Genomic DNA, 70,601 nt, shown 5'->3' with positions numbered 1-70,601 from the left:
GATCCAGTTATCTTTTTTTGGAGGGGTGGGGGGGGGGGGGGGGAGGGGATGTTCACTGGGTAAAGGTATAAAATTTCACATGTTGATAACAAATATTGATGGAAATACAAAAACAGCAACCCTGATAGTCATGAGTCTGTACAGGACTTACCCTACGCTTTGTGCTACTCTTTCCCACATTGGTGCTAGTGGTGACGCAAAATCATTCTACAATGAAGTGTGTCAATACAAATTTATTGCACTGACCCACCTTCTCTGGACATTCTGCCTTTCATTTGATGTTTAAGTAAACAATTCCAGTCTGAGAGTTTGGACTTTACTTAGTAAAGTTTCACCAATGGTTGCAAGTACTTGCGATTCTTTGCAGGACTTGTAAGAGTGTGCAGAGGTTTTTGTTGTTGACAAATTGTTGACATTCACTGTTAAAGAAAGTGGCAGTGTTTTGTACAGATTCCCTAGTCAAGAGTCCCTCAGTAAAACTATTAATGATGGAATTAAAAGTAGCCTCACTTCTCCCTGTTCTGAGAAGACTTCTCCCTATTTTCACTGGACGGAGAAGTCACTTCTCCCAATTTTTTGAGGCTACCTTGTACCCTGAATAGCTATATGTACTTCCATGCAAAATTTAAACCAGAATTTTCTAAGTCCATGTGGGTATAATTTGGCCAAAATGCATGCCAGAGTTTTGGGACTTGAAGCTATCAACATGTTTTATAACCCCAAAAACACATATGAAGTTCTCTTCAATATCTGCATTAGTTTTGGAGATAATAGCTTGCATGCAAAAAACTTTAAGTGTTCTTTAGTTATCATCCGGAAACTGTTTAACTGTTCTGCATCACTGCGACCTTCACGTTTGACCTACTGGTCTCAAAATCAATAGGGGCCATCTGCTAGTCATGACCAACCTTCCTATCAGCTTTCATGATCCAGTTATCTTTTTTTTTTGGGGGTGGGGGGGGGGGGGGGGGAGGGGATGTTCACTGGGTAAAGGTATAAAATTTCACATGTTGATAACAAATATTGATGGAAATACAAAAACAGCAACCCTGATAAGTCTCTGGCTTATCTGATTTTTATCTAGAAAACAGCTGACTTCTTATGGTTAGTGTAGAAAAAAAGTCAATAAAATCTTTATTTATTGTCCTATCTTGAAAAAAACAAAACTTTCTTTTAAAAGCCAATAAAAATCTCTTTAATTCCGTGTAAATATTATCATTTTTGTCCAGGTATTGATTTAGGACCGTTTAGTTAAACATCAAAGTATCAGGGAAATTTTAAGTGATATAATCATGCTTCATGTACATGCCGCGTTACCCCTACGTGTTTCAAATTAATTTCTGGCGTGTTAAATATTCACGAATATTCATGAGATTGAAATATTTGAAAAGCCAGATGAATCCTGATGTGTCAGAAACGCAGCATAAAATTTGCAAAAAGATCCATCAAACAATGTTCACTATAAGAAGTGAAGTGTGTTAACTGAAAAAAGGTAGATTCCCTTAGCGATACTGATCACGAAGAATGCGATAGCAAAATAATTAAATAACAATTGATCGCTGAAGAAAAAGAACATGAAATCAATTCACTACAGCAAGATCTTGATGAAGTGAACGAAGCACCGAGTACAAATGCAAAGAAAGTTGCGACAAAAAATAGCTGTCGAGAAAATCTTTCCTGTTATAAAATGCATTAGCAAACATTTATTCTCGCAAGAACTTGAAAAAGAAGCTTTACCATGTCCATCAACAGTTCAGTCTATAGTTGACGAAGGCCAATTTATAGTAAAAACATTTATTGCAGAGAAGATATTGAATTCTGAGAATTGGGGTTTAGGTCGTGACGGAACAACATGGAAAAAGCAAAAGACTGTAGATACATCAGTAACATTAGATTCAGAAGTCGTTATGGGTCTTGGATTTACTCGTGTAGCCAGTGAAACTGCGGAAACAATTCAGTCTGTTACAAAAAATCAAATTAAAGAACTTGGTAATTTGTCCAAAAAACCAACTGAAGAATTTATTGCAGAATCACTAATGAAATTATCATTCACAATGAGTGATCGTGCAAGCAATGAAAAATTAGCAGACAAACTTTTAGACGACTGGAAAGAAGAAATGTTGGAAATTGTTGGAGAACCATCACCTATTCATCATCTGCACTATATGGCTCACGTTTTACTAGGTTTCCACAATTATTTGTCCCCAGAACTGAAACAACTAGAAGCAAAACTTACCGAATCCAATGGTCCCATTGGTAGAGATGCGTTACCTGTATTCAGAAGTTGGAGTAAAAAAGAAACATTTGTTGGCTGTACTGTACGAACAACATCAGATGTGTTTGGACCAGCTGGAGATCACCATGGCATCCATGACAGATGGGAGGCCTATCCAGGTGTCTTAAGTAATAATTTCGTGACAGGTTGTGAGTCCTGTAACTCGGCAATGTAACAAAATTCTAGAATTCAGATGTCCATAAGCGTGCAGCCTTTATCAAATATGTCCTGGCATAAACAAGCCATATCCTTCTCTAGTTCTGCAGATATCGTTCAAACTTTAAATTAAATGCGTCCGTGTTTGAGAGGCTGTGTCATGTTTAGAATGGATGTCATGCACCGGTTGTTAACAAGTGTCCTCTTTCAGATTTTGACTATGTGAGTTAAACATGTTATGATGTAGCTTACCAATTACACAAATCAGATGCTATTTTGCCTGTCAACCAAAGGCGGAGTTTGTGGTGGCTGCTTTGCGCTCTCGGCAAATCATTGTTTTCAAATATTGTTTATGTAATAGATTCAACATGTGACAAACATGCTTTGATTTATGTGCTAAGTGTGTTGACCAATTCATTTTGATATCACGCGGTTCACTAATTAGATTAAATGATGATTAAATGAAGCGTTTGCAGGACAGTAACTGGACTTAATTGTGATGTTATTTGCAGCTGTTTCCAAATTAAACAAGACTGTCAAACAATGGTAATTTTAATAAATAAATTAATGTGACAATAACTGACTCGCTTCTTTTCCACAAGGTATGCGATACAAAATATATTTCAAACACCAACATGGTTTGATCATTTAAAGTATGAAATTTAGGGAATAAGATTTATTCAAAATCAATGCAAATTTTGATATTCTGATGTGATTATGTCGCAGTTAAAATTAAAAAAAACTTGGCGTAAAACACAAGTGCAAATATTGAAAGTGAAACTGAAGGTTAATCTGACGTAAATTTTTTTTTAAAAAGGATCAGAACTGTATAGAATGATTCCTGGTTCAGGACATTTCCGTGGCTTGGAAAAGTGACTGAAAATGACAATGTTCAAAAAATATGTTGCAAACATGTAGTTGATGGCATTGATGATCATGATAATAATGAGTGTTGGTTGAAAAAGTAAAAGAACTTTTTTCTTTAACTTTCAGAATTTTAGCTTTCAATCTGGGAAGAAAACATACTATTTGCCATTGGGATTGGGGTGTAATTGTGGCCCCAAATTGACCTGGAAAAAACACACTGCATCTTTACCACTATTTTTAATCAGAATTGTTACAACAGTAAAATAATGATTGTGTAATGTCCCTTCGAAACTATAACAGTACAAAAACAAATAAATCTAGGTCTAAGCATGCAATCTGAAAAAACTTACCTTTTAGTAACATATTTCTAATAGTAATACTGTTTGCATCATCAACTTGATCGCATCTTTTCTACATTTCATGTTATTTCTGTCTCCAACATTTTTGTACTGAAGACTTTCTGCTTTATGTAGTTTTTTGGTTTGTTCCATTTGAATTTCTCATACATTTTTTTTTTTTAAGCTATAATTTTTGCCACTGTTTATTCATGTCTCTACCATGTTTGTACTGTCTTCACCTCTGCATTCAGCCACTAATGTCTTCCTTTGCCTCTAAAATTTCCTTTCTCTGATTTTAATTTTTTTCCTGCTGATTTCGCCTCTTAGCTCTGTTGTTGTCTATGCTTATAGTTCTTATAGCCTTTTCACTGAAAATGGAACATCTCTAACACTTCTTGTCTCTGCCTTTTACTATTGTAATGTCTCTGCCTATAGTAATTCCAGCCTCGCTCTGCAATGTTACTGGTTTGCGTCTATCACTTTGTTTCTTATAAATCATTTTTATCAATGCTTGTTACTATTTCAACCCCTACATCATGACTGGTTTACCACTAAAACTTCTTGCCTCTTCTTTTTTGATGATTTTAGTTATGATTATAATTATTTCAGCCTTTGCATGAGGCTGCTTTGACTATACTATTTAATTCCTCTTTCTCGATAGGATTTTCTTCTCCCTTTTTTGTACTGATTTTGCCTCAAACATGTTGTGTATTTCTGCCAATGCTTTGTCATCTTCCTTCCCTCTTACAATATTTAGCACATTTACATTTCTGCATTACAACCGACACTTAGTTTTTGTCTTTCACAACAAATTTGCTGCTATTTTACTGTCATCTACTGCACACTGATCAACCTTACTGGCATTCTTTCCAGAGAACTGGTAACTAAAAAGAGACAGAAAATTCTGGTTATTACAACAACAAATACAAGCAAAACATTACATTAGTCTGCAAGGAGTGTGTTTTCAAGTTTGGCATCTTCTTTAACAATTTTTAGTATGTTTCTTACTTAGCATCAATACCTGACAGTCAGTAACAGTGTGGAAGTGGGTGAAACAACTTATTACTAGTCCAGTCTACTGCAGATGTCATTTAGCGAGTGTAGATCGAATGAAATATCAGGTGACTTGAATAATGCTTAGAGAGTCTGAACTGAAATTTCAGTCAAATTTTAGAATGCAAATGCTCAATTTTCACTTGTCCATGGACAAGCAAAATGCAAAAATTCAGTTGTCCGGACCCCCAATGTACGACACGGACAACTCTTGACAATTGATTCTGCCGGCCCTGCTGTAGCAATCCAGCCTGCAAGCCACTGCAGCACTGACTCACTAACCGTTAGAAATGTATTATATATACATTTTTATCTAGAAGATTTCTTTCTGCTTTTCCACATAAAAATGATAGTAAATATCTATAGATACTTGTAGAAAATCCTTCAGTATGTCTACAATATTAAGTATCTGCAGCAAAAAAGATAAATTATCCCTCTGATCAATTTCTTCATTCATGGCAAAACAACCATTTCATATCTCTAAGACATCACAAGCTGTCTTTAGTTTAAGGAGATGTCTTCTAATGACTTTTAGAATGATTTGCTCTATTTAAGGTGGCGGGGGGCATATTCATTATTAAACAAGAGGGCCAAGATGGCCCTAGGTCGTTCACCTGAGTAACACAACATAATAGTGTAAACATGTTTACCTAATGATTTCATGGAGACAAATATTCTGACCAATTTTCATTGAGATTGGACCAAAAAACGTGGCCTCTTGAGTGTAAACAAGCATTTTCTTTGATTTAACCTAGTGACCTAATTGTTTTATCCCACATGACCCAGATTTGAACTTATCCATCTCATGAAAACAAACATTCAAAGTTTAGGGAAGATTGGATCAAAACAGTGGCCTCTTGAGTGTATACAAGCTTTTCCTTTGATTTGACCTAGTGAACTAATTTTTAATTTAGTTTATACTAATTTGTTTTAGCTCAATTGTGATGAAAGCTTCAAGCTTATTGGAACCACACTTGAGTCCACTTCCTGGAAAAACCAGTACTGGTGTCATATGATAAGTCATGGTGGTGACCCCAGTTGGGCTCGAACCCACCTTATCCACAAGACCACCACTGCCCTAGTTTTTGACCCCATGTGAACCAGATTCGAAATCATCCCAGACTTCATGATAACAAACATTATGACCAAGTTTTAGGAAGAAATAAAGATGGTATCTAAGGCTACATATTCAATGACAACAACAACAAATTCATACCATACCTGTAAATTATCGGCAGTAATAAATAAAACACAGTCTTTGAATTAATTTGTTTGAAAATGTAAGATAATGCTCAACTTTTTAGTCTGAATGATTATTCATAGATCTTGAAGTAAACTATATTTTTGGGAAACACATCCGAATCTATGCATACTTTGTTCACATAACTAAATAGTCCTAAAAGAGTTATCTGTCACTGGCTTCACTTTTTCAAGCAGGATCCAATTTTTCGGATTAAATATTGCCTTTCAGCATGAACAAGAGCTGTCTCCATAGGATGACACATGCCCCCGATGGCACTTTGAATGAATAGTTATGGCCTAGTTTTTGAACCCACATAACCCAGTTTCAAACTTGATGATCATCAAGAAAAACATTCTGACCAAGTTTCATAAAGATTAGGTCACAACTGTGGCCTCTAGTGTCCACAAGCTTTTCCTATGATCTGTCCTACTGACATAGCTTTTGATCTCATATGACCCAGTTTCGAACTTCTCCTAGAGATCATCAACACAAACATTCTGACCAAGTTTCATAAAGATTGGGGCACAACTGTGGCCTCAAGAGTGTTCACAAGGCAAATGTTGACGGACGACGCACACCAACTGACGCAGGACAATGACCAGTCACAATATCTCACCTCAGCGTTTTTTTTCACCAAAATATTCGGCGAAATTCGGCCCCATTCCCTCCTCAAAATAGTATGTTTTTTTCCCCTTTCCGACGCCTAAAATTCCCCTCCGAAAATAAAAAAAAATGCCAATCAATTAAATCATAATTCACTAGTTTATTTTATTTATTTTCATATAGAAAACAGTTCACTGCGGTATCTCGCGTTTTGTTTACATCGACACCGGTTGGAGTAACTTCCCTTGATAAATCAGTATCATCGAAGCGCTTTATTATTCTGCACAACAACGCTGTTGAATGTTAGTCTGTAAATGATTTGCATTCTATTTGTTTGGCCGAGTAGTGTTGAGTTTTCCATCTTCTAGTCAGTCAGGGTTTGATTTTATGCTTTGGGAAGGGACTAGTCCAACGCATACATTTTTTTTACAGTTTGTTTTTATTGTGACAGGTCAAATGTAACAGTGACTGCAAATGTCAGAATTTGACAGTTATAAAAACTAGAGCTATCACTAAAGGTGATGAATGTACCCCCCGCATGCACTGACACAGTACATTGCAATTTGACGCACACAAGATTGCATAATTATGTGGACTGTATGTATATAGACTGTATGTATACAGTATAGTAACAAAAAACAAAGTCCCATAACTATGCAGAATATTTATCGAAAAGAATGTAACATGCACCATGCACAACTAGGGTTGGTACTGATCACTTGTGTGAAGTTTCATTAAATTGTGTGTAAGGGTTTGGTAAATTAGGCACGCACAAGATTGCATATGCAGACTGTATGTACATAGTATGTTAACAAGAAACAAAGTCCCATAACTCTGCAATTTTTGTCGCTGAAAGAACCTAACATGCCCCATGCACAACTACTGTTGTTACTGATCACTTGTGTGAAGTTTCATTAAATTGTGTCAAGGGGATGAGGAGAGATGGTGCGCACAAGATTGTGTCTAGGTATATAGTATAGTACCAAAAAAACAAAGTCCCATAACTCTGCAAATTTTTTTTCTGAAAGAACCTAACATGCCCCATGCACAACTACTGTTGTTACTGATCACTTGTGTGAAGTTTCATTAAATTGTGTCAAGGGGATGAGGAGAGATGGTGCGCACAAGATTGTGTCTATGTATATAGTATAGTAACAAAAAAACAAAGTCCCATAACTCTGCAAATTTTTTTTCTAAAAGAACCTAACATGCCCCATGCACAACTACTGTTGGTACTGATCACTTGTGTGAAGTTTCATTAAACTGTGTCAAGGGGATGAGGAGAGATGGTGTGCACAAGATTGTGTCTATGTGTATAGTATAGTAACAAAAAAACAAAGTCCCATAACTCTGCAAATTTTTTTTCTAAAAGAACCTAACATGCCCCATGCACAACTACTGTTGGTACTGATCACTTGTGTGAAGTTTCATTAAATTCTGTCAAGGGGATAAGGAGAGATGGTGCGCACAAGATTGCGTCTACGGACAGACGGACAGACGACCAGACAGACAGACGGACAGACAGACAGACAGACAGACAACCTGAAACCAGTATACCCCCCCTCACAACTTTGTTGTCGGGGGGTACAAAAACAGCCACTCACCGACTTGCTTAGGAAGGGACCTAATGTCTGTTGTAAATTTTGGTAGTCTAATGGATGTCTTAACCTCCACATTTGAAAAATTTATTTGGTTATCTGGTAATGATATGCTACATTGTGTTATATGTCCTGTCACATGCTCTTATGGGCACTAAATTTATCAATAAACTTGAAACTATAGTTTATTTCATCACAAATGAAAATTCCCCTTTTCTTAGTTTTACGTCGTATTTTTCCCCCTCCAAAGGGCACCGACCCCCTTCCCCCAAAACTGAAAAAAATCACTGCACCTTGAGCACTTCGTGACCAGGTGAGCTAAAAAACAGCCTGGCTGTTTTTCTTCTGCTTGGTGTGTTATTCTTCTCTTGTCATCATCTACAAGATACTGACTCATTCATAGCTGGCAAAACGGCATATATCTCAACCAAAGCCGGAACAAAAGTCTAGCCTGGGGCTCTGCCTCAACAGTCACCATGGGAACGGTCTCAACTACTGGACAAGATAAAGAAAATACCTTTAATACCGCAAGTGCTCATCACTGGCTGCACCCAGGACACAAACTCCTGTTGCTCATCTGCATCTTTCATGCATTCCATGGCCAGGAAGGTGTGTGCTCCATAACCAGCTCATTTCAACCAAAATGGCAGACACTAGGTCAGAACCTGAAAATATAATATACAAACTTGATCTAAAATGTGATCTAAAGCCAGCCCTTTCATTGAAAAATGTCATGTTCTTGTTCATGATGGTCAAACAAAACCCTAGTATTTTACTTTCTTTGTGTGCTGAGAGACCCTAAGTTTAACATGCATCAAATCTAGTGTAAATTCCAAAATAGAAAAACATGGGACCTTCCTCCCCACCTTAGTCCAACAAATTTGATGAGATCCTAGAAAATATTGAGTTATTTTTCTTATAGCCTATCTCCACTCGCATAAACACTCGAACGACCAAAATAGTGGGGGAAATTTCTGATGGCAATATGTTGCACAGCAATATGCGAGGGCGATAAAACGAATAACTTTACATGACCGGATTTGTCCAAACATATACATAAAGGACAGTAAAAAATAAGAGAGATAAAAATTGATTTACCTGTACATTTACCTTCAACAAATGACTTCAATTTACAAATGGTTTTTACTTTGAAAGTAACATAGTTAACATTTTAGATACAATGTCTGTATCATGTGGCAATGTGAATCTGGTCACTGAAGTTTGAAATTACATGTCCCTCATTACTGCTGGATTGAAAGCAAGCAAGAAATGTAGAATTGTCATGTGATGAAGCCATCCGACTGCCTAAATGGAAGGTCAGTGGTTCTACTCAGGTGTCTGTCCGTGACTGAAACCATGCCCAGGGAGCATCTGGGGTCTTTCTCAAACATTTACAGCTGGAAAGTCACCATACAATGTGTGATCAAACACACGAACAATGTCTGCATTGAATAATCTTTCTTGCTTTATATGCCAAATGTACCCAGCAGTTACTAAGAGAAAATTTATACAAGAGGACCATGATGGTCCTGAATCGCTCACCTGTCCCCACATGAACTGAGTATGACGTCGTTTTTTCTATGATTTGACATAGTTACCTAGTTTTAGAGCTCATGTAACCTAGTTCTGAACTTGACCTAGATATCACAAAGATAAAATTCTGACCAGTTTTCATGAAGATCCATTGAAAAATATCACCTCTAGAGAAATCACAAGGTTTTTCTATTATTTGACATAATGACCTACTTTTTGAAGGCATGTGACCCAGTTTTGTATTTGACAAAGATATCATCAAGGTGAACATTCTCACCAATTTTCATGAAGACCCATTGAAAAATATGGCCTCCAGAGAGGCCACAAGGTTTTTCTATGTTTAGACCTAGTGACCTAGTTTTTGACCGCAGTTGACCTGGTTTCAAACTTGATCTAAAATGTGATCTAAAGCCAGCCCTTTCATTGAAAAATGTCATGTTCTTGTTCATGATGGTCAAACAAAACCCTAGTATTTTACTTTCTTTGTGTGCTGAGAGATGAACATTCAGACCAACTTTCATACAGATCCCATGAAAAATATGGCCTCTAGAGTGGTCACAAGTTTTTTCTATTATTTGAACTACTGACCTAGTTTTTGACCGCATGTGACCCAGTTTCAACCTTGACCTAGATATTATCAAGATGAACATTCTGACCAGTTTTCATGCAGATCCAATGAAAAATATGGCCTCTAGAGAGGTCACAAGGTTTTTCTATTATCTGACCTACTGACCTAGTTTTTGACCGCACGTAACCCAGTTTCGAACTTGACCTAGATATCAACAAGATGAACATTCTGATCAAGTTTCATGCAGATCCCATGAAAAATATGACTTCTAGAGAGGTCACAATGTTTTTCTAATATCTGACCTAATGACCTAGTTTTGGACCGCACATGACCAAGTTTCAATCTTGATTTAGATATCATCAAGGTGAACATTCTGACCAATTTTCATGAAGATCCATTGAAAAATATGGCCTCTAGGGAGGTCACAAGGATTTTCTATTTTTAGACCTACTGACCTAGTTTTGGACCGCAGTTGACCCAGTTTCAAACTTGTCCTAGATATCATCAAGATGAACATTCTGACCAATTTTCATGCAGATCCCATGAAAAATTTGGCCTCTAAAGAGGTCACAAGGTTTTTCTATTATTTGACCTACTGACCTAGTTTTGGACCGGACATGACCCAGTTTCAAAACTAACCTAGATATCATCAAGGTGAACATTCTGACCAATTTTCATGCAGATCCAATGAAAAATATGACCTCTAGAGAGGTCACAAGGATTTTCTATTATTTGACCTACTGACCTAGTTTTTGACCGCAGTTGACCCAGTTTCAATCTTGATCTAGATATCATCAAGATTAACATTCTGACCAATTTTCATGCAGATCCCATGAAAAATACGGCCTCTACAGAGGTAACAAGGTTTTTCTATTATTTAACCTACTGACCTAGTTTTGGACCGGACGTGACCCAGTTTCGAAAATGACCTAGATATCATCAAGATGGATATTCTGACTAATCTTCATGAAGATCAATTTAAAAATCTGGCCTCTAGGGAGGTCACAAGGACTTTCTATTTTTAGACCTACTGACCTAGTTTTGGACCGCACGTGACCCAGTTTCGAACTTGGCCTAGATATCATCAAGATGAACATTCTGACCAACTTTAATAAAGATCCCGTGAAAAATGTGACCTCTAGAGTGGTCACAAGCAAAAGTTTACACACGCACGGACGCCGGACGCTGCGCGATCACAAAAACTCACCTTGTCACTATGTGAGAGGTGAGCTAAAAAACTTGCAAGATTGTCCTGCATTTAAAGACTCATGGTTTATGTTAGGAAACAATTTACATCTCAACCTTTAACAATTACATCAGGCTGCTATTTTTTTTTTAGGCTAAAAAAAAAAATATGTGTGGTTCAGGTAACCCGACCTACCCTATTTTTTCATCGCCGACCCTAACACTTTTTTTTATAGTTTTTTGTGGTTTTTAACCTGGTATGAAAAATATTGAGTACGAAAATATACGAATCAATGCAAGCATCTTATCGATTACGATTCTCAACATGGCAGCGGCTAGTGTTCTCGCCGTGACAGTGGAAAAATGTGTTCACGGCGACCAGAAACGCTTTATGAAGGCAATTCTTCACTCGTCCCTCGTCAGAGATGTATTTATGGAAATTCATAATCAATCAGACAACTCGAAAACTGGCGGTTTCGTGTGTTTTTCAAGCTGGGAATTGCATGACAAAAACACGTTCGAGGTACGAACGATTAAATTTGCAACATTTTTATGTATAAATGTATTTATATTAAAGCACATGGACAGTTTTATTTGATATATTTCAATGTCGGTTTTAACACTCGGATGTGTCTTTGTTCAATTCTGCTTGGATGAGATGGGGAGCCCCTGATTGGATGTGAAATATTCACTGAGTTAGTGGCAATTTTTTATTTTTAGTATGACAGTAGATCTACTATAAAATTGGTCTGAACTGGATATGGAAATATCTCACAGAATTGTGACCAACTATGTCTGTACCAACTGGCGTCGAAGGGGGAAAAAAAAAAAAAAAAAAAAAAAAAAAAAAGCCTACCTACCTACCCTATTTTTTTTACCAATGTTACCTGAACCACACATATTTTTTTTTTTAGCCTTAACATTCTTTCCTTACAAATTCAGATTATTCATTAATAATTCATTTACAAGCAGACACAGTAGTAAGAACTAAACACTTACAAATATTCACTGCCACTGCCACCACTCTCGTCCTCTAAACTTGTCAATTTTCTTCTCTTTGCTTTACTCTTGCCTGATGAACTGGATTTTCTCACCTGTGCAGACTTCCTAGTGCTGTCCTTCTGCCTCTTTGTAGCCTTCCCTTTCTTCTGCTGATTATGGTCCGGTTTGGACGTTTGTTTGGTATCCCTTTCTGTTTCACTATCAGAGCTATCAGATGAACTTCTGTTCTTTTTTGGTTCTGGAAAATTAGAACATTATTATATAAGAATTTTTCACTGGTTGTAAGCGGATGTAAATATCTGGCTCTCTGGTTACTGTTTAGGCAGTAACGAGGCTCTGACTCAAAATCGTTAGGGTTCATCTGCTGATCATGATCAAGGTCCCTATCAAGTTTTGTGATCCTAGGCCCAACATTCTCGAGTTATTAAATAGAAACGGTTTAACTATTCCGGGTCACTGTGACCTTGACCTACTGACTTCAAAATCAATAGGGGTTATCTGCCGGTCATGATTAACATCCCTATCAATTTTCATGATCCTAGGCCCAAGCTTTCTTGAGTTATCATCCGGAAACAGTTTAACTGTTCCGGGTCAATGTGACCTTGACGTTTGACCTACTAGGGGTCGTCTGCTGGTCATGACCAACCCCTGTTCACTGTGACCTTGAACTGATATCTACTTTTTAACTGATCTTGACTTTTGACCTACTAGGGGTCATCTGCTGGTCATGATCAAATCCCTTATCAATTTCATGATCCTAGGCCCAAGATTCTTGGGTAATCATCCACATACTGCCTGGTATCACAATAAATTTTTAACACCATAAAGTAAGTGGAATGTCAAATCTAATCTGTAATTCAGACATCGCGAAAGTTGCCAAAAATGGCCAGACATTCAATCCGGCAGTGCCTGAAACTACATGTATGCCGGACTGAACAAAATTTTGCCGGACCAAACAGCAAGTATGTATGAATGTATGAAACAACAAGAGCTGTCGGAGGACAGCAACGCTCGACTATTCAACAGCCTTGTCGCTTGAATGAATACGAGTCGAAAAAGGGGCATAATTTAGTAAAAAAGTAAAATAGGGTTATGGAACCTGCATAGTGCTTATCAGCTCATGACAGCGGACAAGTGTATGAAGTTTCAATCATACATGCCATAATTTTTCGGGACATTTCCGGGATTCTGAGTGAAAATTTCCGGGATTTTTGCTCTTTGTCCGGGACATACACCGTGACATTAGTATTCGTCTGTTTCATGCATAAATATCATAAAATTACATGCAGTTTCCGGAAATAAACACTGTTCCCTCGCTTAGGAATAATTTGCTGCAAATGTCAGTCTAGCTTTCTAAGGCCATACCAAATTGATAAATAGTTCTTCGGAAAATTTTCAAAAAAAATGGGAGCGAGCGAGCGAATTTTTTTTTTTTTTTTTTTTCTCAATTTTGATTTTTTCAGAGGCGGGTAGCTTTTACATGGAGTGAGCGGGTATTTTTTTTTTTTTTTTTGCAGTTATGATTATACATGAAGTTAACATTTCTTTAAGAATAAGACAGAACTTAAACATTTACAGTGTGACTAAGACAGTAGATAGCTTTCCTGTATGTTTTAAAGACTACATGAATGGTTTTGCAAATAAATTCTTGCTAAAACTCACTGAATCACTTTGTTTTTATTTTGTATTTATAATTACTGAGGGATGAGTGTCTTATTTTTAATTTTGATTGTTCTACATTAATCTGAAGGCGTGCCCATTTAACGGCAGAGGATGAGGAATATTTAAGACAAAACAGGCACCCAAGTGGAATAACATATCACTCTTCTGAAATCCAGTTAGATGGCTTTGACACATGAGCAACTTTGTGCCCCTAGTGAAACTCCAAACGGTAGAGGTGAGGGGAAAGTAATAAATCACTTGACCAATGAAACCAAACGGAGTTGGGCACACAAATGCTTTGACATTGCTCGAATCCATTGGAATAATTTCTTAACAGATAAGCTTAGCTTAAGTTTTTGTGGTAGAGGTTCATTTCAGTCAAAAATGATAACAGACGGACAAAAAATGATCCCAATATGGCCACTCTTTAAAAGTGTTATTTGTTGTGCTTTGACTGACCAAGAAATTTTGAGGTGGGAAGGTCTGTTTTTATTTCAGATTCTTTCTTTCAATCAATTCACAGCCAATTAATATACAAACAGGGAAAATTGGGGTTATTTTTTATATCTACACAACTTATTTGAAAAGCTAAACATTTTTTAAAAATGAATATATGCATTTTGATAGAATATCTGACTGCCGTACTAAAGAAGTTACGTTCAAAACGATTTGGGCCCGAGACAATTAATGTGATGGATCAGTCAGGATCTGTGAACAAACTTTTTTTTTCAAGAAAGCACTGGCTTTGGCTCTAGATCTAAAATATTTAACTAAACACACTGATAACAAATGGTTTGAAAACTTTATCTGAACAATATTTCTATGTTTAATCCAAATATTTTTAATTTGAATCCCCGTGGCCGTGCACGTCTTACAAGTCGGGCTTTGTTCTTTTCACTGTATAAATTTTTATTTGAACAATCGTAGAACGTGCCTACTTCGTCACCTACTGGCACATCGAAGGCCATGTGTGGCACTAGAACAGACACTTCAGATTTAAAACAGTTGATGAACAACACCATAATTCCTGACTTTTTGAGTTTGTATCATCAGCTACATGTATTACGAACGCATGGATTCCGACCAATATTACTTTGACGCATTAAAACAGCGATAAAACCTGTTTACCGTTATCATTCCGGACCGCGTAATCAGTTAAAAAAATTTTTTCGGCGATTTTTATGTACGTGCGGGCGGGTGAATTTTTTTTTCTTTTTCTCGGGAATGAAATCATTGATGCGGTAGTTCCGACGAACGACAAATCAATTTGGTATGGCCTAAGGGAGGTAAATAGGGTAATTCACGTCTATAGTTCGGCACGTGAATTGGTTGCGTTCCCGAGGTGAACTGAATTAGGAGACTTGCTACATACGAAGAATTAACCTGGTCATTGTGATTTAGAATCCAGCTTTAAAGCTTAAACTTTTATCTAATCAATAATAAAATGGAATCCTAAAAGGAATAAAATAAATCTTTAGACAAGAAACGCGGCAATGCCACGAAACCAGGTTTTCAATACTTTTCATAAGAATAAAAAAGTATACTGAATCACAGTGCACCACTTTAAAGCACAACCCTAACCCTAACCCTAACCTAACCCTAAACCCTAACCCTAACCCTATTTTTAGTAACAATGACCTTGACCTTGATCGCAGAAACCCCAAAATCAATCCCAAGCTACAACTTTATATAAGTTTTCTATACACCAAGTTTCATCATGATAGCTCATTCCTAAGTTAAGTTATTGACCGGAAACCCTTTTTCTATTTTAAGTAACAGTGACCTTGACCTTGACCCCAGAAACCCCAAAATCAATCCCAGCCTTTGTCTTGATATAAGCTACATACATACCAAGTTTTATTCAAATATCTTTACAAAAGTTATTGACCGGAAACACCAGTTTGACGCCGCCCGCCCAACGACATACCCCAATCTAATAACTAAAAACGATATAAAATATTTCGGGTTGGGTCAATTTTCATGGATCGGTCGGCAAAGGCATTCAATAGTCAAAAGTTTAATTTAGAATATGTGTGACAACCAATCTACATTTTAAAAGATTACAACTTTTTAAAATAATTATCATTTAATTGACCGTTTTCAGCCATTTCTTCCAATCAAGGCTACATGTAGCTTCACTGCCTACGTGCTAAAAACGAGATTTTCGGCTATTGTTCCTAATATTAAATTATCATGAAACTGTTATTGATTGCATAATTTTGTCAATTCATAATCAGGGTCTTCAAAATAGCTGACTGTAAATTAATCTGGGTCATCAAAAGATCGCAGGGCGCGTTCAATATGAGTGTTGATCGGAGCTGGCTTAAGATGTGTCCCACTCGAGGGCATGAAACTGATTATCGGATAATTAGGAATAAACAATGTGACACCGGGGACTGTTAATTGTGTTTTATTAATGTAAAATTCAACAATTTATAGACTAAAAAAACTAGTTTTTGGGTGCATTATTTTTGTTTTCTGTATTTTTAATTTTCCGGGACATTTCAACACTGTCCGGGACACCGGGACGAGTATGCGATTTCCGGGACAATCCCAGACAATCCGGGATGTATGACATGTATGTTTCAATCCATTCCCATTAGTGGGTACTGAGATACCAGGTTACATATAAGAATTTAACCCAAAACTCTTAAGTTGAAAAAGGGGCACAATTTTGTAAAATGCGAAGCTGAGTTATTGACCCTTTGCACTGCATGTCATATCACGACAGTGAACTAGTGTGTGAAGTTTCAATCCTTTCCCATTAGTGGATACTGAGATACCAGCCTACATACAAAGACTTAACCAAAAATTTTTATGTTGAAAAAGGGGCATAATTTTGTAAAAAAGCAAAATAAAGTTATGGGACCTGTTTTGTGCAAGTCAGATCATGACAGTGAACAAGTGTGTGAAGTTTCAATCCATTCCCATTAATGAGTACTGAGATACCAGCTTACACACAAAACCTTAACCAAAAAATTCTAAGTCGAAAAAGGGGCATAATTTTGTAAAAAAGCAAAATAGAGTTATGGAACCTGTGCAATGTAAGTCAGCTTATCACAGTAAATAAGTGTTTGAAGTTTCAATCCATTCCCACAAGTGGTTACTGAGATACCAGCTTACATACAAAACCTAAACCAAAAATTTCTAAGTCAAAAAAGGGGCATAATTTTGTAAAAAAGCAAAACAGAGTTATGAAACCTGTGCAGTGTAAGTCAGTTTATCACAGTGAATAAGTGTGTAAAGTTTCAATCCATTCCCACAAGTGGTTGCTGAGATACCAGCTTACATACAAAAACTTAACCAAATCGGAAGCGGATGCCGACGCATGGGCGAGTCCAATAGCTCTACTATTCTATGAATAGTCAAGCTAAAAAGGAATCTTGCTTCCTTTTATCAGTATGCAGCTGTTGATATATTTTTCTTGTATCCTATCTGTTCCACATTACTTTGGATTCAAAAATCAGCCAAGTAACATGATCAAAATAAGCAACTGAACAGAATATCAACAACAAGAGCTGTCACAGGAGACAGCGCCTCGACTATTTCGATGCTGGATAGCAAACTGGGCATATTTGATGAAGCTGGCGGTGTCACTGGAGTGTTTAATGACTCCAATGTGGATGAAGATTTCTGATAATAGCTTGAGCCTGTATCAAAAGTATTAAGTAATAAGAGAGATAAGGATAAAGTGTATCAAAACATTAAGTAAGTATAATTCTAAGCAAAAAAGGGGGCATAATTCATAAAATATTGGTGCAAGAGTGATGCACCTTGTGTCATGTAACGTGATGTTGAATCAAATTCATTTTGTAATAACTGATGCGCGTTATCATTGGATGCTTTGTTCCGACTAATCGTGGATGGTACTTGATTTATGTACACAGGAACCAGACGGGAATTCTGAGGTCATCTTTCTCTCAACGTGACTCCATGCAAACAACAGACTCGTGGGGGAAAAGACGGAGATGATATAGAAAATGAATATGAATAAAATCTGTGACAAGAGCGCCGCCAAGCGGGGCAACATACGCCCGAAGGCTTACATCAAAGGATGGGAGCAAAATTTTAAGAACTTGACTGTTGAAGCCCCAAAGGACTGGAACAACAAAAGGAAAACTTCAAAAAACAAATCTAAGTCCACAAAAAAAATTCAAAGTCTACAAAAAAATCCTTATCAGGTACAGGTATGTAAAAATACACCTTAAAATTGGAGGTACCATCCATGTTGTACCACAGAAAAGTGGTCTCGGTTTTTCCCTACGGCCAATAATAAAAAAGTTTCAAAATAAGCTATTTATAGTAACATAAAAGGGAAGTAATTCATAAAAAAAATATTGTAAGTACAAAAAAAGAGATCTGCCAAATAAAAACAAGAGCACTGCAATGCAGAGCAATATACACAAAGCAAAGTCATATATGACCTTTGACCCTTAAGTGTGACCTTGACCTTGAAGCGAGTCATCCGGAACATGCGCTCTGCACATCGTTGCAATGTGGTGAACATTTCTGCCAAGTTTCTTTGAAATCCTTCCAGCAGTTCAAGAGTTACAGAGCGGACACGAAACAAACTGATATGAATTTTGACCCCTAAGTGTGACCTTGACCTTGAAGCGAGTCATCCGGAACATGCGCTCTGCACATCGTTGCAATGTGGTGAACATTTCTGCCAAGTTTCTTTGAAATCCTTCCAGCAGTTCAAGAGTTACAGTGCGGACACGAAACAAACTGATATGACTTTTGACCCCTAAGTGTGACCTTGACCTTGAAGCAAGTCATCCAGAACATGCGCTCTGCACGTCGTCTTGGTGTGGTGAACATTTGTGTCAAGTTTCTTTGAAATCCTTCAAGGGGTTCAAGAGTTACAGAGCGGACACGAAACAAACTGATATGACCTTTGACTCCTATGTGTGACCTTGACCTTGAAGCGAGACATCCGGAACATGCGCTCTGCACGTCGTCTGGGTGTGGTGAACATTTGTGTCAAGTTTCCTTGAAATCCTTCAAGGGGTTCAAGAGTTACAGAGCGGACACGAAATTGCTAACGGAGAGACGGACGGACGGACAGACGGACGGACAGACGGACACCAGCGTCATAACATAATACGTCCCTTCGGGCGTATAAAAATATCCTTTGGCAGAAAAGAATGCAACCAAGAATAACAGCTCAATCAAACCGAGTCTGTTCATATGAGAGGTAATGAAATATGCAGCAGCGGCTAAAGTGGGACTCTATTACACATATGTTGAATGGACTCCATGATCCCAAAGGACCAGAAAATATAACAACACTGAATCCAAGTACGGGGAGACTTTTTACTGCCTGAACACAATGTCCAGTGTCTGAAATCTGTTTCTGACAACTGATATGTGGAAATGAACTTTAGGGGTGCTGTCTATATAGACTATGTTTATATACCAGTCAGTGTTGGCGACTACCCACCCAGGGTGGGTAAACCCGCCCGGGAAGACCCGGGTTGGGCAACACTCCTAAATATGAATGAAGTGGGCAATAAGAAGTTTTCTATTTTTTTACCAAAAGTTGAGTTTCTATGTTATAAAATGTGAACTATTTAAATTCTTACATTAAGTTTTACTTACTTTGAAACCATTGGTGAAATGATAGGTAAACGACAACAGTTTCATTAACAAAATTATAATTTATTTACCCAACAAAATATTTTTCATGTGAAAGTAAACACCCTTCAACTCTTATAGTCACAGATATATGAATTTATAAATGACACAGTATTACTTTGTATTATAATCTACACACAGCCAACCATCACATATTGAACAATCTCTCTAGGTAACAACTAGATTTTGCTTAACATATGGTAGTGTAACGATTACTAAATGCATAAAGGGAAGTAATTCCATTAATATGCAAATTTGTAAACCCGTCAATTGTCATTGGAGTAAAATGACAGTATATAGGCACAATAAATCACCAGCTTTTCACCGATGGGATTTGTGTGGCACTAAAAACGTTACAAATGGTGGCAGCGGTGGGATGAAGTCAACTGCCGGACTGGAGTTGCCTTACCCATGCATTTCCTAGGCCAAATCTCTGGACGAGATTTCTCGGAGGGGAAAGTAATGTAACGATTACTAAATGCATAAAGGGAAGTAACTCCATTAATATGCAAATTTGTAAACCTGTCAATTGTCGTTGGAGTAAAATGACAGTATACAGGCACAATGAATCACCTTTGGTGATGATCTAGCTTTTCACAGACGGGATTTGTGTGTCTGTCCGTGTGGATGCCAGTACATGACACTAAAAATGTTAGAGTCTAGTTCTTCTTTATCACATAGCACTCTGTAACTGAACATAAGTTTTGTAGTCTTTTCAATCCCAAGTCCGTTTCTGAGTTTGTCTGAATACCAAAATTTTAAAACACCCTTTCTGCTGACGCCGAAGATGCCAGCATACCTTGAAGGTTTTTGGCTACAGTACCCTACAGAGTGGTCAAAGGCTGATCTAAAACCAACACACTGCATAAAGGCTATGAGCTTTCAGTCTCAATTGTGGTACTAACCACAGTGCCAGTCTTTACATTTTGCAATCTTTTTTTATCATCCTCAGTAACACTAAAACAATTCCACACAGGGTCCGTAGGTTTCATGGTAATAGGCTAGAAATGACAATGTGATCTAACTTTAATCCCCTAGTCTTGTTCAATAATTGCTCAATCATCATCAAAATAATGTCTATACAACAGTCTAAGAGTTTTATAGATATTCAGGCCTTTCTCCAGCCGCATAAAACACGAAATACAGCTTCCCACAGTGCTTAAATATCCCACGCGGTGCCTCAATTATTCAGTCATGGCGAGTGCACACAGGTAATGAGAATCAATGAAGTGTTAAAACTAACTGATAAATAGTATGGATCCTGTGAAATGTCAAAAAGGGGTGTGTAAGCGGCCAGATGATTAACAAGCATGTGAAAAGTGTCCTAGATTTCTTTGTGAAAATTTTAAATTAGACCGTTGTTTAGTATAATAACAAGTATATATCAATGCAGTTTGATTTTACTGTAATTTAAACTAGAAAATGCACAAATTTTAATGAATATTGAAAGTAAAAGTAAGTTTAGAATGTCCGTTCACGAATCTTATTACTCCCGATGTCGTATGCAATTTTTCCATATTTCCTTCAAAAAAAGCGGACAGTCGGTGCATTTTTTTGATGAGAAACATCAAAATTTGAGGAACTATCACTGGTTTACCCTAGTAGGTCATGTAACTGAGTAAAAACTACTTTCAGACAACATTCCGAAGCGTACCAGTATCCGGATAGTATATTTTGGATATGCGTTTTAGTAAACTTTAACCTGACTGTAATAGCATTTTTCTGTTAATGAAATATCGATGAAAGACCTGATCAATACAACATGACTTTTGATAATTATTAGTTTACAATGTGACCTGAAACAGGCCTTTAACTATGTTGTTTACAACATGATCTTGGTTTCAAGATTAAGCAAATATATTAAGGCCCTCCACTATTTCATATTCATATGAATAAGTTGACATTCTTGGTGACATTTTTTAAGAGAAAGGCTTGAATGGTTTAACCTAAACTATAAAATAAGTAAAAAGCCTTTGTAAACTTTGTTACTGGTTTTGGGAAGATTTACCACTTAAGTTTATTCTGTGACATTTCCTTAAAGTGTGCAATAAAGATAACTGGAATACATATTACAGGGTTTTCCCTCGGGTTTTTTATTTGGGAGTCCATGGACTCCCATGGCTGCTAATTTAAGGGTCCCTAATAATTTTTGGGGGTCCACAAATTATTGATCTTGAAAATGGACATTATTACTATAAAAATTTACCCTAAAACCGAATGAACTTTATCTTTTTAATTTAGATAGCAGCTGATTCAATATTTCGGAATGGTATCTTTCAAAATGGCATGAGCTTCTCAATTCAGACTGATAACAAAAGGTGTGATAGTCTCTTTGTTATGATCAAATAGCCAGTAACTACCGGCAATTAATGTGTCACCTCGTGTCAGTTATGTTGTTCACAGTTTGATCTTGGTTAAAGATAATACTCGATCCTTAATTAGTATCATAAGTTTTGTGATTTATTAATATTTTTTCATCAAAATACTTTAAATTTATATGAAATTAATTTTACTTAATAGAAAAATAAACCATTCGATCTTTTACGGAACGTAACGGCAATCTTAGATTTTAGCGGTGACAGTTAGCGCGGAGAGTAGTTTCCCTTTGCCAAAATGGCGAACTTCGGTAACAAAACTTGTTTTGAAGTTGGAAAATCGTCTATACCTGTGTATAATGAGCAGCCATGATTCGGGGATGGTCCCGGTGGTAAAAAACTGCGCATTTTACATGAGTCTCTGTGCAAAGGAGGCTTCAGTGCAAAGGAGTTTCGTGACCGATTTTGCGGGTCCAGTGGACGCAGAGGCACTAAAAATGCGAGTTCAAAGCAGTAAAAGCGCGTCAGGGACGCAGAAAACCTGCGTCCGGGAAAACCCTGATATTAACTACAGACATCTAGAAATGCAACTACTGCTATGGTAACTTTCAGGTCGAAAAGAGCCTGTCCCTTTTTGGCAGTACCCTGCCCTTTTTGAGCTCTAGAAATAACACTATATGATATATTGATGGTTATATGATTATGTGAAAATGTAGAAGTAATGAAATACATGTTGTTGTGTTTTTTTGCATATGGTATACTTAACAAGAGCTGTCTGATGACAGCGCGCTCGACTATTCGAAGAATTGATTGAAGAATGTGGTCAAAATATTTCCATGGATATTCAGACAAAAGAAACAAGAGCTCGTCGAACACGAAATGCCCCCCTTGATGCATTTAGTAATTGCACAAGGAACAGAAATTATATGCTCACTGTAAACAAAAGTACTACCATTCTGGTTTAATCTGACCTTGACCTTTAACCTATTAACCTAACAAGAGATCACAGATTAATCTTGGCGCCAGCCACTGAGCCATTTTTGAATGTTCCAAATTTCAAGACTAGCTCAAGGTCAAAATCAAGGTCAAATTTCATTTATGTACAAAATAATGTGTATGTGGTCCAAATTTGAAAGCGGTGGCTTGAGAAATGTGAAAGCAGGTCACTAGATCAATTTCAAGGTAAAGTTCATTTCGGTAAACAGAACTATGCATATGCTTCAAATTTGGAGGCTGTAGCTTGAGAAATGTGAAAGTAGGTAACAGATAAAAATCAATGTAAAATTTCAATTCAGAACACAAAAATATGCATGCACCTTCAAAAATGTGAAAGTAGGTCACTAGGTCAATCTTAAGATCAAAGTTCATTTCGGTACACAAAACTATGCATGTGGTTCAAATTTGAAGGCTGTAGCTTGAGAAATGTGAAAGTAGGTCACTAGGTCAAAATCAAGGTCAAATTTTATTTCGGAACACAAAACTATGCAAGTGGTCCAAATTTGAAGCCTGTACCTTCAGAAATGTGAAAGTAGGTCACTAGGTCAATCTCAAAATCAAAGTTCATTTCAGTACACAAAAGTACGCTTGTGGTTCAAATTTGAAGGATGTAGCTTGAGAAATGTGAAACTAGATCACTAGGTCAAAATCAAGGTCAAATTTTATTTTGGAACAAAAAACTATGCATGTAGTCCAAATCTGAAACCTGTAACTTCAAAAATGTGAAAGTAGGTCACTAGGTCAATAACAAGGTCAAAGTTTTTTTCAGTATACAAACCCATGCATGGGTCCAAATTTGAAGGCTGTAGGTACAAAAATGTGAAAGTAGGTCACTAGGTCAAGATCAAGGTCAACTCATGTCAAGGTTCATCTTGCCACTCAAAACTATACATGTGGTCCATGTGGTCCAAATTTGAATGATGTAAGTTATGGACATGAAGATTCTAAGTTTTTCCCTATATAAGTCTATATGAACCATTTGACCTCTGAGGCAGGGCCATATTTGACCCAAGAGGGATAACTTGAACAAACTTGGTAGAGAACCACTAAATGATGCTACATTACAAAATACCAAAGCCATAGACTTTGCAGTTTGGACAAGAAGATTTTCAAAGTTTTTCCCTATATAAGTATATGTAAACCATATGACCCCCAAGGCGGAGCCATATTTGACCCTAGGGGAATAATTTGAATAATCTTAGTAGAGGATCACTAGATGATGTCATATACAAAATATCAAAGCCCTAGGCCCTGTGGTTTTGGACAAGAGGTTTTTCAAAGTTTTTTCCTATATAAGTCTATATAAACCATGTGACCCTAGGGGTGGGGCCATTTTTGACCCCAGGGAAATAATCTGAACAATCTTGGTAGAGGACCACTAGATTTTGCTACATACCAAATATCAAAGCCCTAGGCCCTATGGTTTTGGACAAGAAGATCAGAAACCATTTAACTGTTCCTGGCCAATGTGACCTTGACCTTTGACCTAATGACCTCAAAATCAATAAGGGTCATCTGCTGGTCATGGCCAACCTAACTATCAATTTTCCTGATATTAGGCCCAAGCGTTCTTGAGTTATTGCCTGGAAACCATTTTACTGTTCCTGGTCACTGTGACCTTGACCTTTGACATACTGACCTTAAAATCAATAGGGGTCACCTGCTGGTCATGACCAACCTCCCTATCAACTTTCGTGACCCCTAGGCCTAAGCGTTCTTGAGTTATCATCCGGAAACTGTTTTACTGTTCAGGGTCACTGTGACCTTGACCTTTAACATACTGACCTCAAAATCAATAGGGTTCATCTGCTGGTCATTACCAACCCCCCTATCAACTTTCATGATCCTAGGCCCAAGTGTTCTTGAGTTATCATCCGGAAACCGTTTTACTATTCAGGGTCACTGTGACCTTGACCTTTGACATACAGACCTCAAAATCAATAGGGGTCATCTACTGGTGATGACCAACCTCCCTATCAACTTTCATGATCCTAGGCCCAAGCGTTCTTGAGTTATCATTCGGAAACGGATAGGTCTACATTCCGACAGACCGACCTACCGACCGACATCTGCAAAACAATATACCCCTCCTTTTTCAAAGGGGGGCATAATAAATAGATTAGACAAACAATGTTCCTGTATTACTTTGATTTCTGATAAGTCCTGCACTAAATGGCAATATATGAGCCAATTTCAAAGTCCAAAAAGGGCCATAATTCAGTCAAAATAGTTATGCACTCCTGCCTACAGATGGAAATCATAATGATAAACATGTGTTCAAAGTTTAAAAGCCATATGTCAAATAGTTTTGACAAAACATGGACTTGTATGAAAACAGAACCAATTTCAAAGTTCAAAAAGGGCCGTAATTCAGCCAAAATAGATGACAGAGTTATGTTCTCTTTCCTACAGATAGAGACTATTATACTAAACAAGTGATAGAAGTTTCAAAGCCATATGTCAAACACGTTACAAAAAATATGAACTGGTACGAAAAACTTAACCAAGATTTCTAAGTCAAAAAGGGCCATAATTCAGCCAAAATCCTTGATGGAGTTATGTACTCTTCCCTATAACTGGCCATGGTGATGGTAAACAGGTGTTGAAAGTTTCAAAGCTTTATCTCAAAAGACTTTGTCAAAATATGAACTGGTACGAAATATTAACCCAGATTTCTAAGTCAAAAAGGGCCATAATTCAGCCAAAATCCTTGATGGAGTTATGTGCTCTTGCCTATAACTGGACATGGTGATGGTAAACAAGTGTTGAAAGTTTCAAAGCTTTATCTCAAAAGACTTTGTCTAAATATGAAGTGGTACGAAAAACTTAACCAAGATTTCTAAGTCAAAAGGGGCCATAATTCAGCCAAAATCCCTGATGGCGTTATGTACTCTTGCCTATAACTGGCAACGGTGATGGTTAACAAGTGTTGAAAGTTTCAAAGCTTTATCTTAAAAGACTTTGTCAAAATATGAACTTGTACGAAAAACTTAACCATGATTTCTAAGTCAAAAGGGGCCATAATTCAGCCAAAATCCTTGATGGAGTTATGTGCTCTTGCCTATAACTGGCCATGATGATGGTAAACAAGTGTTGAAAGTTTCAAAGCTTTATCTCAAAAGACTTTGTCAAAATGTGGACTGGTATGAAACACTTAACCAAGGTGTGACGCCGAAAAAAAAATCGAACACAAGAGGGGAAACCCCTCCAGCACCCACCTCTTATCCCGCCACACAAACTTTACCCAAGTGCCTTAAAAAATTTCTGGGGAAGGGCCTGATATTTATAGCATTAGGCATGCAGGTGTCACTGCTATCACTATATGGGTTGTAAGTGAAACTAAGGTGCTGAAATATGTATTGATGTATGAACTGAAATATTATATTGCCCAGTAAAACCCAGGTTTTCCCAGTTTTACCCACTGGGCTGGGCAATATGCTTAAGTTAAAACACGGGTTTTTGCCAACCCTGATACCAGTTTTATACATCAGATATCAAATTTATTAAAATAAATTCGGTCTGGTAAAATATAATACGGTCCTGTAAAAAAATCAGGTTTATAAGACCGACTATCCTGTGACTTTTCAGGGTCTTTCGTGAACACTGTTTGTTCAAGGGAGATTACTCAGAGCGGTGTCACAGTAAACAATGTCGATCGCGTTATGATATTTGCTTATGTTTCTGCTTTATTTTGCCATGGATTTGGCAAGAATTTTGTTTTTACTTTTAAGGAAATATATAGTAGGTTACAAATGGACACAGTTGTGCAGCGGTGCACATTTTGGGCCATATATGGACAGTTCAGCGCCTAAATAAAAACTCACCATTTTTAAAAAGCTGTTACATGTCTTCGTTTTGATGCATTTGTAGTCAAACTAACCCGACGTATACAGTTTGTTTTATATTGTGACGGTCAAACTGTAACGTCGGACCAAAATATGCCAAAAAAACGAGTGGAAATTGAGTTTTATGAAGTTTGCATTTAACACCAAATTTTCACATTTTTCTGCACTCTACTTGTTATACATAATAAATACAGACGAATACCTGATAATCTTGCTTGTTTCTATAAGTAAATCGGTAAAAAATATGTTAGTTTAAAAACAAAACACGTTAGCTGAAATCCTATGTAAACAACCGCCCAACTGTGGTGAAATATGTACCGCGTCAAATTGCCCTACCGGTGAACCGGTCAATTTCGTCTCCCGTTTTTTTTTACATGTTTTGAATTTGTTGAACGTTAGTGAGTATTGTAAAATAATTTTTTCTCCATGTTTTTTTTGTCTGTTACAATGAAATTAACAGAAATCTTCTAAATTCACAAATGTATTATCGTTCCAAACAACAAAATGTAAAAGAAAAGTCAAAGTATCCATGCATTAAATTTGACATTATATTTTGCTTTGTTTTGTTTTTCTTTAATAAATGTTTTATTTGCAGGGTTTATGACTGAATTTAACCACATACAAACGTATAATAAAAATAATTGATTTTTGAAACGAAAATAAAGTACGTTAGCGCAAAATGGTCTTATGCGAGACTGAAATTCGGTGAGCGCCAGGAAATTTCCATAACCATAATGCACCCGTTTTTTTAAGTAAGTGGTATTTTTGTTGGCTTTATGACAAAATTCATTCGTATATAACATGAATAATCGAAATACAAAAGAAAAATGAACCATAATGCACCCGTTTTTTTAAGTAAGTGGTATTTTTGTTGGCTTTATGACAAAATTCATTCGTATATAACATGAATAATCGAAATACAAAAGAAAAATGAAATATATGCACACAAAACGTTTTTATAACACATTGAAAATCGGCGAGCCTAAGGGAAATACGAACTTAAATTACCTAAACTTCTCTTATATAAACAACTGTTTTAATTATTTTTTGGAAGATCTATAACCCTGTTCAATCAGAAAAAAAATAACTGAGAGAAGTTTATTAAAAGTTATTTCTGTATAACGAGATTTACGGAAATGGTGTTCGCGACGTAAGAGTAGATATCTCCAAGAAATAAATGTTTATTTCTGATCATCATCTTGACTACTCGGGTTTACTTTGAAAGATTTTTTAATACCCGTCACATGCTTTTTTAGCTAATTAATGTATTGATACCGGTTACAAGACCGATTCCAAATCAGCAAATTCTTTGGAAAGTTCGAAGCATAGATTTTTTTATTTATTCTAAATAATTTTTATTACGTTTTGAATATTAGATAATTGTAATTAATCGTCTGTCACAATCAAATAGATTACCAATAATTGCAACAGGGGTGCAAATTGATATAGTAAGTCTTTTTAAGCTGAATTTGTTTGCAAATTAATTGACATCTCGTTTGCAATAAGCTTTACTTCAGTAAATGCCCTTAGATTCTTCAAACAACAAAATAATTATTTTTTTTATTAATAATGAAAAAACAACTTCTAACAACGCATTGTTGGCAAAATATTGAATGTCGCAAGTTTTCTTTAAATATAGTCACTATGCCGATTTACAAAAGATACGCATATTACACGAAATATATAATTTGTAAGTCATTATATTTATAAGAAATATAACCACGCATAGTTATTTGATTTTGTTATCTGAAGAAAAAAACTAAAATATGCATAAGTATTACTGTGCCCATGTACAACAGAAAGGAGCTCGTTTGTTAAGGTCCGTTAGTTAGTACATTAGTAATGTGTCACTATCATACATTATAGTCAACAATATAAAATCAAGTTGATTAGAGACATACATTGATAACACTTTCAAGTTATCAAAGGAAATATGGTAGATCTAATGAAATTTCCCGCGCGCTTGCCGAATTTCAATTTCGTATAAAATATTTTTTGCGCAAACGTTTTTTTTATATTCTTCTCGTAAGTAAATTATTTATGAAAGTATTTTATTGAATTCTCTTAAAAATTCAAAACTAACTTAGTTAAAAAATAAAGGTGTAATACGGTGAAACGTGTGATCCCTTCTCACGTCTGAAACCATGTTACTTCTTCCCAGGACTACACGGCTGTAAGCTCCTCCGGTTTTGAGCGTTTCAATAAATACGCACGTCGTCCCTACTCAACTGGTCTACCCAAGAAGTTTAGTAAAATATTTTACTGACAGTGACATGAAAACAATCACGGGATCAGAAAATTGTTTGAGAGGGTCGTTCTGGAAAAAATATGTACACACCGTGAGGTTTGCACACGTAGACAAAGTGACTTTTTATATTCTCTAGGCTGTTTTTATGTATATATATTTTTATCTGTATGCTGTTCATATGCTTTAAATAAACAACACAGTATACATCATATTTCGTGTTCATTTCTTTTAAATTCATAATGACGTAAAAAACGAGAATTCAGCGTACAGTTTTCCACAGATTCTCCAATACTTGAAATGTAAATGCTGTAAGGTGCGCGTTTTCTGATTGGTCGATAAGGATCAAAACAACGCATCATAAAATATCATGGCTGAAAAACAAGGTCAATATTGCGGGATAGCTGTGGATTTATGGCCGGTATAAAGTAATGCTGTGTACTTCAAGAATATCTTTGGTGCAGATCGTGAGAAAAAGGGTCTTTCTTCATAGATATGGTATATATTTCATAGTGTTTAACAATTTCCATTCATGTATTTGAGATGCGAGCAAATATTGCTCGCAGCAGATCCCAGGTTTCTGACATACTTAAATGGCTTGTCGCGGTGGCTGCAAAAGTCAGAAATTAAAAAAGCAGACACCCAGCGACAGTAAGCTTGTCTAATGGCAACAATGTACCAGTGTTTAAACTTAACATAACCAGGTAAAACATCGTTTTTGACAATTGTTAACATTTATTTCTTTACAAAATTTAATGACATTTTTTCTTTAAAGGGGGACAACCCCTTTAAAATATTTTAAGTATCCAATTCTAACAGAACAACTAAAAAAACAAGCAAATTCGATGAATTGGTATCCCCCGCCGAAAGGGTTTGTGGTGAGGAATGGCAAAAAGATATATCCGGCAAAAAGTTAAGGATGTTAATAAGAAGCAAATAATTTCATTAGTCAAAATCAATTTAACGGAAAACAAATGTTTAATTAAAGAGTACACAATAAATGTATGATACTTTGATCAGGACTAAAGAATTTATTTTGAATGGGATATGCTTACTGTAATAAGCTTAGCTTTTAAAATTAAATGCAGTTAATTGAAATGTGAGCTTGAAGTTTAACTGGAATGAAATATTGTCTTTGAGTGGTTTGGCACCAGGTGTTGCTGTTTTACATGTACATTTGAACTTAAAAGATCAGATGTCCTTAAGAGAACACAGATAAGATATCTTGAACATGGCTGAGGGCAAGGTTTGTGCAGTCACAACTTAACATGTTGAAGGTTTGAACATTTAAAAAAAAAAAAAAAGGATGGAAATATATATATCTATATATAGATATATGTATATATTTATTTTTTTAGAGGGTGGGGGTGCAGGGGAACGGGAGAGGAAACAAAATTTCACATGCTGATTATAAATATTGATTGAAAATTAAAAATGAAAAAAAAAAAAAAAGGTAAAAGGGTGAAGTTGGAGTGGGGTTGAGGGGGGGCAGAGGATGCATGATCAGTGGTGGGCATGACTGGGTGGAGAAGTGAGGTGGGGGAATAGTACAACTTGGAAGGTTTGAAAAAAATCTAAAATAAATGAAAAAAAAAAAAAAATTTGGGAGTGGGGGGGAGTGGGGTTGGGAGGGGGAGGGGGTGTGACCAAGGCAAGTGGGTGACCAGGTGTGGGTGCGCAACTTCACATGTTTATAATAAATGTTCACAGAAAAGAATGAAAGGAATTTAATGAAATTCTGCCAAATGGTAAGTTTGTTATGTACAAATATGTGGATTTTTAGACAATTAAAGGGCAATAACTCTGAAGTTACAAAAAGAAATCCGTACAAAATTGTCTGTGCACAACCACATTATAGTGCTCTAAATTCTGTTAAAGTTTCATAGTTCTAGGTCAAATATATCAAAAGTTATGATGCAGAAATTGGCATATCTATAGTACCCTATATAGTTAACACTAGAAACTTCTAAGGGCCATAACCCTGGTGTTACTTGGGCAATCTGTCTGAAACTTGATGGGCCCCATAACCTCATAGTGGTGAACATGTATATGAAGTTTGTTTGAAAAAAATCTAAAATAAGGAATGAATTTTTTTTTTTTTGGGGGGGGGGGTGGGGTCGGGGGATAGGTGTGTGATCAAGGTAAGGGGGCGACCAGGTGTGGGTACACAACTTCACATGTTTACAATAAATGTTCATGGAAAAGAATGAAAGAAATTTAATGAAATTCTACAAAATGGTAAGTTTGTTATGTACAAATATGTGGATTTTTATACAATTAAAGGGCAATAACTCTTAATTTACAAATAAATCCAAATGAAATTGTGTGTACACAACCACATTATGGTGATCTAAATTCTGTTTAAGTTTCATAGTTCTAGGTCAAATATATCAAAAGTTATGATGCAGAAATTGCCATATTTATAGTACCCTATATAGTTAACACTAGAAACTTCTAAGGGCCATAACTCTGGTGTTACTTGGGCAATCTGACTGAAACTTGACGGGCCGCAAGAACTCACTGTGGTGAACATGTATATGAAGTTTTGAATAAATATTCCCAACCATTTCCTAGATATGGCTCCGGACGGACGGAAAGACGGACGGACGGAAAGACGGGCGGACAACGCCAAAACTATATCCCTCCGACTTTCGTCGGGGGATAATAAGATGTTGTTCGTTTATTAATAATTTCTGATGTTTTGTGATATACTGCTAATCCTTAAAATACTTATTCAATTCTTGATAAACATGATAAATACGTTTACAAAAGTTTTGTTTATTCAATGAAATACAGTGCTTTAGGGTATAGCGGATAGCTAACTAATTTTTCCTGCATTCTAATTCAAAGAAACATAATTTAGTATTTTTTTTTCTGTATATAAGACAGAAAACAGCTATTCTTTTCAAAACATTCAGCATTTAATAGAAATTCATGTGATTTTTCTCTCCATGCTATTGTTTACATATGTGCTGGTTTGGGGTGTACAGGATACAGTGCTCCAGCTAGCTATTTACAGCAGGGCGCATCGCCCGTTCCGAAATTCGTTCCGCCCTGTTGCCCCGCCAGGCACCCTGCCCGTTTTTACAACCATTCATTTCTTCCTAACTTCCCTTTTTTGCCTTAGTGATTATAATACACTGCTTTATTGCCCCCCTTTTTATCGAGTGATACACGCCGGGGGGCATTGACATAATTAACAAACAATTAAACAATTACCTGCTGTAATCGTGCCCGAGGCAGACCATGATATTTTAGATTGCTCCACTAGCAATTAAACTAGCATTAAAATCACTGAACCTTAGTGTTAAAACAGTTTGCAAACCAGTCTGAAATCATTATCATTTCGCGCCACCTGTCAAAGTGTACTTTCGTTTTCGGTAATATAGTCGTAAATACCCCTTTATACATATCTGAAACTTAAGTCCAGACAACAGACATTTAAATCTAATTAATAAAAATTGATCACAATCAAATTTAAATAGGAAAATATTTTGATTTTATCTTTTTACAAGTTTTTGAAATCGAAAGTAGGTTGTCGTCTGCTTTGTGAAATTGCCGATTTTTCATGGATATTTCTTTGAAATTAGTTTACTAAGATGTAATGACAGGGTACACTTTAATGTCAGATACTGTAAAATGCTGTTAAACAGTCTTTGCATCATAATAATTTTTCAAAAATATTGTTTAAACTGGATATTCGACGACTTTTAGAAAAAAGTGTAACCATATCCGGATATAAAATTTTGGATACCCAGAATATGTCTATTACAAGTGCTAAACTTGCTTTTAGACTGTTGTAAGTTAAAAACTTTGCCTGATTTCATTTATTTAAGTGGAAGTTTAAACTTCATTTTCTGTATATGATATGTTACAGTATAAATTTATAAATATCAAGTAGCCTACATGGAGAAGATGTGTACTGAAATTGCAACACAATAGGCCTAAACACATAGATATTGTTATTCAGTTTGCAATTACAAAGAAATGTTAGAAGTTGAAAATCAATGCCAAGTAAAATACAAACAGCAGAATTTTTAGTTAATAAATAGGTGCATTAGAGATGACAGACATAGCCTATTAAAAGATCATACCTAAAGTGTGCCAAAAAACATGTCTAAATTATGCCAAATTCCATGCCTAAAGTATGTTAAAATGAACTGTATGCATGGACCAGTTATATTTTTCCCCGGGGGAGCACGGTCCCGGACCGACCACCACCCCAGAAGTGCCCTTTTCAGTGCCAGCACCCTGCCCTTTTTTAATCCTAGCTGGAGCACTGGGATAGCTTTGGTCATTTTTTCCATTATTAGTTTAAAATTCACACCTAAACAACTTCCCAAGATTTTTTTATTTACTATAAATCAGAATAATAATGTATTCTCTTTTCAAAAACATTCAGCTTTTTAAATTTCTATCAAATACTTTTCATTCACTGATGTTTTTTACATACACACTCATTTAGTCAGTAAAGGATAGCCTCGATTTTTATTTGATGACATATACTGGTACTGATGATAAACCCGAACAGAAACTGAGGTTTTTTACCTGTAACTTTTTTATTTCTGCAATTTGTAATCAATGGTTGGTATCAAAATAAAGCTTAACATTTGCTGAAAACTTTACATAATTCAAATTTATATTTAGTTAGCAAACTCACACGGAGTGAGGCCCTGAAAGAGGTTAGTAAAATGGGGACTGTAAGCAGGTTGACTGATGATAAATTCGAACACTTTGTCATTTACAAAATTTTCTTCATAGTATTATATTGAAACTTTCCCCAAAAAGCTGCAACAGACATTCCTGATCAAGTAATGAAAAGTGACCCAATGTCAGGCCTTCATGTGGCGACAGTGAGCATGCGCAAAAAACACCCTCTTCCCCAGTAATTTTGGATAAATATTTTTTATACAGATAAATGTAGTCATTTATTTATACAGAATATTTACCAATTTTGTTTTTATTTACACCAGTTGGTGTTGTAAATGGAAACTATTAGATGGTGTATTCAATTTTATAAATAACCGATTGCAATCAAATATTTCCAAGGTGGTCGGCTTTATCATCTGTCCGAGTTTATCATCAGTACCAGTATATGAAAAATAACACAACAAGCAAATATTTAAAATGTATGTCAGAATGTCTGTCTGCATGCCAGTAAAAGAATGATATGAAAACCTATACAATAATTCAAGTCTAAATCCAAAATTTATCAACCTATCCCCTATACCCTAAAATCCGCTATACCCTAAAGCACTGTAATTTTGATTATTTGTGGAAAAAAATCTGATGTCACTGAAAAAAGTCGAATAGATCAACCGCTATAATTATCTTGTATACCTACAATCCAAATTGGTATTTTACTAGTCGCCAAATGAACAATGCCTTCGTATGGAGAACGATGTTGTTTACTACGAACACCTTGACCTTGTTTTGCAATTTACTGACGGTTTTGAAACTTGCGCCAACAAGTATGGCTGCCGGTATTTGTCACGTGATGCGCACGCACGGTTAATAAATACCACCAAGGACGCTAAAGACCACAAAGGCAAGTTAAGGATTGGCTATTCATACACATGTGCGTGCAGTTCAGATTCAGCACCGATAAATGGAAAACGTTAAAATGTAAAAAAAGAAGAAAAAAAATCTCCAATTATTAATCGGAAATCGTCTCCACCTTTGCTTCTGATCCCCAAAACAATAAGAATCAATAAGAATCATTTAATGACCATTGTCAATAATGCTATGAACTTTGATGGTCACAAACCAAAGCTTTAGATAATTAACCACTTTTGATTGATTGTGACCTTGATGTTTGATATATAAAAAATAGGGATCATTACTGGCCACAGACTAGTAGTCATGCTATGAAATTGGACAGTTCTATGTAAAAGCATTTTCTAGTTATGGAGTGGGAATAGTTTTCTGTGTCGAAGTAACTGTGACCTTGATTGATAACCTGCTGACTCCCAATACTAACGAGTCATCTAACGACCACCAGGCAATCATGCTATGAAGTGTGACAGTTCACGATAAAAGCATTTTCTACTAATTTATCAGAAACCAATTTAAGTTTTGAAGTCAAAATGACTCCCAAAACAAAAATTATTTGATGAATACAGGCAATGAGCCTGTGAAATTTGACAATACTTGACAAAGCATTTTCCAGTTATAAATTGGAAACCATTTTCTGTCTTGAAGTCACTTTGGCCTTAAACATTGACCTACTCACTCCTGAAGCAGTAGGGGTAATCCACTAACCCTATGCAGTTTGACCACTGTAGGCCAAGATATTCTCTAGATACTAATAATAAAAGGCCATTATGGACCTTACTCATTCACTTGAGGAGGCAAAACCTTAAGATCTTGCTTCTGACCAACTTTGATGAACACCTATTAAGCAGATCAGTAAAAGTTATTCAAAGGATTCTCTCTTGTTTTTGTACTGTGACAGCCCCTAAAATTAGCCAAAAAGAACCATTTGAACAAATGTGAGAAATATGCATACAGGGATGCTACAGACTAAGTTTGGTTATCCATCAAGCAGTTCATATGGTGTGTTTACCAAACTGTGACTCAATTATACATCCAGGTATTAATTATGTCTCCCCACTACTAGGGGAGACATATTGTTTTTGCCCTGTCCGTCCATCCGTCTGTCCGTATGTCACACTTCATTTCCGAGCAATAACTGGAGAACCATTTGACCTAGAACCTTCAAACTTCATAGGGTTGTAGGGCTGCTGGAGTAGACGACCCCTATTGTTTTTGGGGTCACTCTGTCAAAGGTCAAGGTCACAGGGGCCTGAACATTGAAAACCATTTCTGATCAATAACTAGAGAACCACTTGACCCAGAATGTTGAAACTTCATAGGATGATTGTTCATGAAGAGTAGATGACTCCTATTGATTTTGGGGTCACTCCGTCAAAGGTCAAGGTCACAGGGGCCTGAACATTGAAAACCATTTCCGATCAATAACTTGAGTACCACTTGACCCAGAATGTTGAAACTTCATAGGATGATTGTACATGCAAAGTAGATGACCCCTATCGACTTTGGAGTCACTCCGTTTAAGGTCAAGGTCACAGGGGCCTGAACATTGAAAACCATTTCCGGTCAGTAACTTAAGAACCACTCGACCCAGAATGTTGAAACTTCATAGGATGATTGTTCATGCAGAATAAATGACCCCTATTGTTTTTCGGGGTCACTCCTTTAAAGGTCAAGGTCACAGGGGCCTGAACATTGATAACCATTTCCGATCAATAACTTCAGAACCTCTTGATCCAGAATGTTGAAACTTCATAGGATGATTGAACATGCAGAGTAGATGACCCCTATCGATTTTGGGGTCACTCTGTTAAAGGTCAAGGTCACAGGAGCCTGAACATGGAAAATAATTTCCAATCAATAACTTGAGAACCACTTGACCCAGAATGTTGAATATTCATAGGATGATTGAACATGCATAGTAGATGATCCCTATTGATTTTGGAGTCAGTCTATTAAAGATCAAGGTCACAGGGGCCTGGTCATGTAAAATCATTTCTGGAGAATAACTTGAGAACCACTTGACCTAGAATGTTGAAACTTAATAGGATGATTGGACATGCAGAGTAGATGACCCCTATTTTTTTGAGGTCACTTGATCAAAGGTCAAGGTCACAGGAGCCTGAACAGTGACTTGAGAACCACTAGGTCAATAGTGTTGAAATTTAGCAGGATGACTGGACATGCCAAGTAGATGATCCCTATTGCAGCCAACCATCAGTGTCTCTTTGACTTTCGCTCCTGACCCCTATTGACTTCTTGCCTATAGGACTTTGCATTGGGGGAGACATGTGCTTTTTTACAAAAGCAATTTCTAGTTACAGAACAGCTGTTTGTGGAACTAAATTTTTCTCTTCCATCAAGGCTGCTCAAAATCAGGCAATGAAATTTGGTACTTTGTTGTATAAAAGCAATTTCAGCATCTGGAAATTATCAACTTTTGTTACTTGGATGAAAATCTAAATAAACATTACTTTGTAAAACTGGCTGAAGAAATATAGTATGGCAACAGTCAGTTCATAGTTTTTACTGGCAGAGGTCACAACAAACTGTCAACATATAAAATTTCTGAACTGACTTTGACACTAAAAACAAAGCCTTTTAATCACAGATCAGTTTTCAGTGAAGTTTGATGTGGTGTTGCACCTCCGGAGGATTGAAACTGAAAGATAGGAGAATCTAAGTATAGAAAACTACAGATACACGTATATTGGTATAAACTGCACTCTTTCACTTTGTGATATATTGGTAGTTAAGGATAAAAGCCATGCCATCCTCAATTGTTCCTTGTATGATGATATTAACTCTATACTGGAGACAACTTCTGTTATTTGTGATACTTTTCAGTCAATGTCTACGACAAACCAACTTATTACATTTTTAACCAATATGGCATTAATTTTATTTATTTTGTTGGATTTAACGTCGCACAGACACAATTATAGGTCATATGGCGACTTTCCAGCTTTAATGGTGGAGGAAGACCCCAGGTGACCCTCCGTGCATTATTTCATCATGAGCGGGCACCTGGGTAGAACCACTGACCTTCCGTAAGCCAGCTGGATGGCTTCCTCACATGAAGAATTCAATGCCCCGAATGAGGCTCGAACCCACATCGATGAGGGGCAAGTGATTTGAAGTCAGCGACCTTAACCACTCGGACATGGAGGCCCCTAATTTGGCATTAAAAACATTATGTTTATGTGCCAAACATGTTTTAATATACATGTATTACAACAACATAATTTTATCTTTGTAAATAATGTACATGTACATAATGTACTTCTTCTTTGTAAAAGATTTTTATGTTCTGTAAATGTTGCCTATACTTTGCTAGGCAATCTTTGATCATATCAAAGCAGATTTTGTTTTCTTAAAGTAAAATATTTTAAGGCATATACATAGTGCCCTTTTTGCCTTTCATTTTCTGAATTGTATCAGTAAGTTCTTATGATTAGCAACATTTACAGAGTTTCAGTGACAGTGTCTTTCAGGAGGTGTTATGACACCCATTATGAATAATGACTTTAGTTTCTTATAATTCTTATTCAGGAAGTGTTATGACACCCGATTATGAATAATGACTGTAGTTTCTTATAATTCTTATTCAGGAAGTGTTATGACACCCAATTATGAATAATGACTTTAGTTTCTTATAATTCTTATTCAGGAGGTGTTATGACACCCGATTATGAATAATGACTTTAGTTTCTTATAATTCTTATTCAGGAAGTGTTATGACACCCGATTATGAATAATGACTTTAGTTTCTTATAGTTCTTATTCATGAAGTGTTGTTACACCTGATTATAAATAATGACTTTTATTAGTAGTCCGATTCATTTGGCATTCAGATTTTACTCATTCTATTGACTGATATTCAATCATATGCCTAATTTTAAGTGTTATTCTTATGTATGGAAATACGAAATACTTTCTTTTAATAAATTTTTGTTAAGAAAAATGTTATAAGCTCATAAAGTAGACATCAGTCTATCAACACAAAAGACATCATTGAATTTAACCTTTTTCCACCTATAACTCTAGGTAATCATAGAGTAACCAACAGATATTACCGGTAAAACTCATTGTTCCTAAAGACTTATCAACTATTTCTTGGAACAAGATCTATCTTAATGAGAACATGATTGGTGCCTCATCAACAGGGCCTTTATCAACACCACCTCCCAAACACAAAGCTGTAACATGCCTTTCGTCCTATCCATTCAGATCCAGGTAACCCGAGAGTGGTTCTGCGCACAAATTGGAGCAAGCACTGTATAATGAAAGCATGTTAGGCTAAATTTTGAAACCTTTGACATAATACTACATGTAACTTACATACCAAAACCTTTTTGTATTTTCAAGTCAGAGAGAGTGTAATTTTGTAGACTGTAAGTAGGAGTTATGGCACCTGACTCAGAGCTATGTTAGACTGCTGAATGTTATAGCTGTAGACTATGAACAATTACATATTGTAGCTATGTAGGTTTTGAAATCAATGACATATGTCTCAGTCATATCAAAACTTTGGTTGTGTAACGTAAATGAACACAGAATCTTCATTTTTTGAAACATTTATTGTAAACTTCAGAACCTATTTTAAAGAGCGATGTTTCTTATCACAAACTGTTAACACATCTTTCTTTGATTTTGCAAAACAGTTATCTGGAATAAAACATGCTGAAAACAACTTTTTAAGACAGTACTTGCACCACCGGCAACTTAAGGATTGAAGGATCCTGAATTTTCTGCAGCAATACTCTTATGTCATCAGTGTGATCTTTTAGATTAAACAAGAGGGCCATGATGGCTCTATATCGCTCACCTGAGTTAAGTTGCTTGCTTGAACAAATTTCTTTGTTAAAGCTTAAAAAACAAGAAAGTAGGTCAGAAGGTCATCTTCATGGTCACTCAAAGTCAGTTTTAAGATTGGTGTGCAAAACTGTACATGTCATTCAAATTTCAAGGCTGTATCTTAACTAGATGCCCACGGGCAATATGTCGAGCCCGCCAGCTGTCAAAAGGACTTGGAGTTGTACATGACACTCCTTGTCTCATTGGGGCAAATATGTATGCCAAATAAAAAAGAGATATTGCAAAAGGTTACAATATAAGTTATTTAAAGTAACAACAAAGGAAAGTAAATCTAAAAAAAAAAATATAAATTTTTTTAAAAAAATTCTAAGTCCACACAAAAATCCGCATCAGTAGAGATAGGTCAAAATACACCTGAAAATTGGATGTAACATGCATGTTGTACTACAGAAAAGTGGTCTTGATTTTTCCCTACGACCAATAATAAAAAAGTTACAAATATAAGCTATTTATAGTAACAACAAAGGGAAGTAATTCTAGGATCTTGCGCATGACACTCCGTCGCATGATGATGAACAATTGTGCCAAGTTACATCAAAATCCCTCTATGCATCAAAAAGAAATGCTCCAGACAAAGTCATTCTTGTATCTGACTTTTGACCTCTAAGTGTGACCTTGACCTTAGATCTAGGGACCTGGTTCTTGCGCTTGACACTCCGTCTCATGGTGGTGAACATTTGTGCCAAGTTACATCAAAATCCCTCCATGCATGAAGAAGAAATGCTCCGGACAAAGTTGTCATTCTTGTATCCTTTGACCTCTAAGTGTGACCTTGACCCTAGACCTAGGGACCTGGTTCTTGCGCAAGACACTCCGTCTCATGATGTTGAACAATTGTGCCAAGTTACATCAAAATCCCTCCACGCATGAAGAAGAAATGCTCCGGACAGTCATTTTTGAATTTGACCTTTGACCTGTGAGTGTGACCTTGACCTTTGAGATAGGAACCTGGGGTTTGCACATGATTGCTCCATGCATGTCAAAGTTATGGTCAGGACAAACAAATCCGGATGGACACACAGATGCACGCACGCACATACACCGAACAGACATTTGGACAACTATGTCTTCGCTTCTGCAAGCGGGCTCGACAAAAAAACAAGAAAGTAAGTCAGTAGGTCAAGGTCACTGTCGGGTGACCCCTTATCACTTGGGGTCATCCGGTAAATATAATTAAACAGTCTTGGAAATATGATCTGATAATTTTTGAAGTATTTTTCCTATATAACTTATACATCAAGTGACCCCTGGGGCGGGGCCTCTTTTCACCCCAGGGGCATAATTCGAACAATCCTGTTAGAGATCAACTAGGCAATGATACATACAAAATATCAAAGGCATAGGCCTTGAACTTCCAGATTTTTAAAGTTTTTCCTATATAAGTCTATGTAAAACTTGGGACCTCCAGGGCAGGGCCTCTTGCACCCCAGGAGCATAATTTGAACAATTTTGGTAGTAGACCACTAGGCAATGCAACATACCAAATATCAAACGCATAGGCCTTGCAGTTTCGGGCAAGAAGATTTTTAAAGTTTTTCCTATGTAAGTCAGTGTAAAACTTGGGACCCCCCTGAGTGGGGCTTCAACTCGGGGGCATTATTTGAATAATCTTAGTAGAAGACCACTAGGCAATGCAACATACCAAATATCAAAAGCCTATGCCTTGTAATTTCAGACATGTCTATGTAAAACTAGGGACCTCCGTAGCAGGGCCTCTTTTCACCCCTGGGTAATAATTTTAACAATCTTGGTAGAGAACCACAAGGCAATGATACATCCAAGATATCAAAAGCCTAGTCTTGTGGTTTCAGACTAGAAGATTTTTAAAGTTTTTTTCCTATACAAGTCTATATAAACCATGTGACCCCCTTGGGTGGGGCCATATTTCACCCTAGGGGGATATTTGTACAATCTTTGTAGAGGCCCACTATATGATGCTACATACCAAATATCAAAACCCTAGGCCATTTTGTTTTTGACAAGAGTATTTTCAAAGTTTTTCCCTATATAAGTCTATAGAAACAATGCGAACCCCTTGGGCGGGGCCATATTATATCATAGGGGAATAATTTGAACAGTCTTGGTAGAGGTCCACTACATGATGCTACATACTAAATATCAAAGCCCTAGGCCTTGTGGATTTGGACAAGAAGATTTTTGAAGTTTTTCCTTTTGGTTGCCATGGCAACCAAAGTTCTGTATGGAATAGACCAGTTTCCCATTCCGAGAATTTAGCAATCTGTGGTGGACGGCTAGCTCAGTGGTTTGCACACAGGCCTTCCAATCCTGAGGTTGGGGGTTCGATCCTCAGCAGCTACTCAGGAATTTTCAGAAACGCTTTTCAGTGTTTCCCACCCAACTAGAGGTGTACTGGTCAGGAACCCAGGCAATCCTTGTGTGTATCAGTGCTATACACTGGGCACGTTAAAGAACCAGGCTGTCTATTCGCAACGAGCTAGGCTAAGTTAGCCGGACAAGCCTGTATCTGATTTCTGATCTCTCTGTCGTGGGGGCTGTGTCTCACTCTGTCAGATCGCTCTGTGTCTGTCCTAGTAGAGGATGAATTATGCGCCCTGTGTGGCTGCATTTGAACTATGCAAAGCGCCTTTGAACGTGAAATTGATCATGAAAAGGGCGCTGTATAAATCTGGTATAATAATAATAATTCTCGGGGACCTCTCGCCAAATCCCGCATTTTCAAAACAAGGCACAGACTGCCGGGTCAGAACTAAGTGATAATGATAATGAAGCGACAGGATGTTGCATTGTTGCTGGACAAAATAATATACTATTCCTACAGAAAAGTCATTGTTCTTGAGTTCCTTAAGAGTCAATAAAAAGAAATCTTAAATGTTAATTTTTAATTTGGTCAAAATTGATAGATCTAAATTACGTAAGTGCGACACAGTGCTCTGGCATTCAAATCACTGCTATTTTTCAAAATAGGTAGTTGATATTCAAAACTTTAATCCCTCTACTCTTTAGACTAAATACTAAATACTAATAAGATTTTACGAGGAAAGGGCACTGAAATGCTTTTAGTCCGTCATAGCCTTTTCAGCTGCTATAAATTTGAGTCTATTACTATTAGTAATAGTTATTAGATATTTTGTACAATGCTTTTTTCGTTTTCTTTTTATTATTTTTTATGCTCAGTTTTGTATATACCAGATTTCGCAGTAAATTACTATTGTTCTAGTTATCCTCGATTGTTGGAACCAGGTTTCGGGTTTCTGACATTTAATTTTAACTCAGTGACTGGAATCTGAATTAAAGTAAAACAAGCTGAAATATCGCTTTTCAATAAATGCAAAGATGTCGGATTATAACTAGCATTTAATTAGTAGCTTTTCAACCGACATGTCAATTTTATTCAGCAAGGAAGAACTATGACAGTTAGTTTATTCTCAACTGATCCCCTCACTTTAGCCGGCAAAACTATTCAATTTTATACAGTTGCAAGTAAAATATTGTTGTGCCTTGGTAGTTAGTCTATCAGTCGTGCGAAAAATGTAAATGAAAGAAAGTTATATTTCGCGTAATTGCAAAATATTCTAGGTTGTTGACAATCTAAATGCAAGCAGTTCTTTGACTATATATAGCGCCACATGGAAACTTTAAATGACACCCTAAAATATAATAGATCAAATGTACTTTACCAGTTTCCATTTTATGTGAACTTGTATCTATTTGAAAAGCGGTATGATTTTAATTAACAACAATGTAAATGTGTTTCCCGCCAATCAAATAGTTTTAGGCTTGCCTTGAGCTTTTATTCGAAATTTAAAAATTAATAATTTGATATTTTATTAGTATGTTTCAATTTTCTAAGTGCAGATGCATCTAAACATAGCTTTTATCACATTTTGGCTGTTTTATACACTGCATGAATTTTCTTCTACAAACACATTGCCTAGACTCGCTTAATCGCCTTATTGACTTTTACTATTTAGTTATTGTAATTACTTACAAATGTACTTTTAAAAGCGGCATACATCTGGAGACATTTTCCTGCTTTAAATAAATACTTGCAAATTGGTCACAGAAACCAACCTGATGTCAATCAAGAAGGACCGTTCCACATGCTGTCAAGATCTTTATCATATTCAGGCACAAAAGAGAATTAATTGAATCATTATGTATATAATACCAAATTACATTATAGAGCGCTGACTGTCTTTTTAATCATTTAATCAAACACATCTTCTCATTGTTTGTATTAGCTCTTTAGTGCGAGTTTTTAGCTTTTACTTTCACTGATAATTATGAATATGTATAGAAATGAAGTTTTCATTCATTTCATTATGGAACCAACCGGCTAGAAATGTGTGAAGAGGTCTTTTAAACAAGAGCACTGCCTTGCGGGTGCTGACGCTCATCTGATTTTTTTTGTATAATAGAAATATTGTCCTACCCATGATTTTCTAAGTCTAAAAAGGGCCATCATTCTTGCAAAAAGCAGGAGAGTTATGTTTCTTAATGTACAGTGTCCACTTATGATGGTGAAAAACTGTTGCAAGTTTTAAAGCAATAGCTTTGATAGTTTATGAGAAAAGTTGACTTAAACATAATATTCAACCAAGAAAATAATTTTTCCAAGTCCAAAAGGGGCAATAATTCTTGCAAAAAGCAAGATGGAGTAATGTTTCTTGATGTACAGGGTCTGCTTATGATGGTGAACAAGTATTCCAAGTTTCAAAGCAATAGCTTTGATAGTTTAGGAGAAAAGTTGACCTAAACATAAAACTTAACCAAGAAATCTGATATTTTCTAAGTACAAAAGGGGCCATAAATCTTGCAAAAAGCAAGATGGAGTTATGTATCTTGCTATACAGGGTCAGCTTATGATGGTGAACAAGTATTCCAAGTTTCAAAGCAATAGCTTTGATAGTTTAGGAGAAAAGCTGACCTAAACATAAAACTTAACCAGGCAACGCCGACGCAGACGCCGACAACCGCTCAAGTGATGACAATAACTCATCATTTTTTTTTCTTCAAAAAATCAGATGAGCTAAAAATAAAACCAAGAATAAAATTCCATTTTGTCAGATATTTTATTAGAAAGAACGATTATTACAATACATCAATATGTCCACCCAGCAGTCTGTGCCTCGTTTTGGATAACAATGTGCAGATAACTCTGCATGTAACCACGGAATGGGAAAAGGGTCTATTCAATTCTTTAAACAAATTTTAAAGAAGACCATCCAAGGATCATCCCTGGGAAGTTTCATCAAAATTGGCTTGGTGGTTTAGGAGGAGATGTTGTTAAAAGGAAAGTGTGGATGGACAACGGACGGATGCACGCCAGACGGTGAGCGATCACAATAGCTCACCCTGAGCCTTTGGCTCAGGTGAGCTAAAAAAGGTACAGAGGACAACTTCATTGCAGGTGAGCTAAAAAAGGTACAGAGGACAACTTCAATGCAAGTAACAGTCTAAAAATGTTTAAAAAATGTTGGAAGTTTCAAAGCAGTTTAACACATATAACACTGAATGCAAAGGAGAAAAAGCACTGATGTTTAAAAATTAATTTATTTAATATATCAAATTGTAATCAACAGTCTTGTTAACTTTTATATGTTACTTGAATGTCATTCTTGTACAACATAAATAATAGTAATTCATAAACTTCAGAGTACCGGTATACTAAAAGTTAAACAGACAACCCCAAACTGGTTTATAATAGACTGAACTGTTTACATGACAAACATATCTTAAAAACATAAATATATATTAATTCTGTAACCATGGATGAATGCTGTATTTCACCATTATGACTGTGCCACAGGCCTCTGTGCAGACTCCCCATATATAGACAATACTTTCTTCAGTTTTCACAACTTATGTTAATTTGCTACCGGGTAATCAAGAAAAAACCCTGAATTTATGAAGTTTTTTTTTTTTTCCTTCATTTTTTTATTGGAAAAAAGGAAGAATTTGTTTTCTCGTTCTAAATTATTCCTTTTAAAAGATTCAATGTTATCGGTAGTACTTTTCAAGTGATTTCTATTTTCCCTATTACTTCTATTAGAAGATTTGGCGGTAATTTCCTTCACATTTTGTTATTCTTGTAGGAAAATGTTCCACACTTAGCAACATACATACTCTCTAGACAATTTTATTTTGCTACTCAGCTATAATTTCATTAATCACCTAATATAACTGTGTTTTCCAAGCCCTGTAGTGTCTTCAGCTATGCAAATAGTTCCAACCTATATCTCCAATTTTTCTGAGTACATATATTTCATGTACAGTATTGTTCAAGCTCTTCAGTGTCTCCAGTTATGCAATGTCTCCACCCCATATTCTCAATATTTCCCAGTATTTTAGTAAATTTACAGCATTGTTTTAAGTTCTTCACAGTGTCTCCAGTTTTGTAATGTTTCCGCGCTGTATCTCCAGTATTTCTAGGATTTTTTTGTAAATTTGCAGTGCTGTTCAATGTCTCAAGTTAAATCCGTCTCTAGCATTTCAATGAATTTACAACACTTTTCAAGTTCTTCAGTGTCTCCTGTTATGTAATGTTTACACCCTGTATCTCCAGTATTTCCAGGAATTCCAGTATATTCACAACATTGGTCAATGTCTCAAATTTACCCAATCTCCAGTATTTCAGTGAATTTACAGCATTAGTCAATCTTTTCAATGTCTCAAGTTTACCCAATCTCTAGTATTTCAGTGAATTTACAGCATTAGTCAATCTTTTCAATGTCTCAAGTTTACCCAAAGTTTCCATCATCTCTGCTATAGATGGACCTTCCTGTAAATAGGAAGAACAAGTCTGCTCTATTTTAAATGTCTTAGGGGATAGATCATGTAAACGTTTATATTAAAGGTGTTTACAACACAAAAAGCAGTGTATAAAAACTGCAGAATCTCCAAAATAACTGCCTGTATTTGTGATAATCTATGAGACTATTTCATTTTCGATGTGGGCTTATATGTAAACATTTTACTTATTTTTGTTCAGCGACTTCTACCTTTTTTTCTGATTCTGATGATTAACTTATTTTTTCGTTTCATTAACATGCCACTTTTTCCAAATGTCTAAAAAATCTTTAAGCCCCAGCCATATTATTTCTTTGTCATCCACATAAATTAATAATAACCTGAAGAATATTCAGTTTCAACTAACAAACAAGAAACTTTTTGGACTATTAACATTGACAGAGCTATAGTCCTGACAAACAGCAGATTCTATTGACCGAAAATTTGTTAATAGTCATGTTAGAGTATACACTTACTGAACAGCTTGTTGGTCAAAAGGCAAAATTTAATAATTTTGACAACTGACTGGCAAACCATTAAAATAAGTGTTTTATCACATAACATCAAAATAAATTTTCACGTATTTTCTTCAAGTTTTGACTTAAGCCTAGCAAGAATGTATCGTATGTAGATCATTCATCTAGCACAAACTTTACAAGCAGTCATGCTATAAATACATCAGCCAAAGCAATGATGGAAGAATACAATCAGTATATTCAGAGACTATCAAACAATACAGCCCAACACAACTGCCTCAAATAACAATACTTGGCAAACGCAAATATCACATTTAAACAAGAGGGCCATGAAGGCCCTGTATCGCTCACCTGACCTATTGACCTAAAGACCATCAAGATAGTTTCATTAAAATATATGGTCATAAATGTGGCCTCTAAAGTGTTAACTAACTTTTCCTTTGATTTGTCCCAGTGACCTAGTTTTTGACCCCACATGACCCAGATTTGAACTTGACCAAAAGATCATCAAGATTAACATTCTGACTAAGTTTTATGAAGATACAGTCTTAAATGTGGCCTCTAGAGTGTTAACAAGCTTTTCCTTTGATTTGACCTAGTGACCTAGTTTTTAACCCAACCTGATCCAGATTTGAACTTGACCTATAGATCATCAAGATTAACATTCTGACCAAGTTTCATTAAGATATGGTCATAAATGTGGCCTCTAGAGTGTTAACTAGCTTTTCCTTTGATTTGACCTGGTGACCTAGTTTTTAATCTAACATGAACTAGATTCAAACTGGATTTTGAAATCATCATGGTTAACATTCTGACCAAGTTTCATGAAGATACAGACATAAATATGGCCTCTACAGTGTTAACAAGCTTTTCCTTTGATTTGACCTGGTGACCTAGTTTTTAACCCAGATGACCCAATATCAAACTTGTCCAAGATTTTATTGAGGGTAACATTCTGACCAAGTTTCATTAAGATTGGGTCAAAATTGTGACCTCTAGAGTGTTAACAAGTTTTTCCTTTGATTTGACCCAGTGACCTTGTTTTTGACTCCAGATGACCCAATATCAAACTAATCAAAGATTTTATTGAGGGTAACACTCTGACCAAGTTTCATTAAAATTGAACCAAAATTGTGACCTCTAGAGTGTTAACAAGTTTTTCCTTTGATTTGTCCTGGTGACCTAGTTTTTGAACCAAGATGACCCAATATCGAACTCGTCTTAGATTTTATTGAGGGTAACATTCTGACCAAGTTTCATTAAGATTGAACCAAAATTGTGACCTCTAGAGTGTTAACAAGCTTTTCCTTTGATTTGTCCTGGTGACCTAGTTTTTTATCCAAGATGACCCAATATCGAACTCATCCAAGATTTTATTGAGGGTAACATTCTGACCAAGTTTCATTAAGATTGGGTCAAAATTGTGACCTCTAGAGTGTTAACAGTCAAATTGTTGACAACAACGGACGGACGACGACGGACGACGGACACAGGGCAGTCACAAAAGCTCACCTTGTGTTCAGGTGAACTAAAAACAACAATTACAGCTGAACCCTTGCATAATCATTACTTTAAGACTGGTAGATACACTTCTAGACAAAAGCTTCATGTACTAAATAGTATACCTTTTGTTCGCTAAGACAACCTCTCAACATTATCATATACTGTTTCATCTTCAGATCTTCTTCCTTACAATAACACATCAACACTTCTTTCACCATTGATTCCTCAAATGTCTCCACAAGATTCAACTTATTGACTGTATCCTGAATGATCGTTTTACATTTTCTGTTCTTTGACAACAAAAATTTGACCTTATTGGTGTCAGGGTAAACCCAGATATATTCTAATGATTTACTGAGTAGATCTTCAAGGTGAGATATTCTGTGATCCTGAAATGAAAAACATGACATGGGATTAACAGTAATGATTTGCAAGGGACATCCTCATAAGGCTGTGTTTGTGACGGACTTGTTTATTCATATTTGCTTTGATAACCCAAATGGTCTACCTATACATTGAACAGTGCAAGACACAGAATATGCTCCAGTTTTCCAGAAAATTAAAGTTTTGCTTAGATTACAACAATCTGTCACTGTTGTAGATGCATATGGGAATATCTGGTTTGCAGGTAACTGTTTTGTCAGTAACAAGGCTTTCCCATTTATCCTGCACAAAAACTTTTCAGCCAGGTAGATATTCCCTCCTTAGTCTATTCAAAACAGATATTTTTAAGGATATATTTTACTCAGTTTTATACTGGATGGGTACTACAAAAGTAACCATATGACTTTAATTGTCTATCAAGCAATACAATACAGATAATAATGTGTACAAACATATTTCTCCAGTAAAAATAACACGACTAATAAGATGTACTTACTAATGCCCAATCGAGAATACGTTCTATATAACTTGAGTCTAAAACATGACTGTCAGTTACTCTGAAATGACAAAATAAAGTTTCATATCAAATTTTATACTCTGTTTTTCCTTTGCTTAAGGTGATGTTTGTGGTATATTATCTACAGGTTCTGTTGATCCAAAGTTGAATCAGATCCATCTAGTAATAACTGAGATAAAGTGAAAGTGCATCAAAACTTAACCAGGGTGGGGACAAATACGATAACACAGATGCTGGGGTGTGTGGCACAGCTCTCCATATACTTGCTAACTGTTAAAACAATTACAAACACACAAACCATTACTTTACACTTTGACATAAATTATCAGAATTACTTTTGTAAACTTAAATGCAAAAACAGCATAGAGAAGAGGATTTTGTTTACGTACCAATTTTCAAAGAAAAAAATGATGACTAGTGACCAATATTATTAAGCGGGGTAACCTAGAATAAATGACATTTTACATATTATCTATTTGCTGCTTGGAAGGAAAATTTACCATTGTCATCTGACTTTCCCTGCCCGATCGCCATAGAAGCAAGCAAACCCTTATGGAGAGGCATTGGGGCAGGTCAAAATGTATGTATACATTTCCTATAGAATTCCAAAGCTAATATATTAAAGATTCACTGTGGTATGTGTTGATATACTGATGCACTGAACAGTTAATTTCAATACATGAACCTTACTGAACTACTAATATTTTGTGCATATACTACAAATTTTATATATGAATGACGTAAATATGGAATATTTTAAATATGAATTTTTATTGAAGTACCTACTTTCTTCTTTAATCTATGATAAGTGTCACATTAATTCTAGATCAACCCTATGCAATCAGTCAATAAAATGGGGACTTCATAAAAGTCACCAAAATGGAGACACGTATTTAGCATACCTGTCAGTATAATGTTTATGTACATGAATTTAGCGTACCTGTCAGTATAATGTTTATGTACATGTATTTAGCATACCTGTCAGTATAATGTTTATGTACAAGTTGTTTTGTTTCCTCTATGATATGTTGTTTGTGTTTACTGTGGAATTTCCTATATAAATGTTTTCTGTTGAGGTGTTTCAACTTCTCTGGTTGAAGTCTTGCAGAATGACTAGTTAGAGTGTCCAATGAAAACTGAAAGAGATAAATGTTAACATCATCTTATAAAAATTTCTTATTTGTATATTCTACATTAAAACTGCAATATTTCTACTGAAATGATCTGTATAATCATGCCTTTTTCATTTATCTCCTTATTTAGATAAAGATCCAACCTACAAAAAGGCCTAAATATAAAAGAGATCACAATACAATTTTAACACAAGTACAATAAAAGGGACTAAAATATACATCAAAGCACAAGGGAATTTCTCGCTACATTATATCTGAAAGAACATAACAGCAATGTTGCATCCTGACACTGGTCTTTATACTCAGTTTTATAACCTTGGAAGTATATATTTCCTTTCCAGTACTGAGTTCACATTTTTAATTTAACCATTACATACCCATATATTTATTCATTACCTATGAAGATGCTCAAAAAACAGTCACAGAACATAAAGAAAATATCTCACTAAATTTATCATTTCTTCCAGTGTTTTGCCCTCAGTGCTACTAGTGAAGCCTCTACCCACAGTAGTAAGATAGTTTAATATTGCATTCGGATCATAATTCTTTTCCTGAAATAAACAAAATATTCTACAATAAGTTATAGAAAAAACGCTCTTTAAAAGCCGTTAAATGATACTAAAACTGCATTTGAAATGCTGTTAAAAAATCAATGTAGATTGTTTTTGTTTATAGGAGTTTGTGTTTAAAACACTTCACTGGAAATTGAAATATATACAATCATTACATACAGGAGTTTGAGTTTAAAATACTTCACTGGAAATTGAAATATGTACAATCACTACATATAGGAGTTTGTGTTTAAAACACTTCACTGGAAATTAAAATATATACAATCATTACATACAGGAGTTTGAGTTTAAAATACTTCACTGGGAATTGAAATATGTACAATCACTACATATAGGAGTTTGAGTTTAAATTACTTCACTGGAAATTGAAATATATACAATCATTACATACAGGAGTTTGAGTTTAAAATACTTCACTGGAAATTGAAATATGTACAATCACTACATATAGGAGTTTGAGTTTAAAATACTTCACTGGAAATTGAAATATATACAATCATTACACACAGGAGTTTGAGTTTAAAATACTTCACTGGAAACTGAAATATGTACAATCACTACATATAGGAGTTTGTGTTTAAAACACTTCACTGGAAATTAAAATATATACAATCATTACATACAGGAGTTTGAGTTTAAAATACTTCACTGGAAATTGAAATATGTACAATCACTACATATAGGAGTTTGTGTTTAAAACACTTCACTGGAAATTGAAATATATACAATCATTACACACAGGAGTTTGAGTTTAAAATACTTCACTGGAAACTGAAATATATACAATCATTACACACAGGAGTTTGAGTTTAAAATACTTCACTGGGAATTGAAATATGTACAGTCATTACATACAGGAGTTTGAGTTTAAAATACTTCACTGGAAATTGAAATATATACAATCATTACACACAGGAGTTTGAGTTTAAAATACTTCACTGGGAATTGAAATATGTACAGTCATTACATACAGGAGTTTGAGTTTAAAACACTTCACTGGAAATTGAAATATATACAATCATTACACACAGGAGTTTGAGTTTAAAATACTTCACTGGGAATTGAAATATGTACAGTCATTACATACAGGAGTTTGAGTTTAAAATACTTCACTGGAAATTGAAATATATACAATCATTACACACAGGAGTTTGAGTTTAAAATACTTCACTGGGAATTGAAATATGTACAGTCATTACATACAGGAGTTTGAGTTTAAAACACTTCACTGGAAATTAAAATATATACAATCATTACATACAGGAGTTTGAGTTTAAAATACTTCAATGGGAATTGAAATATGTACAGTCATTACATACAGGAGTTTGAGTTTAAAATACTTCAATGGGAATTGAAATATGTACAGTCATTACATACAGAAGTTTGAGTTTAAAATACTTCAATGGGAATTGAAATATGTACAGTCATTACATACAGGAGTTTGAGTTTAAAATACTTCACTGGATCTTCAGAGAAAATGCATCTGAAGTACTAGTGTGTACATGTGTATATAAATTTACTATGCAAAGTGTAGTGGTTACAATCACACTTACTTTAAACATTTCTACTTTTATATCTCCTTGTCTTTTAGACAGCTTGGTCCCGTCACTGTAAATAATAATACATGTATGTATTTAATATGTGTTGTATCAAATCAAATTTCCATGTTATTTTATGATTGGAGGATAGTAAGGGATACCAAAGATCCTAGGACTCCTGCTTCCATTTGCTTTTTACATGTCAGTAACTGTTGAAAAACACATGCAGGATCTCATCTTAAAGTCTTATCATAAACACAATGGATCCCTGGCTTCATTGTCTGGCATTTTATTACTTGTCTAGAGACTATTTACAGTTTAACTGTAGTGTAGCATCAAAGTAACACTAACATCTGAAATAAAACCTATAAATGAGATAGAACTAAAGTCGGGCTTAAATACGAGGCACAATCAAGGGTACACATAAACACACACACTTTGTAAATTATACTTGTTTTCATTACTGGGAAAGTAGTGACCCAGCAAAAAAGCAGAAAACTAGAGCTGCTTTTGAGAAAAGCGCATGTTTCCCACAACTGCCTAATCATCTAAATAGTAAGTCAGTCTTTATATACTGTTTACTCACTACAAATATACCTTTGAAGAGTAAAAAGGCTGATTTTGGGTAATTCAAGGGCCATAATTCTGAAGTGCCTGGGGCGATTTGGCTATTTAATGAACTTGGTCAAGGAGTTTTGGTCAAAAACATCTGGTTCAAGTTTGGTAAAGATTGGATAAGAACTGTTCGACTCGGAGCACGGACAAGAGTAAAAAGGCTGATGTTCGGTAATTCAAGGGCCATTATTCTGAAGTGCCTGGGCTGATTTAGCTAGTAATCAAACTTGGTCGAGGACTTATTGGCAAACACATTTTGTTCAAGTTTGGTGAAGATCAAATGAGAACTGTTCGACTTTAAGGGCGGACAAGAGTAAAAAGGCCAATTTTCGGTAATCCAAGAGCCATAATTCCAAAGTGCCTGGGCCGATTTGGCTATTTACCAAAATTGGCCAAGGACTTATGGTCAAACACATTTTGTTCAAGTTTGGTGAAGATCGGACGAGAAATGTTATTGCAGACAAGAGTAAAAGGGCCGATTTTCAGTAATTTAAGGGTCATAATTCCAAACTGGCTGGGCAGATTTGGCTAGTTATCGAATTTGGCCGAGGACTTATGGTCAAACACATTTTGTTCAAGTTTGGTGAAGATTGGATGAGAAATATTTGACTTATAGCGCAGACAAGATTTGTGACAGACACATGCACACAAACACAAGACAGGAGTAAATCAATATGTTTCCCACACCACTGTGTGGAGGTAGACATAACAATAAACTACACCAACTTATCAAATTTTATTTTACTTATAGAGGCCCATATGGATGCTAGGGCTTGTTCAAATGTGTAACCTTGAGAAATAAAAACACTGTTATAATACTTATTTCAACTCTCTAAAATCTACATACCATTAATGAAATTTTTTTTACAGTAGTCATCTTCACTTCTTGCTGTGTTTTCAATGTATACTATAAAGTTATATTTACCTATTAAGTATTAAAGGTAAATGTGCATATAAGGGTGGCTCCCAACCAAAGGCTTTATACATCTGTAAATGTTTTGGGGTTGATATCGTCCATTCCTGAAACACACATCACTAAAAACATGTAAATCCAAATATTTAGACTTTATAGCCAAAAATATACTAGTCTTTTGGCTGCAAAACATTATTATTATTTTCTTAAAATAGTTTTCATGGTTAAGATTTTTTGTAACAGTTAACAGTTTTGTTTCAACTGTCTGACTAGGTAAACATTTTCTCAAAGTAACTATATTTGACAGAACCTAGTTTCAGGTACATAAAACTGCATGGTTTTGGTCAATATAGTACTATTGTGGGGGTATCAAATTAATGGTTCACTGGGATCTTATCTGATACAACCCTGAATCTTCCAAATAAATTACACCCCTTACAAATTATACTGATTTCGCAAAATTCACTGTTGTGTATATGGAAGTAATATCAAAACATCATGCATGTCAACTGATAACAAATGGCCTCCAGTTCACAACTTTAGAGTACAAGGGTTTGCCAATCTGTTTGATAGGTTCGAGCCGCAATAAAACTACTTAGGTCATATGGTTATAACCACTCTAAGCAACATTTCCTGCAAAGAAGTAGGTAGGACCTACAATCTTCGAAAGTCAGCTGAATAAGTTCCTTCCACGGAAGAATTTCACATCCAATTGTTTTTAAGTCAACAGTTTTAACCTCTGGACAATGTAGGTCCCTTACCAATCTGGGCAAAACACAAACACAAGTAATGTAGCAAACTATTATATCAAACGAAATCAACTGTATCATAACCAATTAAAATTACATTTTATATAAAGTGTGATTTGTACTAAAAAAAGGTGAAAATTTATCATTCTGATATTTGAATATTCCTGTTATTTGAATATTATGTTCTGACAAATTGGTTATTCAAATATCCGAAATCCACTGTGTAACATGCCTTTTCAATACATAAGAAATCTTACCTCCCCTCTCAATACATGAGAAATCTTCATAAAATGATCATCAACAACATTAGCAAAATGATAAGTGGGGTATCCATCTGTTTTCACTACCACCTGAAAATAGATTAACAGCAAAAAGTATATTAATAAATATGTTGTGTAAAAGATCATAGATCTACCGCTGAAATAATTCATTCACTTTTGATTTGAAATTGTACTAATCCCCAATGATAATGTGATTCTCGCACAAATGCAAGGAATCGTCCATTTCATGATAACTGATGAAATAATAAATCATATTTCTTGCACATTACTTGACAAGTAAATATCAGTATTTGTTTCATTTTCAGTGTCTTAAATAAGTTTATGGTAAAATTGCTCAGTCGAATAAAATGCAGATAACAATATGAATTCAGCAAATCGTTGTGTATGAGTGCGAATCCTTATAAGGATTTTTTCAGATAATTTCTGTTTTGCTTTTCTTATTCATTTTCATTTCTGTTCCCGAATTCTTTCTTTGATTGCTTATATTTGCATATATGTCTTTATATAACATAATTGCTTATAATTTGCATATATGTCTTTATATGACAAACATCATGTCTTCGTTAGGTTGGCAATCCATAGAAGATAGGCATCGTGATAGTAGATTAGTTCTATTTTACAAAATTGTAAACAATCATGTTGATCTTAATATGAACCAGTTCCTAAATCCACAAACCAGATCATCCAGGCATTATCACAACCAAGCTTATCAACCTGCCTCACCATCAAATGACATACACAAATATTCATGCTTTCCACGTACTGTCTGCCTGTGGAACTCTCTGCTACAGAGTGTAGTCAGTGCTGACTCGGTCTCCAGATTTAAGTCAGCGCTGGTTGCAGGCGTTCGGACTCCATAAGTTCATCCTATCTGCTCTTAAATTTCTAACATTACTAACTCTTTGTTTTTCCTGCACAAAAGCCATACTTGTACATGTTATGGAATCTTATGTATTTAAGGTTTTTAAGGTGTTAGGTTTTTGCACCTATTTTTTATCACGTTGCTATGGTTCTCCTGGGTGGATTGAGTAGCTTGGGAGGCCTAGAACTCTATCACTTTTACTAACCCCCATGCAGGCCATTATATTCTGTCAAGAATGTTTGCCATTACTATAAAAGAAAGAAGAAGAATATTGTGTTCATTATTCACTTAAGTACATGCATTTTACTAATATCACCTTTGATGTAGGTACTAAACCTTTCTCATCTGCCATATCAGCTATTTCTCCATTGTTGTGTTATAAAGAAGACGAAGGAATCTAAATTTTTTATGCAAGAACGAAATGAAAATTAACACTCTTTGCTGAGTTTCGAACCCACACGGCAAAAGCTCTGTTGTACATAAATAGTACGCTTTACCTCTGAGCTAATTTATAATCATTACAAAAAATTGTAATATTCGGATTTTGACAATTTACAAAAATGTTGAATTCCCTATGATACATTTAAATCTATTACAAGTAATAGTCATGTTTGTAAACATCATGTTATCATTGGGGCATAGTATTACACTTCTCTGTTATAGGAGAATTATTATCTATCTGGTTTATCTATGTTGCAATGAATGCTTACTACTTTACTACAGACTTTCATTTAGCAAATGAAAAATTATTCTCAACAAAATATGAAATCAGTGTTAAATGTGCCAAATTTTCAACAAGTATTCAATGAACACAAAAGTTAAGCATTTAGCAGTGTAAATATACTTACAAAATCTCCTTCCAGTGATTCTCCCACAGATTTCTCATGCATTACACCATACACAAGATCTGTCCATGCACTCTCTAATGGCTCATACTAAATGTACAAATAAACAACATTGAAGTAAAGGTATTTGGGAAAGCCTTTACAGAAAGGATAATCAGACAGATAACAGTGTCACAGCAGCACTATAGATCATAGCATAATACTCTCTGGTATTGTCAAATGTCCTTCCCCACGACTTTTCTCGAAAACCTCCCTTCCCTTGAATTTGCCATACTACCAAAGCAAAGTTTCTATATATCTAATATTGTTCAAGCTTTAAACTTAGATTACAGACATTTTCCATCAGTGTACCTTTCCCCAACAGCAATATTATCATGCAAATCACACCTTTTCTCTGCAGCACCAAACAGGGACAAGGTGAACTACAGTATTGTTAAAGGTATACAAGACCAAAATTTCATACTTGAAAATATGAACAATTACTACACATAGTTTAATGTAAACATAAAATCAATAGGTTTATGTGTTTTAACAGTACTATATAATATGCCCACTTGATACATGTACAGCTAAACACAATATAAATGCATACTACTTAAATGAAAAAAATGTTTTTTAATAATCAGCTGATACCGACAATGACTGTTGTTCTATATAAACACTATATAAACAAGTGACTCATATACTTAAGACTAGTTAAACTAGACATGCTTTTGAGAAAAGCGCATGTCTCCCACAACTGCCCTATCAAAAATGTCTAGTTTCTCTAGATGGTCTAGACGAGTGGATCCAATCAGATGGTCTGGATGAGCGGATCCAATCAGTAATTCAAGGGCCATAATTCAAAAGTGCCTGGGCGGATTTGGCTAGTTACTGAACTTGGCCGAGGTCTTATGGTCAAACACATTTTGTTCAAGTTTGGTGAATATCAGATGAGAAATGTTTGACTTAGAATGCGGACAATCTTTGTGACAGCACACTGACACACAGACTGGAGTAAATCAATATGTCTCCCACACCACTGTATAGTGGGAGACATAATTAAATACATAGAAAAGGATTTTTCAATATTTGACGTATATGACTGGCATTGGATATCTTTCCCATATTTTTATGTTGCTTATCACATTCTTTTATTGTTTTTATTGTAACCTAATCTAAACACCTTCATGGCTGGAAACAGAGTTCCATGCCTTTTACATGTAAATACTTCAAGGGTAGTTGGTGTGGACCAAGGATGGAAATTCTAAACCTCTGTGTAGCTGAAGATGTACCTTAAATCTAATAACATATGGAACATTTTGTGACATTTTCTCTTGCACTTCCTGTGATGTGAGGTGTCTACACTTGTTGTCATACCGTGGTGTTTCGCCACGTCTTGCAGCCTCTTTCCGCAATAATTCCAATCTCCTCTCTGTGCAGAAACAATGGTAGCAATGCTCACTCTGTAAATTATAATGTATTCTGTAAAATCTGATTTTTATGTATCTTTAAAAGGTTAACATGACTATAAACAAATGATTTTCATATTACAGTGGAACCCTTTAAGCCAGCTGACAGCAAATGATTCTGCCTTTGCGATCAGCGCAGACCAAGATCTATGCAGGCTGACTATGGTCTGCACTGTTCGCTATTCAGTCAGTAAATTTTCAGTGAACACTCCTTCAAATACTAAATGGTATTGCCCAAATTTAATGATAGACCAGTCCATTTTAGAAATTAAGCAAGGGAAAGGTTAAAACAAATATATTTTCAAATAAAATGGTCTTGCTTTGATATAAATTCCTCCTATTGAAAATACACCTCCCCATCCCCAAATCTGAAAACTCAAAATTTTGGTTCTAAAGCAGTTCTGTTAGTAGACACTGTGAATAATTTAATAGTTAATTAGAGACATGACAACTTTGTCAAGTGGTGCATTCTAAGGCAACGCTGTCAAGTGGTGCATTCTAAGGTAAAATAAAGACTCTGACAAGCCAACACTTCAATGAAGGATATTGTGCATTTCAATCGATCTGGTGGGGTGGGGTTTCGCGACAGTCCACTGCATTATTGTGCAGGATATGTAATATATTCGGACAACCTGATTTCTTATTCACTGGCCATCTACTTTATACTGTAACCACTGTAGCTCTACCTATTTGCTTTTTTTTTAGATTACCATTATTTGCATAAGCCAGAGATTAACTCCGCCCCCCGCCAGATCAATTAAAACACACTATACCAGTAAAAATTTAGAACAGCATATCAACTACATATTTCTTTTATAATTTGGATAGACAATGCAGGAAGAATTGGTACCATTCTGTGATTAAAATACAATTTTATTCTTTCCCTTTCAAAAGTATAAAACAATGTGTAATACCTTTAAAAGCATTTCAGCACTATCCCTGTACAAGTGAAGTCTTTGGGACTGAAAAAGAAATACCATGACTCTTTACTCAAATATTATTTGAAAATGTCAATGAAATCTAAAACTCTAATAATAAACCAATATTCAAATTGTTTTGAAGTAGGAGCTAATTTCTGGATGAACCTTTCCTTATGAAACTAGGTTCTGGAGTTCTGTATAAGTATTGTTAATAGCTGCTAATGTATTGCAAATGTCTCTGCATATTTTAAGCATCATATTACATGGCAAGCCAAATCACGAAACTGACCTGAAGATATGGTCCATAACTTCCACCTGCTGAAGGACCTGTCAATCAAAATTTTAAATGGCATTACCTTTTGTAAAGAAGAAATCAGTTTTGGTACTTGGTGATTATGGTAAATATAACAAGAGCTGTCTGATGACAGCGCGCTCGACTATTCGAAGAATTGATTGAAGAATGGGGTCAAAATATTTCCACGGATATTCAGACAAAAGAAATAAATAGATTAGACAAACAATGTTCCTGTATTACTTTGATTTCAATAAGTCTTGCACTAAATGGCAATATATGAGCCAATTTCAAAGTCCAAAAAGGGCCATAATTCAGTCAAAATAGTTATGTACTCTTGCCTGCAGATGTAAATCATAGTGATAAGCAAGTGTTCAAAGTTTAAAAGCCATATGTCAAATAGTTTTGACAAAACATGGACTTGTATGAAAACAGAACCAATTTCAAAGTCCAAAAAGGGCCATAATTCAGCCAAAATAGATGACAGAGTTAATATGTTCTCTTTCCTACAGATAGAGACTATTATACTAAACAAGTGATAAAAGTTTCAAAGTCATATGTCAAACACTTTACAAAAAATATGAACTGGTACGAAAAACTTAACCAAGATTTCTAAGTCAAAAGGGGCCATAATTCAACCAAAGTCCTTGATGGAGTTATGTACTCTTGCCTATAACTGGACATGGTGATGGTAAACAGGTGTTGAAAGTTTCAAAGCTTTATCTCAAAAGACTTTGTCAAAATATGAACTGGTACGAAATATTAACCCAGATTTCTAAGTCAAAAAGGGCCATAATTCTGCCAAAATCCTTGATGGAGTTATGTGCTCTTGCCTATAACTGGACATAGTGATGGTAAACAAGTGTTGAAAGTTTCAAAGCTTTATCTCAAAAGACTTTGTCTAAATATGAACTGGTACGAAAAACTTAACCATGATTTCTAAGTCAAAAGGGGCCATAATTCAGCCAAAATCCTTGATGGAGTTATGTGCTCTTGCCTATAACTGGCAATGATGATGGTAAACAAGTGTTGAAAGTTTCAAAGCTTTATCTCAAAAGACTTTGTCAAAATGTGGACTGGTACGAAAAACTTAACCAAGGTGTGACGCCGACACTGACGCCGTGGTGAGTAGGATAGCTCTACTTATTCTTCGAAAAGTCGAGCTAAAAATTAGCTATGTTCAGTGTTTCCGTAATTACTGTAAGATAGTACATTGTATAATTATAAGACGAACAGAACAAACTACATAACTGTTTAATTTAGAATGATATGGTAACTTTTGTATTTGCAGTGTGTTTAATTAAACAAACTTTGACATCTCTGCCCCTTGATATAGCTTTCTCGGAGGTCCAACCAGTTTCCCAAATTTGTGTTCCCAGTCTTCTAGTGTATAAAGGTGACTAGCTCATGAGATACTCATATAAACACGATCGTTTTAATTGTAAAATCAATCTGTCATTTCTAAACAAAAAGTGATCTGGACTATTTCGCATGGCTATTAATTCTTAGATTTCAGAAGTTAAGGTAAAATAAGTGGGAATTTTAATTACCACTTTGTATTGATGACACTATGAAATGAACGTCAGTTAGCCTCACTCCCCTCAAAGCATACTGATTCCAAAGTATTGTGAGACACTATAGGATTAATAAGCACAAGGTAACTGATAAAAATTATCTTACTTTCATCTGGCACCAATCCTGCCCATTGCAAAACACTTTCTAACTTCTGCACAGCTTCTGGCACTATCCTTGTCTGAATAAGTACAATAAAATATTTTCACTTCCTACAACAGGAGTGTGTGTGATAAATTTATCCACTATAATATAACTATTAAATGTGTGTTCAAAGGACACTGGTTCCCCCACTTACTATCACTGTATGGTCCTATGTCACCTGCTGATAATGCAAGACACAGTAATCTTTAATATAACCTTAAGGTGGAGATGTCAGTCTTAGGGAGGGGTGGTTGGGGGCGGGAAAGACAAGAATACTATAAAATATCATCAAGAAACCCATACCTGTAATAGAAGAAAGTGAAAGAGTAAAATGCCAAACAAGAGCTGTTTGAGGGTGGAAACAACTGACTATCAAAAATCTTGTCACTAAAATAAAAGTTATATTCATGAAAACATGGGCATAAGCAATTACAAGGGGTGAGTGGGGAGTGGGGGTCCGGATTTTGAACCATAGAACTTACCCAACTTATGATCTTTAATGAGATAACAGAAAACACCTGAAATATAGCTGAGTTGAAGAAGGGGCATAACTTTGTGAAAAACAAAAAATAAGTTATGGGACCTGTACCTATATAAGTAACCACTATGTCGTGGTCGGATATGCCAGGCGCGTTAACAGAAGATTTGATCAACGACGGATTGTTTGTGAATACCAAATACATGAATATTAATGTGAAATTTATTGAAGCAAGTTTGACCTGTATTTTATGACTTTTTTCGGATTTTTTCACGTCTTCGTTTTCCTAACAGTAAAATGCAGATACAGGTAAGGTTTAGAGGGATATCATCACAGCTATAAAATAACAGATCATAAAATAAGTCATCCCGATAAGCCAAATAATTAAGGCTTCTGCGGTTCAACCTAAGTTGGGTAAACAACAGTTGTTTGGCCAATACTTATTGGACATCAGAAACTAAAGACAGCGTAAGTTAATTATGGTTGCCGGAACAAAAATTATACGTTTATACCACAGGTGGCAGTAATGTACCTAGGATACAGTATGGGTCCATGAGCCATATACACTTAAATTTATTACAATTATAATGTTTTATGGGGGAAAAATGACAAAAAGCCATTTTGAAAAAAAATTTGCACCTGTGACAATGAGCCATTAGAAAGGTGATTAAGAACAGTTTGACATTTGCATTGCTTCCAGGTCTGCATTTTTTTTCAAAACAGTATTTCCTGATCAATGATTGGTCGTCTTTTGGGCAAAAGAATAATCTTTCAGAAAAGCCTTACTTCAAAGCCCAGTTCCAAACCGTTAACGCATCACGAACGAACAACGACATACGAAACGGTAGTGTTTTCTCTACCCGAATAAATCCCACACATTTTTAGCACCAAAGTCTTCCCCCTAAAATACACCAAGCACACTGTGCCAGTTTAAAATAACGTTATAACCGTTCAGAACAGGTTAAATGCAAACTAACAAGACCGAAAATAATGTTCAATCCTACTTTGTCACATACAGATTCGCTATTTAACTTTGTCGCTTTCGCAAATTACCTTCGCCTACCATGATTATCGATGACAAAACGATCGTTGTAAAGAACGTTTTCATTTGCGGAGGCAGTTTACGTATTTCAAACGTAGCGATAAAATCCAAACAAGCAGCTATGGTACACGAAGATTATTTACCAAATTCAAATTAATTAGCAACTGGTAAGTAACTAAGTAGGATTGAACATTACTTTTAGTCTTCTTAGTTTACATTTAGTCAATTCTGACTGCTAGAAACGCTACTTTTAACTACACGATGTACTTGATGTGTTTTAGTGGGAAGACTTTGGTGCTAAAAATGTGTGAGATTTATTCGGGTATAGAAAACACTACCGTTTTGTACGCCACTGCTCATTCGTGATGCGTAAACGGTTTGGAACTGGGCTTTGAAGTAAGGTTTTTCTGAAAGATTATTCTTTTGCCCAAAGGACGGCCAATCATTGATCAGGAAATATTGTTTTGAAAAAAAAATACAGACCTGGAAGCAATGCACATGTCAAACTGTTCTTGTCACAGGTGCAAATTTTTTTTCAAAATGGCTTTTTGTCATTTTCCCCCCATACTAGTTTCCCAGTAGTTTCCGGACCGAAATTGCTATTTTTTGCCTGTAACTTTCAAACAAAACATAGTAGAAACATAAAATTTTCACAGAAAAAACTTAGGTTCTTCATTAACACCATGCAGAATTCTTATTACACTTGCGTTCATAACATAAATGTAGATGAGGCCTCAAAGGGGGCAATTAATTCCATTAATATCTCAGTTACTCCGAGTAGTTTTCCGGACCTTTCATTGCACTGTTGTAACCTTTCTCTAAAAGCAAACATTTCCGATTTCGTTACATATATTCAAAATTAAAACATAATTCTACGGCGAGATGATAATTAGAAAAGAATATTTCAAGAATTTAACAAATACTAGATTTATAATACGCTCATTACAGTTACGTCTAATTACGTTTGAATGACGTTTGCAACGTCACGCTAAAATGACGGGACGTATTGAACGAACTGGTAATATTACAAAAAAGAAATTAAGAACTTTTAATACAATTAACAACGATTTCTAAAAAACAACAAGACCGGTCTCAGAATTGGTAGTAACGCCCTGACCACTCGGGCATGGACACTGATGCTAAAAATTTGATTGATAGACGGTATCATAGGTAAATCCCTGTCTATTTTGGTTCCTCTTTTTAATCGATGATTGAATGTCGTAGTTAATTGTTAATTGTTAATTAAGTGAAAAGGTCGAATTTTTCTGACTTTCGTTGTTTTATTTTATTACTATCAGTATGTTTTTACTGTATCGTCTGTAAATGGGAGCATCACTTGACTGATGTTTACCTTCAAATGGCCTCAATTTCTGCGCATGCGCACTGTAACTGAAATTCCCCTGCAGTTGACAAATCTCTTTTGTAAACATTACATCGAAGTAAGTTAAAACAACCGGGACTTTCAAATAATAGCAGAGCTACCGGCGCCGCAGCGTCGCATTACGGTTAGACGTATGAAAAAGAAAATGAATAGTGAGATCTAACTGTGTATACTATCGAGTTGAAAATTCGTGGTACTTTTTGGAATCGGTGTTGTTCGGATTTTTTCGAGTACACTATGCACATAGTAATTAATCAGTAAAGACGTCAGTAGACGCTTACTGTTTACGGTTGACAAAAGCGTCTCGCTTACTGTTTTGAATATTGAATAAAAATGCAAATGAGCGTTTAATAATAAGAAATAAGTGCTAAATACATTTTCTACGAAGTAAAAAGAAATAAAATACAATATTTTTAATTTTGAAACGACTTTCGTCACGCTGCCATTACTGAACTTTATTATATATACTTATGTTTGTCCTGATGACGTCATAACTCCACAATGGCACAGTGGTTAACGAGTTCGCGTTGCAATCCAAAGGTCGTGAGTTCGAACCTCATCCGGACCAGTTTTTTTTTAATTCTAATTTTTTTATTTCATTTTTTTTGTATTATTATGAGTTTTGAAAATATTGTGTAACTAAAGTCATTCATGTGAAATTTAACATGTGTTTAGTTTTGATGTCAGGTTCCACTGTAGTGCCTGTGAAGTAGTCAGTAGACATAACTTTAAAAAGTTTTAATTAGAATAACAGAAATTATTCAAATACGTTTTTTTTTCTTTATCTTGGTGCAGATGTTATCTATACTGAACTTTATTTTGATTATATACAGAATATTTGTGGAGTTTTCACATGTCGAGAATTAATCTTGATGCAGTCTAAAACATGCATTCAGAAGTCATGAATTATCATTAATACTTATAATTTTAATACATCTAATAGAACATAAACTGCCTAAACGAATCCATAATTCCAGATAATTCCAGCACCACTCCTTTAATTTTTAACGGGCACTGGTGATTTTTCATGGGAGCTCTACCTTTTAGGTAGCACCTAATTTCATATTAAATAAGTTCGGTAATGCTAGGTAAAGGCAACAAATGTCTAGATAATAGCAGAGCTAACGGCGCCGCAAAGCGGCGCCGACAGCGTCGCATTACAGTTAAACGTATGAAAAATAAAATGAATAGAGAGATCTAACTGTGTATACTATCGAGTTGAAAATTCGTAGTACTTTTTGGAATCGGTGTTGTTCGGATTTTTTCAAGTACACTATGCACATAGTAATTAATCAGTAAAGACGTCAGTAGACGCTTACTGTTTACGGTTGACAAAAGCGTCTCGCTTACTGCTTTGAATATTGAATAAAAATGCAAATGAGCGTTTGATAATAAGAAATTAATGCTAAATATATTTTCTACGAAGAAAAAAAGAAATAAAACACAATATTTTCAGTTTGAAATGACTTTTGTCACGCTGCCATTACTGAACTTTATTATATATACTTATGTTTGTCTCATGACGTCATAACTACACAATGGTGTAGTGGTTAGCGAGTTCGCGTTGTAATCCAGAGTTCGAACCTCACCTGGACCAGATTTTTTTTTTAATTTTTATTTTTTATTTCATTTTTTTTGTATTATTATGAGTTTTGAAAATATTGTATAACTAAAGTCTATTGTAATTAAATTTGAAATTGGAACATTAACTTTTTACATTAAGTCCTCATTGCCCAACATTCACACGCAAAGACACAGAATTCCTTTGGCTATTGGCCTAATGAGATTCTGTTAGGTTTGAAATTTTCAAAGTTCAAGCTTTTCAATTTGAAGCAGTTACCATTTTGTGACTGGTTTCCAGTATGATAATAAGTTATGTAAAATTGTTGATGCAGTGCGTTTTAATAAGAATAACAGAAATTATTCAAATACTTTTTTTTTTTCTTTATCTTGGTGCAGATGTTAATCTATACCAAACTTTCTTTTGATTATATACAGAATATTTGTAGAGTTTTCACATGTCGAGAATTAATCTTGATGCAGTCTAAAACATGCATTCAGAAATCATGAATTATCATTAATAATTTTAATAGATCTAAAGAACATAAACTTCCTAAACGAATCCATAATTCCAGATAATTCCAGCACCATTCCTTTAATTTTTAACAGGCACTGGTGATTTTTCATGGGAGCTCTGCCTTTTAGGTAGCACCTACTTTCATATTATGATATTGTTACCCAGATGTTTTACTACGGCGTAAAGTCTGTACAGCACGAAATGTGAAAGGTCCGGAAAACTACTTGGGTCCGGAAACTACTGGGAAACCAGTAGAACATTAATTGTAATAAATTTAAGTGTTTATGGCTCATGGATCCATACTATATCCTAGGTACGTTACTGCCACCTGTGGTTTATACCTGGTCGGTGTCCTCAATCCTCAAAATAAATTTCCCGTCTCTTGATCTAGCAAATAAATAGTTAAATAAAGCTGTCCTTAGCCCACCGAGATGCAGCATGCCAGTTGGGCTTGGTGCAAATCGAACACGAACAGTACTGTAGTATGACACACTCAATTTACCATATGATTTCACAAAAAACACAAAATTACTAAACAATCGTGACTTTCTCATGGGCAGCGCCATATTGGATTTAGCGATATCTAAAACCTGGACTTGAGCCGGGATCCGGAATATCACATCTGCATGCAATAATAAAATGAGACACGCTCAGCTATGAGAGTTTCCATACAAATACCTACAAATTTGAAAAAATTCATGAATTGCAATGACAAACCTCCACTTGTTAAACTTGCTATGTTTTGTAAATCTATTATGTCATGTTTTAGTTAGCCAGATAACACACTTTTATTAAGCCTCATTTCATACTTGTAACTCATTCTCCGTGTAAAGCATATTTTGGTATATCTTCATACTTTTGTACTTGTTAATACTTATTATGACTAAATCCCTGTCAGTTACTTGTACAACTATATATAGCCTTTTTTCTAGTCATGCAGATTGTGCACTGAATGTAGTACCCATATGTATATCCTACGTTGTTACTTACTGACAAATGTCACATCTTGCAACCTTTCTAGTCATTGAAGTAAATATAACTATTTGTAGCTATTGTGATAAATAATACTTATAACAATTGTATGCTTTGAGTTGCAACCATATGCATTCCACATTGATGTTTTATTTGTATAATGCTGTCATAGTCTCATGCATGTAATATGCCAAGACTAAATAAATAAACTTAAACTTGAAACAACTGCACACTCCGATGGATTAGCCCCAGTACACCAATTTGTATCAAATCAGTTGGGCAAATTTTGCATGCACCAATCTGTTAACCCGTTGGACATGTCAGTTAACCCGATCGAAACAGCACAGTGGATTCTGAGGAAGTATGAGATGTAAAAAGGAATGTGTAGCCTTATCTTAATAATAATAATAATAATAATAAATAAATAATAATAATAACAGCACAGGACAATAATTTTATGCATGCAGTCCATGTCTCCGTAATTCTGAATTTGTTTATTTTTGACTGGCTGAGCTTTTACAAATTTAACCTTTCAAATCTGACATCAACGATTTAAAATGACCAAAATTAGAGGATTGGCGGAATGACTCAAGAGTACAGGGGTTGCATATCTCAAAGAGTTCTTACTGGCTTTAGTTAATTTCACGTCAGGACCAGCTAAATAGCTGGATTCACCTGAGGGATCAGTAACAGATTATGGGGATATTGTAAGTATTTGCCCACATCAGACCTATATTGGAACCATATACACTGTTTCAGCGATACGATATACAATTGTATTGATTTTAATCTATAGATATTGTCACTAGTATAAAAATCGTTCTTGTACGTTTTGTTTGAATTTCTAATATATTTTTTGGTCTCAAATAATATATGTTTCCCAGAAAGGCAACATATTGGTCCCATAGAACTTGTTATATTGACTGTGCGGCCAGTATATCATTTTTATGATTTATTAGTATTAGTTCAAAAATATTGTAATGATGTGACAATCATATCTTAATATGTTACACCATACAATAAATTAAACAAAAAAAAAACATTTAAAAAAAAAGTTTAAATCTCGTGAGATTATTTGAACTGGGCACAATTTTGAATAGGATAGCAACCACATGGGACTACAGCCATGTTGTGGATATATTAATTATTTCACAGTTCTTTAACAGGTACGTGTTTTAATTATTATAAATAACTAAATGGATTTTTTCTCAAATGTGAGAAACAACTTTGATAAATCCATTGAACTATTTTATTGCACTTTACCGATCTCTTAGAAACATGAAAAATGCTTGCAAATATATATTTGTGGCAAAGTGTCTAGGAGGTGTGATAGATAGGGAGAGTAAAACACAGTCCATCGTGATCCCGAAACAACGACATTGGCAGCTATCAATGTGTACATAACCTGTTGAAAATATCAATCAAAAATAAGACCAAAGAAAACCAAGAATGGCACTGAACAGTACATACTGTATACGATATCGGACCAGAAAGGCCTCACATGGTGTATAAGATCTGGCACACAGAAGGAGTCCACATGGGGCCCACATTACAACCCACATGGGATCATTTAAATTCCAGATGCAAATACCATCTGGGGCCATTATAGTTTTACCATCTTGGGCTAAGATAGAAAGCAATATGGGGGCCCATATTGGCCCAGTATGAAATGCTGACTGTGTCATGAGTTAACGTTTTTGTTTTGCTATATCTGACAAGATACAAGATACAAGATACACATTTTTATTTATAGTCGGGTGTCAACATTACAACATTAGCTATGAATAGCTATTGGCTGACTCAGAAGCGTAAAATAAGGTTTATTTTATGTTGTACCGTATATTTTCTCTTTTGGAATTCAGCCAAGCAAAAATAATAGCATACTCAGTGGTAATGAAATATGCAACAATGCATAGATATTAAAATTAGATACAAAATTTATGTAACTTTAATACCTTGATACTTCCAGAAGCAATATATCAATTACTACTTCTAAAACTTAATGCATATGTACAGGCAACAACTTCTTCAATGAGAATGTTGCGCAATAAATCATAAAATCATTACTTTGGTCTACACTACAGTATGTAACTGTAACTGTAAAACGATGAAAAATACAATACATTTCTATGAAAAAAGAAAAAGAATCAGTCTTCAATGCAATACAAACGGCAGTAAACAAAGTCATAAAATAAGTAACCCTGGTCACCAAAGGAATTTAATGGGATTTAAATAAATACTTGTTCACTGACACTGGAATTTTGGAAAGAGTACAGTAACCAAAGACATAGAGTAAGTAACCCTAATAACCAAAGGTATATACTATACTGGTTGGGAACCATTTTCCGGACACATTTTCATATTTCGGCTCCATTATTCCCTAAAAAAAAAATCTACATAAATGAAGTCCACACTACACAAACTTCAGCTCTTTCCACATCTGATGTTGTAATCAGCATCGCGTTGTGACGTAAAATATGGTTTCTATGGGGCCTCAAATGGGGTCACTAAAATAAGTTATTTTTCCCGTCAGGTAAACCAGTATCCGGACAAATATTTTGACGGTGTTTTGTTGTTAATTTGATATCATAATAAGTAATTAAACTATTTCTACACATTTCTTAATCATTCATCTCTTCAAAATTGCACATGAAACATAACCCGACGTTCAATACCAGCTACGAAAGCAAACCGAGGTTGACTATAAAAAACTCGAATTTCGTCTTATACGAATTCTTGATCATTCCAATAGATATAGAATAAAATTAGCGCAAAAATCGACTACCCTGCATCGTATGTAACTTTTAGCGTGAAATTAAAAGTAGAACATGTTATCAGCGGACAATCATTATGTAGTTTGATTATTTCTTCCCCACTTGATACCTCGGCATGTGTGAACTACTGCGCATGCGCAATGCTATTTTCATGCCCCGTTAAGTCAGAAAATTGTTTTATGAACGCAGGTGAATTATCATAAAAAACCCAAACATTTTACAGCCTTATAAAATAGTGATTTTTTGTAGACATGAAGAACAAATATCTAAATGATCTAGATGAAACAATTACATGAATAACAACGAAATAAAGCGAATATTACATGTGTCCGGAAACTGGTCCTGTCCGGAAAATGGTTCCCAACCAGTATAGTGGGTTACAAATGGACACAGAACTTTGTACATAGGTGCACATTCTGGGCCATATAGGCTCTTTCATCAGTTTAAGTACTCTCCCACGCATTGGTCAAATATTACATTACATTTCCATATCTCCGCAGTTTGAAGTAACGGTAGTGGGAACTCAATGGTAAAAGAGCGTACAGTTTAAGCACAGAACTCTTTCATCCATAAGCATCGAATTGACTCCATGAAATGCTAGTTTTAATTCTCTCTTGCATTCCGCGTTTTTGACTGGAATAAATTTCGCCACTGTTGCTGTTTGATTAAAACAAAACAAAACAAAAAAAACTAACAAAAGAAAAAAAATAGGCTAGAACTTCATGTAAGACTGCACGAAATATGAGCTTACTATGGATATTTACATACATTGACATTTAAATATATG

At 35.4% G+C, this 70,601-nt stretch overlaps 1 protein-coding gene across 1 annotated transcript; it reads right to left on the bottom strand.

Moving 5' to 3' along the window:
* Positions 1 to 45,071: 45,071 nt before the first annotated feature.
* LOC128552716 (probable glutamate--tRNA ligase, mitochondrial) lies at positions 45,072 to 66,628 on the bottom strand. The gene is made up of 14 exons (XM_053533763.1): positions 66,410 to 66,628; positions 61,055 to 61,127; positions 59,372 to 59,409; positions 59,077 to 59,124; positions 57,986 to 58,156; positions 56,715 to 56,801; positions 54,981 to 55,073; positions 53,987 to 54,081; positions 52,462 to 52,516; positions 50,783 to 50,887; positions 50,182 to 50,339; positions 49,183 to 49,243; positions 48,425 to 48,691; positions 45,072 to 46,315 (listed from the first exon to the last, which is right to left on the bottom strand). Exons 1-14 carry the CDS (start codon positions 66,620 to 66,622, stop codon positions 46,223 to 46,225), a joined length of 1,557 nt encoding a protein of 518 aa, XP_053389738.1. The 5' UTR covers positions 66,623 to 66,628; the 3' UTR covers positions 45,072 to 46,222.
* Between the last annotated feature and the right edge of the window lie 3,973 nt (positions 66,629 to 70,601).

Source organism: Mercenaria mercenaria, unplaced genomic scaffold (assembly GCF_021730395.1).
Source record: "Mercenaria mercenaria strain notata unplaced genomic scaffold, MADL_Memer_1 contig_3079, whole genome shotgun sequence".
NCBI classification, from domain to species: domain Eukaryota; kingdom Metazoa; phylum Mollusca; class Bivalvia; order Venerida; family Veneridae; genus Mercenaria; species Mercenaria mercenaria.
This window is presented reverse-complemented; position numbering and strand designations above follow the sequence as displayed.

Bases quoted from the DNA above. Each gene is read 5' to 3' on its own strand.
- LOC128552716 (XM_053533763.1), bottom strand. From the start codon at position 66,622: ATGAGAAAGTCACGATTGTTTAGTAATTTTGTGTTTTTTGTGAAATCA. The intron at 59,125-59,371 runs GTCAGTTTCGTG...TTTCTTTTTCAG, and splicing joins GTTATGGACCATATCTTCAG to TCCCAAAGACTTCACTTGTA. The intron at 50,888-52,461 runs GTAAGTGTGATT...TGTTTATTTCAG, and splicing joins TAAAAGTAGAAATGTTTAAA to GAAAAGAATTATGATCCGAA.